The sequence below is a fragment of the Helianthus annuus genome, chromosome 9 (genome assembly GCF_002127325.2).
Source record: "Helianthus annuus cultivar XRQ/B chromosome 9, HanXRQr2.0-SUNRISE, whole genome shotgun sequence".
Taxonomy (NCBI): domain Eukaryota; kingdom Viridiplantae; phylum Streptophyta; class Magnoliopsida; order Asterales; family Asteraceae; genus Helianthus; species Helianthus annuus.
The window spans coordinates 46,551,164-46,623,252 of NC_035441.2; positions in this window are offsets into that span (position 1 = coordinate 46,551,164).

Below are 72,089 nucleotides of genomic sequence, written 5' to 3' on the forward strand. Positions count from 1 at the left end.
AGTTGGATAAGAAATAACAAGTTGTTGATTAATAATAAACAAAACAGAAAGTTTTTGTCCATTTTAGGGCAAATCCAAGCATGATTCTTCCAAGGAAAAACCAAGGATTCAAACCCAAGGACATAACAAAGCAATAGGAAGAAGAATCAAGTGATTTGGTTAAGAAATAAGCAAGTTACACTCACTTTAGTGAAGTTACAAGAATCTGTCCAAAACTCAGATTTACTGCAGATTGAGAGTGAATTTGTGAAGATTAGAGAGTTGTGAAAGTGTCAAATGGGTTGGAGAAGGTGGGTATTTATAATGGAGGAGTTAGAAGATGATTGGAGGTGATTAGAGGTGGATTAAAGGTGGTTGGGTGAGTTGGATTATTGGGATTTCGTGCAAAATTTGAAAGAAAACACAAGTCTGCCGAAAAGGGACCCTCGCGTGACGTCTAGGACCCTCGCGTCACGCGGCGGCCTTGTCTCCGAAACTTTTATTTTTTTACACTTTGGCCCCTGAAGTTTATATTTGGTTCCTTTTTGGTACAATCTTGAGAGTTTAGGGACTTGTTTTGATATAAAAGCATAGTATAAGGTGTAGTTAAGCATGATGATCATAACCAAAGTATGTTTAAGCATATAAATGTCATAACCAAGTATCGTTCTCTTCAAAAGACGTTCAATGCATAAGTTTAGATTAATTACAAGTTTCGCACATAGTTTCCAAGAATAACAATTAGACATTGATTGATTCACGAAGTCGAACATACGAGCATACATAGAGTGTGTATAACATAAATGTAACAAAATACAAGCTTCATTAATGACCCAAGTCTCGGTTTGATAATGATTACAAAGAAAGGAACGATTACAAGAATACAAGGTTTCCAAAAATAGAAATACGAACAAAACTTTCTATAAATGGAAAGTACAAAAGAGCTGGGCGTTACAGTCTCCCCTCCTTTAGGAAATTTCGTCCCGAAATTTAGGAAGACGTAGGGAAAAGATGAGACTTGGTCATAATATTTGTTTAAGAAAAATGAAATTGATCACATAGCATAAAGGTTCACATAGCATAAAAGGTTCTACTTGATTTACATAGCATAAAAGGTTCAATTGGATTCACATAGCATAAAAGTTTAAACGTTTCATATAGCATAGTCATGAATTCCACATAGTATATCATGAATAAACGAAAGCATTGTAAATTTAGTTTGTTCACGAGGGATTATTATTGTTTGTGATTGCGATAACGTGCGAAATGATTAAAACGACATTTCGAAATGAAAGAACGTTCAAGTATAAAATCACATATAAATTGAGTTACATAAAAGAGAGGCTCAATAAAACATTGGATTGTTTCGGGTAGAGAAACGTCGACTATTCCAAAGTGGGTCGAAAGTTCTTTTGGATTAGAGATATTGTGCTTTGGCCTATAAGTAAGATACTCTCGTCGAGAAGCGATTAACGGTATCTTACCCTTCCGGTTACTACACATCTCTAAATGATTGGAACATTCGGGACTTTGGCGAGAATAAAAATCAAGGAATGGGACTTAATCGACAAGATGCGGGTTTCACCCCTAACTTGACGACTTCGTACCCTAAATGTGGTTGGTACTTGTCGGCCAAAATAAAATTTTGACACTTTGACAAGGGTCCACTAGAGTTGAAATGGAAATTACCATTAAGTTGTGGATGTCACTCCTAGCTTAATGGTGAAATTTCGTGCAAAAATAGATTAAAGGTAGAGTGAGAGTCGTCTACCAAATTGTGGGTTTCACGCCTATTTTGGTAAAGTTGTCTCCTTGATGTTACAAGAGTATAAAATGGCATAAGTGTATTCGTGTTAGCCTTAGGAAAGGCGCATAAGTTTAATAACAAGAAGTGTAGCTAGGAAGCATGCATGGTAGAGTACAAAAGTTTTAAACAACAAATAAGAGACAAAGTTCCTAAAACTATAGACTAGGGCAAAAGCATAGCAATTTTCCTAATTCCCTATAGTTATGGCTCTGATACCAATCTGTCACACCCCAACCAATGGCGGAAACATCGGGATGAGACGAAGTGTGAAGATTGCTCGAGACATCATAACACTATTTGTGACAATAATTTAATAATCCAAATTTCATTTCCCAAACTTCAAGTAGTCATCAATACAAGATCCCAAATAACAACAAGTTTAATCAAAATAACAAACTAACATAACCAAAATTCGATACAACATAATAAACCTAACGTCTAAAGTGTGTATCTAGGCATCGTGCTACCTCTTTCAATTAATCATCATCAACCTGTAACATGTTTAAAATACAATTCAATGCAAAAGCAAAGGCGAGTATACAAGTTTGGTACATACATAGCATAAGATAAAAGTGTGAACAATCCCTCATAGCAAGCATGCGATTCAAGATAAACATTAAATATGGCATGTGTCTAACATATCAAACCAAGAAAACGCAACTTGCTCATGACATAACCAAAGTTTTAGTAGAGGCGGGTCGTTAATCCTATAGCGCTACATATGTCATGGTTTGGCTCGTACGAAGTTAATGATAAATTCAACACATAAGAATCACCCAAATTTAAAGTATCAAGCCATCACATATACAAGCATGTTATAGGAATGTTCATGTGTTTAGACAAAAGTTCATGTGTAAGTTTCAATAGGTAAACATGTTACACCCCAAAAGTGGTAAAAATAAAAGGGGGAAATACGAGTATACTCACGGTTTGCAAGTCTTTAAACTTGAGAATCCGAGAGCAAGTTGGTGGTTGAGTTAGCTAGTTGGAGCACCTTGTTCTTCTACACAAAGAAACAAAGCGTATGAGTTTGGGGAGTTCGGAAGATTCGGAATTAAGGTGACACGAAAATGTAATAGAATATAATATCAAAATACTCATCTTCCCTTTAACACTTGCATGACACTTGGTAACCACAAGGATTATAATGATTTCATGAGTTGAACACTCATAAGAATCATGGCAAGGTTTAGGTCCTTAGATGATTATCAAAGAGGTGTATGTACATATATATTATTTAACTTGTAGAATATATATATTTTAGATATTCAAGTAAGAGGTAGAAGGTTTATTCTTCATTTAGGTACCTCAAGTTATGTCATAGATGTCATGTACGTGGTAGGAAGACAAGCTTCCATTTAGATACCCCTTAGATGTTCACCACTACACTTGATGTAAAAACAACCAAGGAGGGTCACGAACTAAGGTTTATACAAGTAGGTAAATGAACTAAGCTAAGAGAAATCATCAAATCATGTGAGGATTGTATGTTTGGACAACCCAAGTTGTTCCATAATCACTTATGCATCAAAGTCTAAGTTTAACATGACTTGTGGGTTAAAACCCTAATCAAAACACCAAGTTTATGAGGTTTAATCCTCTGATTTTAAGTGTCTCAACCATGTTTTTAAGCTTACCCAACCATAGGAGAGGTTGTAAGCATTAGGACATTGGTGTGAGATGTGTTAGACACAAGTTGGATAAGAAATAACAAGTTGTTGATTAATAATAAACAAAACAGAAAGTTTTTGTCCATTTTAGGGCAAATCCAAGCATGATTCTTCCAAGGAAAAACCAAGGATTCAAACCCAAGGACATAACAAAGCAATAGGAAGAAGAATCAAGTGATTTGGTTAAGAAATAAGCAAGTTACACTCACTTTAGTGAAGTTACAAGAATCTGTCCAAAACTCAGATTTACTGCAGATTGAGAGTGAATTTGTGAAGATTAGAGAGTTGTGAAAGTGTCAAATGGGTTGGAGAAGGTGGGTATTTAGAATGGAGGAGTTAGAAGATGATTGGAGGTGATTAGAGGTGGATTAAAGGTGATTGGGTGAGTTGGATTATTGGGATTTCGTGCAAAATTTGAAAGAAAACACAAGTCTGCCGAAAAGGGACCCTCGCGTGACGTCTAGGACCCTCGCGTCACGCGGCGGCCTTGTCTCCGAAACTTTTATTTTTTTACACTTTGGCCCCTGAAGTTTATATTTGGTTCCTTTTAGGTACAATCTTGAGAGTTTAGGGACTTGTTTTGATATAAAAGCATAGTATCAGGTGTAGTTAAGCATGATGATCATAACCAAAGTATGTTTAAGCGTATAAATGTCATAACCAAGTATCGTTCTCTTCAAAAGACGTTCAATGCATAAGTTTAGATTAATTACAAGTTTCGCACATAGTTTCCAAGAATAACAATTAGACATTGATTGATTCACGAAGTCGAACATACGAGCATACATAGAGTGTGTATAACATAAATGTAACAAAATACAAGCTTCATTAATGACCCAAGTCTCGGTTTGATAATGATTACAAAGAAAGGAACGATTACAAGAATACAAGGTTTCCAAAAATAGAAATACGAACAAAACTTTCTATAAATGGAAAGTACAAAAGAGCCGGGCGTTACAGTCTCCCCTCCTTTAGGAAATTTCGTCCCGAAATTTAGGAAGACGTAGGGAAAAGATGAGACTTGGTCATAATATTTGTTTAAGAAAAATGAAATTGATCACATAGCATAAAGGTTCACATAACATAAAAGGTTCTACTTGATTTACATAGCATAAAAGGTTCAATTGGATTCACATAGCATAAAAGTTTAAACGTTTCATATAGCATAGTCATGAATTCCACATAGTATATCATGAATAAACGAAAGCATTGTAAATTTAGTTTGTTCACGAGGGATTATTATTGTTTGTGATTGCGATAACGTGCGAAATGATTAAAACGACATTTCGAAATGAAAGAACGTTCAAGTATAAAATCACATATAAATTGAGTTACATAAAAGAGAGGCTCAATAAAACATTGGATTGTTTCGGGTAGAGAAACGTCGACTATTCCAAAGTGGGTCGAAAGTTCTTTCGGATTAGAGATATTGTGCTTTGGCCTATAAGTAAGATACTCTCGTCGAGAAGCGATTAACGGTATCTTACCCTTCCGGTTACTACACATCTCTAAATGATTGGAACATTCGGGACTTTGGCGAGAATAAAAATCAAGGAATGGGACTTAATCGACAAGATGCGGGTTTCACCCCTAACTTGACGACTTCGTACCCTAAATGTGGTTGGTACTTGTCGGCCAAAATAAAATTTTGACACTTTGACAAGGGTCCACTAGAGTTGAAATGGAAATTACCATTAAGTTGTGGATGTCACTCCTAGCTTAATGGTGAAATTTCGTGCAAAAATAGATTAAAGGTAGAGTGAGAGTCGTTTACCAAATTGTGGGTTTCACGCCTATTTTGGTAAAGTTGTCTCGTTGATATTACAAGAGTATAAAATGGCATAAGTGTATTCGTGTTAGCCTTAGGAAAGGCGCATAAGTTTAATAACAAGAAGTGTAGCTAGGAAGCATGCATGGTAGAGTACAAAAGTTTTAAACAACAAATAAGAGACAAAGTTCCTAAAACTATAGACTAGGGCAAAAGCATAACAATTTTCCTAATTCCCTATAGTTATGGCTCTGATACCAATCTGTCACACCCCAACCAATGGCGGAAACATCGGGATGAGACGAAGTGTGAAGATTGCTCGAGACATCATAACACTATTTGTGACAATAATTTAATAATCCAAATTTCATTTCCCAAACTTCAAGTAGTCATCAATACAAGATCCCAAATAACAACAAGTTTAATCAAAATAACAAACTAACATAACCAAAATTCGATACAACATATTAAACCTAACGTCTAAAGTGTGTATCTAGGCATCGTGCTACCTCTTTCATTTCATCATCATCAACCTGTAACATGTTTAAAATACAATTCAATGCAAAAGCAAAGGCGAGTATACAAGTTTGGTACATACATAGCATAAGATAAAAGTGTGAAAAATCCCTCATAGCAAGCATGCGATTCAAGATAAACATTAAATATGGCATGTGTCTAACATATCAAACCAAGAAAACGCAACTTGCTCATGACATAACCAAAGTTTCAGTAGAAGCGGGTCGTTAATCCTATAGCGCTACATATGTCACGGTTTGGCTCGTACGAAGTTAATGATAAATTCAACACATAAGAATCACCCAAATTTAAAGTATCAAGCCATCACATATACAAGCATGTTATAGGAATGTTCATGTGTTTAGACAAAAGTTCATGTGTAAGTTTCAATAGGTAAACATGTTACACCCCAAAAGTGGTAAAAATAAAAGGGGGAAATACGAGTATACTCATGGTTTGCAAGTCTTTAAACTTGAGAATCCGAGAGCAAGTTGGTGGTTGAGTTAGCTAGTTGGAGCACCTTGTTCTTCTACACAAAGAAACAAAGCGTATGAGTTTGGGGAGTTCGGGAGATTCGGAATTAAGGTGACACGAAAATGTAATAGAATATAATATCAAAATACTCATCTTCCCTTTAACACTTGCATGACATTTGGTAACCACAAGGATTATAATGATTTCATGAGTTGAACACTCATAAGAATCATGGCAAGGTTTAGGTCCTTAGATGATTATCAAAGAGGTGTATGTACATATATATTATTTAACTTGTAGAATATATATATTTTAGATATTCAAGTAAGAGGTAGAAGGTTTATTCTTCATTTAGGTACCTCAAGTTATGTCATAGATGTCATGTACGGGGTAGGAAGACAAGCTTCCATTTAGATACCCCTTAGATGTTCACCACTACACTTGATGTAAAAACAACCAAGGAGGGTCACGAACTAAGGTTTATACAAGTAGGTAAATGAACTAAGCTACGAGAAATCATCAAATCATGTGAGGATTGTATGTTTGGACAACCCAAGTTGTTCCATAATCGCTCATGCATCAAAGTCTAAGTTTGACATGACTTGTGGGTTAAAACCCTAATCAAAACACCAAGTTTATGAGGTTTAATCCTCTGATTTTAAGTGTCTCAACCATGTTTTTAAGCTTACCCAACCATAGGAGAGGTTGTAAGCATTAGGACATTGGTGTGAGATGTGTTAGAGACAAGTTGGATAAGAAATAACAAGTTGTTGATTAATAATAAACAAAACAGAAAGTTTTTGTCCATTTTAGGGCAAATCCAAGCATGATTCTTCCAAGGAAAAACCAAGGATTCAAACCCAAGGACATAACAAAGCAATAGGAAGAAGAATCAAGTGATTTGGTTAAGAAATAAGCAAGTTACACTCACTTTAGTGAAGTTACAAGAATCTGTCCAAAACTCAGATTTACTGCAGATTGAGAGTGAATTTGTGAAGATTAGAGAGTTGTGAAAGTGTCAAATGGGTTGGAGAAGGTGGGTATTTAGAATGGAGGAGTTAGAAGATGATTGGAGGTGATTAGAGGTGGATTAAAGGTGATTGGGTGAGTTGGATTATTGGGATTTCGTGCAAAATTTGAAAGAAAACACAAGTCTGCCGAAAAGGGACCCTCGTGTGACGTCTTGGACCCTCACGTCACGCGGCGGCCTTGTCTCCGAAACTTTTATTTTTTTACACTTTGGCCCCTGAAGTTTATATTTGGTTCCTTTTAGGTACAATCTTGAGAGTTTAGGGACTTGTTTTGATATAAAAGCATAGTATAAGGTGTAGTTAAGCATGATGATCATAACCAAAGTATGTTTAAGCGTATAAATGTCATAACCAAGTATCGTTCTCCTCAAAAGACGTTCAATGCATAAGTTTAGATTAATTACAAGTTTCGTACATAGTTTCCAAGAATAACAATTAGACATTGATTGATTCACGAAGTCGAACATACGAGCATACATAGAGTGTGTATAACATAAATGTAACAAAATACAAGCTTCATTAATGACCCAAGTCTCGGTTTGATAATGATTACAGAAGAAAGGAGCGATTACAAGAATACAAGGTTTCCAAAAATAGAAATACGAACAAAAATTTCTATAAATGGAAAGTACAAAAGAGCCGGGCGTTACAAACACTACTTGGATATATAGGTAACCCCTGAAATCTCGTTTGAAAGGTCTCGTATTCTGATATACTAGGTGTTTATACTCTATGATGTCTAGGGTATTATTCCGGGACTTCTGCTGAACGGTAGTTCTGACCTAGTCCTTGGCTAATACTTTCCGTAAAATGCTTGAAACATAGCATAAAGCCCTCAGCTGATTAGACAATAAAACTGATAATCTTCTGTTGTAGCTGAAAAGATCCTCTAAAGGGGACATACTACTAAGTCGAAGCTGATATCTCTCTGCTGAACGGAAGTTCTGACCTGAGATCCCTCAGTTCTCGCATTTAACCCCTAAATTATGTACATATATCATTGTAGTATTCTTGCCTGTAAGACTGAATATTGAGATTCTGGATACGGGAGTATATTCAAGAGGTGGGACACATGAATCGAACTAAGTTCATAAAACACTTAAATAGTATCCTGAATAGATTGAAAATTGTATGAAAATTTAAGAGGACAACTATATTGTCGATCAACGTGAATCGTTTAGAACTTAAAATGTCTAAAAGCTTAACGGTGCGTGTGATGTGTCTCAAAAACTGATATGATCCTCTTACACAAACTCACAAAAATATGTTTGTACATACTTCATTTCTGCATTTAATTTCTGTCTTTGCATTTATGTTTCTTATTTTGAAAAAATCCAAAAAGATTTTCGACAACTGATGTTGGAGAGCTGATTTTCAAAATCTCAAAGGCTAAACATGATGAATAGACAACTTGGTTAATTGGTTTGAAATGTTTAAGATAATTCATTAATTTGAATCAGAATTTGGAATGTTTCGAATTTTTGATCATTTTTAAATGAAAATGATTCTCAAATGTTTAGTTGATTCATTAAGTTGAATCACAACTTTATTGGTTTGTAATAGAGAGTTTGAGATGTGCAGGTTTCTAAATCTGTTGATACGGAAAGCCAGGCGTCGATCCCAAAAGCACGGAAGCTTGACGAAAGGGGGAGCCTGAAGATTCTGAAGAAAGAGAGCAATGGAAGCTGAAGACAGATCCACCAGGATTCTGTTCGAGCAAAAGTATTTGAAGACTCTTACTAAAGATTCCGTCAACATCCAAGGGGGAGTTTGTTAGTGCAGTTGTCTGTCGACTACATCTTCGTTCGAGTTTTAGTTTTTGAGAAAGTCAAGTCGCTACGAGTTTCGCTACGAGATTGACTACGGCAATATCCAAGGGGAGATTGTTGATGCATTTAATGTCTATCGCCTTTGTCAAACCGAGTCGTAGTGAAAAGCCGGAAGGAATCAAGCGCATAATGTCTTATTTAGTTAGAAATGGCAAGGTGGCAAACTTGTAATTAATGATAACTATCATTAAAGTGCCTTGACCATATAAATAAAGGTTATGTCATTCTTTTAGTTAGGGTTTTGAGTTAGATTTTTGGGAGAATTAGTAGGAGACTTGGAGGAGAAGACTTTCTAGAGAGAGAAAGTAGAGAGAGAAAGTATCGTATTTGTGATTCTTGTACCGTACACGTCAATTCTATCAATGGAATCACATTAGTAGTAGTTATCGTGTGTTCGGTCACGTACGTTCACGGATTCCGCACGTGAAACGTCCGTTACGCAATCGAACGGTGCCAAAACCGGTCCTACAGTTTGACACAGGTACCAAGGGAGGAAAATACAGAAGCTGATGCATTGGCTAATTTAGGATCATCTTTGAAGATCCCGGAGGATATAAGTATCCCCATTATCCATATCCTGGCTCCTACCATCGAGGATCATGTGGCCATGGAAATAGGAGAGGATTCTGCAATTATCCCTAGTGAGGATACTCGATCTCATTCAGGATTAGGATCATGGATGCTGCCAATCATGAGATACTTACAACATGGAGAGATTCCTACAGGAGAAAACCCTAGAGCTTTCAAAGTTAAGGTATCTCAATTCACAATTTTAAATAATATGTTGTATAAGCGATCTCTTGCAGGACCATATTTAAGATGCATTGAGGATCCTGAAATCCAAGAAGTTTTAAAAGACTTCCACGAAGGAGATTGTGGAAACCACACTAGGGGCAGGGCATTATTCTCAAGGATCCTGAGGACATGATACTATTGGCCAACTATGAAAAGAGATGCTATGGAATATGCTAAGAAGTGTGATCCTTGTCAGAGACACAGCAATATCCTTCATCAGCCGGCCGAATTTTTGCATCCCATATCCTCCTCTTGGCCATTTATGAGATGGGGTATGGATATAGTTGGTAAGCTCCCTAAGGCACCTGGTGGAAAAGTGTTCATGCTTGCTATGACTGATTACTTCTCCAAGTGGATAGAGGCTGAAGCTTTTGCCCAAGTCAGAGAAAAGGAAGTTATATCCTTTATTAAAAGAAATATTATAACTAGATTTGGTATTCCTTCTAAAATTATATGTGATAATGGTTCCCAATTTATTGGGGGCAGAACTACTAACTTTTGTGACAGCTGGGGGATTAAGATGATAACATCAACACTAGTCCACCCACAAGCTAATGGTCAGGCAGAATCATCCAACAAGATCATCATCAAAAATCTGAAGAAGAAGCTTGGATCCAAAAAAGGGAAATGGGCAGAAGAACTACCTTATGTGCTTTGGGCTGATAGGACGACCCCCAAGAATGCTACAGGCCAGACTCCATTCTCTTTGGTATTTGGGGCAGAATCAGTGATCCCTACAGAAATGGTGGTTCCAACTGCTAGAACAAGTATCCGTGATCTTGAGGAAAATGATGAGAACTTGGTTCAAGACCTGGATACTATTCAAGAAATCAGGGATCTTGCTAGGATAAGGATGGCCAGTTATCAACAAAGAATGGCTGGTGCTTACAATAAAAATGTCAGGACCAGGAAGTTTCAAATTGGTGATATGGTGTTAAGGAAAGCATTTCAGAATACCACCAATCCTGCTGATGGAAAGTTGGCTCCAAAGTGGGAAGGCCCTTATTTGATCGAAGCTGAGGCAGGAAAGGGGGCATATCGGTTGCTAACAATGAAAGGTGATTTACTACCAAGAGCCTGGAATGCTGTCCACTTGAAAAAAATATTTCATGTGAGTAGGATCCTCACAGAACAGATGATCCTCACGTCATGAGTATCCTGGAAAGATCCTTAAAGCACAGATGATCCTTACTTTGGTAACATCCTAATCTCGAACTATTTCATTCCCTACTTTCTCACCTAAGGATAAGGATCCTGCATCCTTTATCCACTTCTCACGTGATTCTGAGTTTTGAAAGTTCAGGTATCCTTAGCAAAAGGATGGTTATCCACAAAAGCAACCAGTCACTTGGGTTTGACCCCAGTTATTTGGGCTTGACCCCAGTTCCTGTAGGACCGATTTTGACTCCGAAACGATTGCGAAACGTACATATAACGTGCGGAATCCATACACGAACGTGACCGAACACACGTGATGTAATATAAACTGTGATTCTATTGATCAGATCTGAAAACGTACAAGAACCTGAATCACGATGTCACTTTCTCTCTCTAGTTTCTCTCTCTAGCTCATATCTTCTCCAAATCTCTAAAGTGACTAAAGTTGCAAAAGTCTCTAATCTAACATAAAGTCTCCTATTTATAGTCCAAGGCAGTTAATGAGGTTTCTCATTAATTACAATTATGCCACCTTGCCTTTTTGACTAAGTATCACTAATATAACAATATCAATCTCGTTTTCTTCGGTTTCTGCTACGGACTAGATTGACGGAGGCGATAGACAGATAATGCACTAACAGACTCCCCCTTGGATATTGCCGTAGTCAATCCGTAGTCAAGCTCGTAGCGACTTTTCTTTCTCTCCCTCTTGAGTCTTCTTGAAGCTTTAACACGTCTTCATCAACATAGACTCTCTTTTGTTTGAACAGAATCCCCGTGGATCTGTATTCAGCTTCAGCTCCCCCTTTCGGTAAACTCTTCAGGCTCCCTTTTTCGTCAAGCTTCCGTGCTTTGGGATCGAAACTTGGCTTTCCGGTTACAAGCTCTTTCAGGAACAATACCTGGCTCCTTACACGCTTCCGTTTGCGTTGAGCTCGTCTTCAGACTCCCCCTTAGACTTGCCTGTCGGGATCGTAGTCTGGTATAACATCTGCAATTCTCAAACATTTATAAGTAACAACGTTTTGAACATTCAATTTTCCAGAAATCGTAATCTGGCACTATTCAACTCTCTAAATCACTCCCCCTATCAACAATCTTTACAGATTTGGCAGTGTTAAAGAATTCAACTCCCCCACAGTTAATCGTCCAAGTCCAAACTAATGACCTTGGAGATATCACAAACTGTTTTTGAAATTTTTGATTTTAATTCAAGTATCAAATTAATGAACTTGTTTTATTTTCAGAAACACAATCAGCTTACTTAGATTTTGAAACTTAGCATTTCAGACATCGGTTTATAAAAAATACAGCAGAAATCAAAATCTTTTTGTATATTCTGAAAATATAAAGCAGTAAAGAAATATATACAAACATATTTACAGACAATATTTTTGTTTGAGTATGCATCAGAGGATCATATCAGTTTTTGACAAGTCACAAGTACCGTTGAGCTTAGTTACACATTAAGAATTAAACAATTCACTTAGATTGTCGATATACTGATCCACTTAAATTTTCATACAAATTTCAACTGATTCAGGATACGTATTATATGTTTTAAGACTTAAACTTATTCATGTGTCCCACCTCTCGAATATACTCCCGTATCCAGATCCCAATATTCAGTCTTACAGGTGAGTATACCACAGATGATATCTGTCAGGGGTTAGATGCGAGGGCCGTGAGAGCTCAGGTCGATACTTCCGTATATGCAGAGAGATGACGGCTTCGACTTTTCGGTGTGTCCCCTTTAGAGGATCTTTTGATTACAACAGCAGCGACTATCAATTTTATTGTTTCATCAGCTTGCTGTCCCGGAATAATACCCCAGATATCACTGAGTATAAAGACCTAGTATCTCAGAATAAGGGACCTTTCAAACAAGATTTCAGGGGTTACCTATATATCCAAATAGTGTTCCCCACGAAATAAGCAAGTGTTTGAATTTAGGTTTATATCCCGAAAAAGTTTACTAAGTGTATAATAAAAAATTGACATATCATCAGTGAGACTGTTTAACGCTATTTAATCATTACATTTCTTTAGCATACTGTAACTGTCTACTGATGTACTATCATTTCCTCTTTTTACACAAAAATCAATTTTTGAATTTTATCATGTTTTTGGCTTTTTCAATTTTTCTAATGTTTTTGTATTTTCGAACAATTTTCTCCCCCTAAAATGCAAAACCATTAAAAAAATTTGACAAACCGATACTGATAGCTTTGTCTCGCCATCCATGTTCTGCTTCTCGTGTACCGAATTACAGAAAACATAAAGTACCCCCATGATTTACAACACATTGATTTTTACAGTTTGAAAACCGTTTTTCAATCTGATGAATGTAATCATGTTTGTTCAGCAGTGAGGGTTTCGGCGTATTCAATCAACACATATTTTTGAAATTTTCTATTTTTGACAAAAATTAAAAACAAACATATTTTTGGTTTTTAATTTTTCAAATTTTTAGGGTTTTAAAAATATTGTTTATTTATGTACAGAAAACACATAAACTCCCTGTTTCAACCAACACAGGGTCCAACAGCCTCGGCTTCTTCTTCCTGTGCCAGGCTGCTCCAACGTTCACTTTTACAATCTTCAGAATTGTTGAGCACCTGCACATTCAACTAATTGAATTACTTGAACAATTTAACCCAGATCTGTTGAACCTTAGGCATTTCAACACAATAATTTTCATTCAATGCGGGAAATTCTTTGTCATTTTTCTCAAAAACTTTCTCAATTTTAACTTTAACTTTCTCATCTTTTACCAAATCAACATGTTTCTTAACACTCATGTTTGACCTTTTGGTGTTCCTCGTTTGTAAAAATGTGAATCTTTTTGAGCACTTTGATTTTGAACAACAACTTTTGGTTTCCAAAACTCTTGGGGTTTTGTCATATCAACTGAAGTTTTCCAACTTTGTGTTGTTCTGAATCTGGGTGTGTGAGTATTCCAGGTCTGTCTTGAATCAAACATGTTCGGTTTTGATTTCCAATTTTGATTCGAAGCAAACTTGTTTGTGTTGTACCTCCAAGTTTGTTTTTAATCAAATCTGGTTGACCTTTGTCTCACATTCTCAGATTTTTGTTTCTCAGCATCAATCTTCTTTTGATCAACATCCACAGGTTTTAGATTTGGACACTTGCGTGCAAGATGTCCTTTTTGATCACATTTGAAACATGTTCTCATGGACACATCTTTGACCTGTGGTTGTTGCTTTCTCTTTTGTGCCTCAAACTCAGCATTAGACTGTCTCATTTTGAATTCTTTTTCTTCAGCTAAACTATTTCCTTGAACAAAACTCATTTTTTCCTGATAATTTGGCGTCTCATTTTTGTTCCAATGTTGTTTCTTCTTATAACCCAACCCAACCTTCATGTTTTTCTTTTTGAAACCAGGCTTGTTATACGAACCTTTATGACTCTTACCAACAAATTTTGAAATCTCAGACTTCTCAATCTCAACCATTTTGAAAACTTTATCAACCTTTTCTGAAATCACATTCTGAATCGGGAATACAACATCTAAGAATAATTTGTCCGATCCAATCATGGTATAAACCAATCCCTTTGAATCATCATTCAAATTTTTCTCGGATTTTATGTTTTTCAGATATGCATCATGAAGATTTCCTTCATCTTCATCCTGTGATTCAGATTTACCTGTAACAATCGACTCTTCTTTCAACACACTTTCAACGACTTTACTTACCACCTCTGAATCATGAGAATCATCAGATTTGGAATAGGTTATGTCAATGTTGTCTGGCAATTGGTCTACCATGTTGAAAGCTTTTTCGACCTTTTCCTCATCATAAAATGCAAACTTTTCCGGTGGTGGAACTTGATGAAACTCTGAGCCAATGCCTTTCTTGTTTTGCTCAGACTCACCATCTCCCGGTTTTATATTGAAAATTCGTTCAAGCACATATGACGACACGTGGTAACTTTTTAACTTGTTGTTATCCTGTTCTAAATCAGCAATCTGTCGCTTTAGCTTAGCAACATCTTCAATATAGGAATTAACAAAATCTTGTTTTATAGCATACATTCGTTTAAGCTCTTTGGTTGTTTCAGAAAGATAATTCATTCTAGATTGAGCATATTTCATTTCGTCTTTTACTTTATCATATGACTCTTTCATAACATGATATGATAATTTCATTGAGTCATATTCCTTTTTCATTTCTTGACAAGCAATCTCTTTTTGAGAACACTCTTCTGTCATTTTAGAAACATTTTCTTTCAAAACCTCATTTTCTTTTTCTATCTTTTTACATTTTTCGGAAAGTTTTTCATCATTTTCTTTAAAAACTTTTTCTTTTTCTAACATCTCTTTGCATTTTTCTTTGAAAATGTTTTCGATTTTTGTGAATTCAAGATTTCTTATTCTGAATTGCTCATCTTTTTCAGTACAAGCTCTGCACGGTTCCATGCATTTCTTGCACTGTTCAATTGGTTTTAAGACTTCAGAATCAGAATGTACCTTAGTGATTGGCACCTCGGTGTTTTCAACAGCTTCTGTCTGCTTCATCTCATCATCATCTTGCTTTTCTTCAGTACTGACTTCCTCACCAGCATCTAAATTCTCATTCTTTTCTTCTTTCTGCACCTCATTTTCAATCTGCTGTTCTTCAGTAACAGCTTCTTTCACAACTTCAACCTCTTCAGCAACCTTCTTCGGATTGTTCACCATCTCTTAAACACTCTTCTTCATTCTCTCTTCATCCCTTTTTCTTAGACATGATAGCATGGCATATCTGATATCCTTTTCAAGCCTTTTAGCATATGTATCATCTTTCATCACATTTCGATAATATTCTGCTCTCAACAGAACAACGAGAAGAACATCATCAAAGATTATGTCTTTCTTTGGAACAACTGGTTCACCTTCTCTGTTGTAGTAACATTCTCTCTTCTTATCCCATCTTCTATTGCTGACAGCACTCTCATATTCTTCCTACATGTCATCCATTCTGTTGTGGACCACGTTCCATTCTTTGTAAGTCTTCTCACTCAAAATCTCTTCTCGAGTTCTTTCTTTGATCTCAACTTTTTCTTCACGGATTTCAGCAGTGTCTTTGTCTTTGTTTTCATCTTGAATTTCAGCAACAAAAACATAATGCTGGGACTTTGATGCTTTTCTGCCATGAGCTGTTACAGGAGGATCTTTAGGACGATCTTCATCTGGAAGAACTACTGTACTCCAGTCAAAACCTTCATCCTCGTAAATTACAGCACAAGCTCTTGACTTTTCTTTCGGTTTATCTTCAATCAACTTTGGCTCTTCTCTGCTTCGATGGTAAATCGCCTTTCGATAATAGTCATCGTTGAAAGGACGTTCATTTCCTTCAGCAACTTCAGAGTTTCTGCATTCTCTTTTGAAATGACCTTTTTGCTTGCATCTGAAGCAGGTCACTTTGGATTTGTCGAATCCAAGCTTTGTTGATGCACCTCCAACCGATTGTTTTCCGGTAATCTCCATATACCTCTGAGCTCTGCGAATGCAACTAGCTAAACACCAACGGCTGTCAATGAGCTCCCTCTCTTCCGGATCAATCTGGTCGTAGTCTTCTTTGGTCAACTCAGAGTTTCCAATTTTGCCAGCTACAAGACCTTCATATGACTCCAGAACCGATGCAAGAAAACTCATTTGCTGCTTCGCTGCATTGATGCTCATTGCTGGAGAATTCTTCAGTTTAAGAGCAATGTTGCACAAAATTTCTTCAGTTTCATCATAATTTGTCTTTGAAGATGAATGATATCCAGAATGATGACTTGTTGACGTTGTTGGTGGTTCTTTAATCTTTTCACCACTAAATGCTGTTTTTGGTGAACCGACGCCTTTATCAGAAGATACACTGCCTTTGTAGTACAAGCCCACATTCTGTTGATGTGAAGAACCAGTCATCTTGCTTTGCTTTTGTAACTCCAGATCATGACTTTCAATCTTTTCAAACAAAGAATCAAGAGAAATTTCATCATATGAAGCATTATTTTTTAAGATAAAAACAAACGTTTGCCACTGATCTGCTCGTGGTAATGCTTCAATGACTTTATCAATAAGTTCCTCTCTTGTTTTGTCAATTTTAAAACGTTCAAGTTCGATTTTGAGGTGACAGAATCTCTCTATCATTTGTCTCACTGTCTCTCCTTTTATATTGTCAAATAGATCAAATTCTTTTTTAAGTAATGCAATTTTATTTTTCCTAATCTGTTTCCCCCCCCTCAGCTTTGACTCGTAAAGCTTCCCAAACTGACTTTGACGATCCATCATGAGTAAGCAAAGCAAATATATCATTTCTGATTGCTGTCTGGATCAAAGCAACCATTCCTTGTTCTGCAGCAAACTCAGATCTTTCTTCTCTGGAAAGTTTCTTGAACGGTAGATCTTCGTTTTTGTCATCTTTTTGCCTTTCATATCCAAACTCCAGACAAAACCAGCTTTCATGGGCATACGCTTTCGCCCAGTTGATGAACCGTTTCTTCCACCAGGTATGATCCTTAATGCTTTCAAGAGTTGGTGGTTTTGATTGCGTTCCATAAAAGTTATCATGCTTGATGTTCTCGTTGATCGCCTTCGTGATGGTTTTTGGTGTAACATTTGCAACCTCTGACGATTCGGATGTGAACGCGTTGAAAAACGTGTTGTAGAATTCTTCACCCATGATGTGAACTTCTTGAATTACCTTGAATATCTCGAATTACAAGAACCTGAATCAACAAACAAACAAACAAACACTTATCAGTTTAACACTTATCAAACAACTGAAACAAAATAATATTCGAACTGGTGAATTTTACGTGCAGACTGAAAGTTGACAAACTGTGCGGACTGAACTTGATGCGAACTGAGATTTAGGTTGTCAAACCGTACGAAGTGCTATGACCCGGATCAAATTCAAACAACCTGACAAAACCACACGACCTGAGACTGAACCACCTCTTGTGAACTGATTTGATACGATTCTTTCAATTGAACTTTTGATGAGAACTGAGCAATTTATTGTAATCACTTTACTAAAAACGACTTGATTTCCTTTAACAACACATGGGCAGACAATAACAGATTAGAATATGATTTTATTAAGACGATGACACGAATTGGGCTTCTATCTATAATCACATGAAACTGACAAATCTTACAAGAAGCTTTCACATGCAATCCTTTTAAATGTCCGACAACAATCACATGCAAACATTAACTTTCAAATTATCCTATTGGACCTCAAAGGGTCAAAATTTGACATTAAAATTGATTAAGCCGAGAAAATGTATTCTATCAGTTTAAATGTCCGACAATATTAATTCTCAACACAATTTTCAGCAAAACATGATTGGACCAAACCATTATTGAGCTGTACAATATCACTTTGTCACATGAATGATTCTAATCGGACCGTTTAATATATGGGTCTCTTTGATTGGGCCAAAAAAAATGGCAGACAAACATTTATTAATGCATGTTATTGAACAGCACAACTTTAAAAGATCACCATGTGCATTTTGTTGTTTAATAAAGATGACAGTTGACAAAGTGTGGTGATTTATGATTGGGCCGAAGATACACACACTCATGCACGATTATGATGATGATAATGGCCGATACTTTTACATCTACTTTATTCTCAAACGGTCACACCTTCAAACAGTCACACCCTCAAACTGTCAGTCATTTTCAAACGATAGTTTCAGTTTCAAACGATACACTTCAAACAGAATGGCTGTTTTCAAACGGGATGGATCAATTCAAACGATAGGTTCAAACGGAACCAACATTTCAAACGATAGGTCAGTTTTTTCAAACGGAAAGATGCGGATTTCAAACGGTCACATGCATTTTCAAACGGTATGGTGCTTGTTCAAACGGACAAGACAGTTTCAAACGGTCAGGACTGCTTCAAGCGAACCTAAAAACTCGAATATCTCCTAATCAGCTAGGAGTTTGAATCTAAAACTTGGTAGGGTTGTAAATCAAGTGTTTTCGCACAACATATCAAAAAATCAGACGATTTGGACCGTAAAAACCCGTTCAATTTGACGAATTTCAGAAAAAAAAACGTGAAAAATATGAAAAAGATGAAGAAATAGACGAAATTCAGATCTGAAATCGATGTAATCCTGTGCGAAATCGTGTGATAGATCAGTGCAATCGAGCTCCAGCTCTGATACCACTTGTAGGACCGGTTTTGACTCCGAAACGATTGCGAAACAAACGTATAACGTGCGGAATCCGTACACGAACGTGACCGAACATACGTGATGTAATATAAACTGTGATTCTAGTGATCAGATCTGAAAACGTACAAGAACCTGAATCACGATGTCACTTTCTCTCTCTAGTTTCTCTCTCTAGCTCCTATCTTCTCCAAATCTCTAAAGTGACTAAAGTTGCAAAAGTCTCTAATCTAACATAAAGTCTCCTATTTATAGTCCAAGGCATTTAATGAGGTTTCTCATTAATTACAATTATGCCACCTTGCCTTTTTGACTAAGTATCACTAATATAACAATATCAATCTCGTTTTCTTCGGTTTCTGCTACGGACTAGATTGACGGAGGCGATAGACAGATAATGCACTAACAGTTCCGCCTGTTGCGCATGATGATCCTGGTATAGTTCATGGCAGTGGGACCAGTAGTCGCTTTAGGGGCTGATAATTCCATTGTACTGGCTATACCTAGGATCCTACGTATAATGGTAGACGTACCATATATCCATTCCTAAGGTTTCTAACATTTTCACGTTAGCTAAGGTTTTGGCATTTTCATGCCACTAAGTTTGGATAGTCGCCAGTTAGGGCCATACTCCTGTTTACAAATGATCCTTGGGCTTGTCCCCAGTTATCCTTGGGCTTGTCCCCAGTTATCCTGGGCTTGTCCCCAGTTATCCTTGGGCTTGTCCCCGGTTATCCTTGGGCTTGTCCCCAGTTATCCTTAGGCTTGTCCCCAGTTGCTAACTTTTATCTTATATTGGCTTAGTCCCAAGTTATGTTCTATTTCAGGTCTTTGAAGTTAAACAACCAAGGATCCTTGATCCTTACTTCTCTCTAAGGTTTGTCTTATAGTTATCCTGGTTATGGTATTAAAGGTTAGGATCCTAACTTGGATCCTCAGGTATGATCCTTAACTATTTTAATTTTGTTCATTGTTTATTTGAATAACCCTTGTATTTTGACAACTAAACTTGTGATCCTTAGGATACACTATTTTTTGGGATTTTTCAACTATAGGATATTTGATCCTGGATCATATCCTAAATATTTTCTATCTAACTTATCCAAGATTTCTTATTTAGACAAGTATATATCAAAACAATTGAAAATTAAAAAGACAAACAAGGATAACAACACAAGTTAAGCCAAAAAAGATTATAGTTATTTTATTAACAAAGTTTAAACCACCGAAAGTTGTCAAAATTGCCAACCCACGTTTCTACCAGCAAAACGTGGCCCGTCCACATGGGTTGGCAACGGGTGTCCATTGTTTGTGCGGTCATAGCATGCAGGAAATTAAAAGGCGGCAGGATCACAATGGCTTCATCCCCCAAACAGAGGATCCCTCCACCATTTGCAATCCTACCTATTGTCTAAAGGATCCTGGATCCTTAATCCTAAAACTATTGTTTAAGTACAGACCATAATTGTTTTTGAAACATCACAACCACAAAAAGAACTACCATTAAAACTAAAAAATTGGGCTCCGGCTATTTCTAGAAGTGTCCATCATTGCCCAATCACGCAGCCTACACCTTCGCTGCCCCTTCATCCTCTCTAGCTCCAGCATCCTTCACTTGATCCTTGCCACTGCCTCCGGCCTCAAGCGCCAAAATCTCCTCAGCCTCCTCATCATCCTCCAGGTCAGCTAGCCTTGCCTTCCAGCCTTCAACATCCCAGCTGCTTCTGTCGAAGTCAGGATCCTGGGCTTCCTGGGCCATCTGCAGTCTTGTCTTGTACATTGTGATAGCAGCAGAGACCTTTGCACCTTCTATGATTTCATGCTTCTCGTAGTCGATGTCAATCAGGAGTTTGGCTGTTTCGGTCCTGGCAGCTTGGAGGGCCTTTTCAAGATCAGCGATCTTGTGATCCTTAAGCACTGAGATTTGTTGGAGGTCAGCCATCTTCTTATCCAACCCCTCGACACTCCCCACGTAATCCTCAATCTTAGCAAATTTCTGCAAAGAAGACAAAGCAGTTCAAGGTTAGGTGATCCTCAAATGAGCAGGATATATGAGCAGGATATGTAAGCAGGGATAGTGATCCTTACGTCATTGAAGTATTCGAGGAACTGGTGGCGGATCAGTGGTAGGCCTTGTAGGTCCTCAACCTCAGAGTTCTTCCTCTTTTTGCCACCCCTTCCTTTGCTGGGTGCCTTGGGGATTGAGACGCTCGGGCTTGCGATGGCCTTCTTCTTGGATTTAACAGTGTCAAGATCAGCCATACCGAACTTGGAGGCAGCTTTGGAGGATTTTCCAGCACCTACACGTTCAAAATAAGATAAGTATCCTTATCCTATCTTTGTGTAACTATTTATTTTAACTATTAATTATCCAAAAACAGGATACTTACTTGACATCGTGACTGAGCCTGAGGATATCTCTTGTGAATCCTGGGTGTTGGTGTTGAATGTTCTTGTTGCAGGATTAAGCCTTCCAAAAGCAGCGAGTCTTTCTTTGGTAGCAGGTGATGGTACGAGATGTGAAACAGTGACAGCTGTACATCAGAAACAAAAAAGGTGTTAGTGATCCTTATGCAGAAACAAGATTATCTGGTGATCCTTCTCAAGATCCTCTATCCTACCATGGGTGCAGCACTCCCTGGGCAGATCCTTCCCGTTTGGGATAGTGTCTCTTCTGACAAAGAAGAAGCGTCGCTTCCAGTTTGTATCGTTCTTGGTGGCTTTGAGAATGGGGTGCTCTTCACCAGCTTTTCGTTTGAACAAATATCGGTAGGATCCAAAGGCAGTGAGATCATACATCTCAGCCAGCTCTGACATTCCTAGATCAATCTCTTCCTGCTCGATGATCCTTTCAAGGGTGTATAAAACCCTCCAGATCATCGGCATAGCTTGGATGTAGGAGATGCCGGTGAGGGAGAAGAAAGATTGGGTGAATTGAGGGAAAGGATATGAGTATCCTATCGTAAAAGGAGTGACATGGAAAGCTACCCAAGTCTCAGAGGTGTAGTCACTCAGAACGGTAGGGTCGAAAGGTTTAAAGAAGGTATTCGCCGGGAAGCATTGCCGGATTTTATCAATTTGAGGGCCAGTAAAGCAACACCTCTCATTGGGAGAATCCTTGATGATCCCTTGACCCTTCAGAGGGCTGTTCTTCTTGAGATCCTTGGCAGGAGATTTTCGGAGCATCATTCTTGACGATGGAAAAGAGAGAAAAACAGAGTAAGAGAAGGAAAAAAAGAAAGAAAGAGGAATACCTGGTTGATCTTCCAATACGAATATAAAGGGAGTTCTCTTGAATTTAAATGCTAATCGATCCCTATCTCTATCTCTTATTTATAATCATGATCTTGCAGGCATGTCACTTCGGTGACGTCAAAAGGGTAACGGCTAGTTCGATATTAACGGCTATATATCCGTTAGTTAGTTGCGGATAAGATCAACAAAATACAACTCGTTTATGTTACATAATTACTCCTTATATTTTGGGGGCAATTGTTAGGGCAGGATTTTTTAATGACCTATGATCCTCACTTATTATCCTATTAGTGATCCTTACTTCTGTGACAGATAGTGATCCTCAGAAGTGCTTCAGGATCAGGATCATGGATCACCCTAAGGATCCTTGTACTAACGATTGTTTACTTTGAATTTCGTATTGTTTTGCACGAGTAACAAGTTGGACTTGGTCTTGGCAACGTTACTAAGGAATATTCCACGGTTATTTCGCACGTGTTTGACTGAAAATGGACGTTGTGGAGAACGTGGGAGTATGGCACGAATTACGGACAGTTTGTTAGGCTAGTTAACTTCTATTTTAAAAGGGGTAGCGAGCTAGCTTTAGAAACACTTGGCTAATTTTGGCTACACACACTCGTACAACTGCACTCTTGAGCATACGACAAAACACTTAGCAATTTTTACACATTTCTACACGATACACCATAGTGATCCTTGTACCTAGCTCGCTATTATCCGAAGTTGTAAACAATTATTGGTTAATTGGAAGTTGGTGATCGGTAGTTTCCATCACCCGAGGTTTTTTATGCCGGAGATCATTCAGTGATCAAGGGCTTTTTCCTCGTATAAATCTTTGTGTCACTTGTGCAATTTACTTCTAAGTGATCCTTATTGTTGTTCACCAATTCAAGCATCATACCCCGTAACAAAGAGTTTGGTTGCATTATCCTCATCTGATTTTTGACCAAAATAATCAGGATCCCTTAAACGTGAGAGATGGGGCCAATCCTCTAATCTTTCGATCCTAAGTATATATCCTGGAGCTATATCCCAAAGCATATTTGTCACACCCCGACCACGTAAAACAACAAAACGTGGCGGAAACGTCGGGGAGTGTTGTAACAGAATCATTGTTTCACAACCATGGATTAAATAGTTTTGTTTTATTGAATTATTGAATTCAATGTTTTGGTAAAATTTATAATAAAACAAATAATTGTTTCTCAGTTTTAAGTTGCTAAGGCACAAGTCCATCCTATATGTAGCGTGCATCAACAATCATCACATAGCAGTACCTGAAACATATATGAAAATATGGTACGTCAGCATAAAAATGCCTGTGAGTAACATAGGATTTTGTGTATTAGATTCATGACTTTAGATAATATGAGAAAAGGTTTTATGTTTTTCAAAATAGCCATGAATCTAATGTAAAAGTTTTGTTTCTGAAAATGTGTCGTTTTGGAAAACGGGTTTATAGTATAGACAAAAATATACTTTGGTTTTGAAAAGTTTGTACAAATAGTATATCATAGTATACTTTAGTTTTGAAATAGTTAAATGGATAGTATATCAAGATATACTTTAGTAATTAAAATAATAGTTTCGGTAGTATATCTCAAGTATACTTTGGTTTAAGAACAAAAGTATTGGTAGTATATCAAATTATACTTTGGTTTGTAAATAGCATGTCAACTATGCTTTGGTTAAAAGTAGCATATCAACTATGCTTTAGATAGTATATCAAAATATACTTTAGTTTAAAATAACAAAGCTGGTAGTATATCAAACTATACTTTGGTAAACAGTAGCATATCAAACTATGCTTTGGTAAATAACAAAGTAGTATGTTAAAACATATGTTGGATTTTGTACTTAGTATATCAAAATATACTTTGGTAGATCACATTTGAGAGCACATCAAACTTTACTTTTGTAGTATATCAACATATACAAAGAGAGTGTGATTTGGTATTCATTCAAGCCTTAGTGTATCAAACTACACTTTGGAGACTATAGAAATACCACGAAGGCAATTTCTATTTGGTTAAAATTTGGTTTCTGACATTCCATACAACAGGAATGGGGTGTCTAGTCCTATAGCGCTATATCATACTACCAATCGGCTGGGTGAATGCGTAAAAATGGTACAATCCAACAATTTGTTTATTAAGTTTTGGAAAATCAGTGTTTAAACCATAGGTAATTGTTTAATTTGTCAAAAGAATATGTATTAAGCATGTGTAATCATATAGTTTAAAATCAGGAAAATAACATATAGGCATATATGTTTCACCCCAAAACAATTGAAAACAGTAAAAGAGGGGACTATGTACTCACTTGAGATTGCGAGTATCCTTGATTAAGTGTCCTAACAAAGCTCGGGAAATCAAGGAATCAAGTGGCACCTAGAATGGATCACTATGTTAAACAATCGGATCCTAAGTCGGGAGGTAGGATAGAATGAAGTTCTATAAATCAAATGAGTATTGCAACTCATATGGCATGATTTAATAGAGCTAACATTCTGATTTGGAAGTCTACCTAAGTGCTTTTGACCCGTTTCGACCCATTATGGTAGTATAAGCCACTATAATGCGTCGTTTGCGTAAAACTAGGTTCGGATGGTTAACTATGTGCTATGTCAAGTCTTACATGCCCAATTATCCCTAAACATGTTACTAATTCAGATTATATGTCAAAAATATGTTCACATAGTCAAAATACGGATTTTAGCTTCAAAAGGGCATTTTGGTCATTTCCTATGGGCATACAAGCTAACTAGCATACGACTAACCAATCCTAGGTGATCATAAGGTATAACCTCAGTGGTTATTCCCTATACAACTATGATCACTAACTAAGCTTGGTCGGATCCTAAAGATCGACCAAATGGGTCGAGTTCGAAAGGCTAAGCGGTTGTTTAGACCGCTTACCTTACGACCCTAAACAAGCACTAATCTAATAGTGTCGAGTTAAACATGTCAAAACATGTCTAACCTACTGATTATGTATCAAAACAAAGCGTTTTGATACCCTAAATTAGTTCCGTTGCAAAATACGTGCTAAAACGCATTTTGACCGAAACTTTGACTCGACACTACAACTAGTTAACGTGTTAATCAGCGGCTATAATCACGAAGGATTATAACTATCGTGATTACAATCACGTTTCAAAGTTCAATTGAACTTTGACTTGACCAATTGATGGTCAAAACCGAAAGTCAAACTGTTGGCCAAACGTTTGACTTTCTGCATTACATAAGGAGAAAGCCATAAAAAGAATTAAAGAAGCTCACTAAGGGTCCTTGCTATCTTTTCAACAAGAAGACAAAGTCCCAATTCAGCTTAGGAGAGCTCCAAAGCAGATGTGAAGGAGAAAAAGAAGGAATGAGCAATGAAACAATGAGAGGAGTGGGCTATTTATAGTTGTGGTGAGGCTCTAGGATCATTCCAAGTGGTTTGTTTAGCCATTAAGCAAGAAATCTTGACCCTCCAATTGTCACAAGCAGGTACAAAGCCTTGGTGACCACTTAAACTTGCTTAACACACCAAGAATTTACCAAAACAGCCCCTGAATTTGCAAACTGTTGCTGAAAACAGACTTTCTGCCCAGATGTGATCGTCGCGTAGCGCGACGGCATAGGCAGAGGATGGTCGCGCTACGCTACCATGTGTCTGATTCAGCAAGTTTCAAATAATTACAGTTTTGGTCCCTGCACGTGTTTAAAGCCTTTTTCGATGCGTTTAAACCCCGTTAACCTCATTTTAAGGCTCTAAAATGAAGTTAAAGTATAGGGGACTCAAAACATGCTCAAAACTATCTCGGATGTCGGTTCGTTTGATCGTACAATCGCGTTGTTCGGTTAATTACGACGGAAGTCGTAACGAACGCAAAATCGATCCAAATTAAGCGACGAATGGAATTTTTGCATGCCGATCACTAAAATAAAAATATTTTAGTGTGTACAAAAATTTTGGATGTCCAGATGTGTCCAGAACGTAAGATATGCGCGAAAATGCAAACTTACGTCGTTTTTGACACTTTTAGTCCCTGTAAGATCATATAAGCATGTTTTCGCACACCGAACCTATCAAAGCTTATTTCTAAGCTATGTTTAGGTTATATATGGTATGTTTAGCTTATGATCAAGTTCCGGACTATTCGTTACCTTACGAATCGGTATAGTTTCGCAGTTTGACGCAAATAGTCCCTGCGATCGAATAAACTTGTTTTTGCCATACCAAACCTTCCAAAACTCATTTCTAAGTTATGTAAAGGTCATTTAAGGTATGTTAAGCCTATTTCACTATTCCGAAGTGTTTGTCGCGCTAAACTGATTACGTTTACGCACCAGTGCGCGTATTACTTTCTAGAAAGCGATTTAAAGCTCGGAATTGAACAAGAATTGATATGTGCAAAGGATACACATATTTATACAAATCCCAGGTATGAAACACAATGTTTCATAGGTTTGGCATTTGTTTGGTGTTCGTGGTGACACAGGTGTCACAGTCTCCCCTACTTTAGGAAATTTCGTCCCGAAATTTTAATTCTAGAGGAAACTTGTGAAGACAACTGTGATCGTTTCGCTTTCAAATGAATCCTTCGTTTCCCAAGTAGAACTCTAGGTCACGTTTGGATTCTTAGCGAATCTGTTAACTGCCAAAATGTCGTTGTTGTAGTACCAAAAACATGGGATTTTGAACAACGGATAGGAGAATGTTTCCTATGAAGACTATTATAGGAAACTCGTGTGTGCTCGAAATCAGAGTCGGAGAATGCAAAATAAGATTGACATTGGTCAAGGTCCAGGACTTCTAGCAATTTAAATAACGCTACTTTCGCAATGTAATAAGGAACACTTATATATAGGAAGTACCAGCGGCGTATCCACCATGCCCTTTTTACATTGTTCCCGTCTCGTTATTCTTATCACTATAGGTCTTAACACATGACAAAACTTGCTGTGGTTTCTGTGCACTGAATTCCATAATTACGTATGCATCCATAAGTACGTAATTCCCTGCACAGTCCGCACAGTTCATCTCATAATGTGTAGGGTAAAATCAATTGAATAACCATGAAATGACTTGATTAGACCACCAAGGATCTTTTTAACTAGATCAATGAACGATCCTTTTAACCAGATCAACACATGATCTTCCTTAACTAGACCGTTGTATGATCTCTTTAAATAGACCACTTAAGGGATCTTTATAACTCGGAACCAAATAATCGTTTTGAATCAGCACTTTGGAATCCAAGGTTCTTACTATTTGCATAGAAGCCCCTTAAGGATTTAAGACAGTACTTTGAGTATCCTTCTAAGAATCAAATCATATGAAATACGAAAGATTCTACCAGGACTTAGATAACAAGCTTTGGAATTACACATAAACACAAAATCACCAAAAATTGTGTATTCGTTAATTTAGTTATTAGCTCGTTTGTGAATTTGAAGTACACTAGAAATCCAATCACGGACTTCAATTAGTACTTTAAAATATCCTCAAGAATCTAACTATGAAGATAGGAAGATCTTATAAGGATTTGGAATTTGTTTCTGTCGTTATATAACATTCGTATTAGGACACATAAAGAATCCAATCAAGGACTTACGACAGTACCTTTATCAAATCAAAGATTTGAAATGGTACTTCAAGTATCTGATTAAGAATTGCACCTGTACTTTGTTTCTTAAAAGAAACTAGTACTTAGGATTTTTGGGGAGATCACAAATGATTATAGAATGAAGGAACCACACGAGTAGTTTATTCTGGAAAGAACATGGTTCTTTGGTGTCAATATTGTAGAGGTATGCCAACACATACATTGGAATAACCATTTTATTTATAATAACTGAATTGTCTCAAATGTCAAAAGATAACAAACAAAGGAAATACAAAAGACTAATTGTTCACTGCTGCATTGTCATTTGCATTTACCTCGTTTATGTTAAATGCTCGTCCGCGCGCTGGATTTGCATTAACAAGTCTCGGGCAATTGTTCCGGTAGTGAGTAAGATCACCACAGTTATAGCACGATCCAGGTGGAAATTGTGCTTGAACAGCAGCAGGATTTGCAGCATTCTGGTTTTGGATAACATGACGGCAGGTTTCAACCAAATGTCCCAATCGCCCACAGTGGGTACACTTCAGACACGGTGTTTGATTCACATGATGACGGTTGCATTTGTTGCACAAGGGTGCAGAACCAATATAGTTCTTCCTAGCACGAGGCTGTGTTGGCTGATTTGGTGCAACCTAATCATTCTGAGCGACCACTGCGAAGTTTTGTGAAGCCTTACGCTTCTTCGACTTCTTAGAGGACTCGATCTGTTTATCCTTTGGTTTTTCTTGTGCCAACTTGTCAGAGGGTTTCAGATCGCCTTTTCGGAAAAGCTTACCCTTCCTGATTTGAGATTCAGTCAGGGTAGCAGATAGTTCAATGGCTTGTCTGACGGTAGTAGGGTTGCTACCAGTAACAATATCCTGAACTGGGTCAGGAAGACCATCGATGTATCTTTCAATCGCCTTATCCAAGGGCGTAACCATGGTAGGACATAACAGACTCAATTCCTCGTAACGATCAGTGTAGGCTCGATGTTCACCGCTGTCTTGTTTGAGATCATCAAATTCCCGTTCTAAAGCCCTAAGCTCATGACGAGGATAGAATTCCTTCATCATTAGAGCCCGAAGCTCTTCCCAGGTTTGTGCCATTGCTACATCGGCACCTCGATCCCTCATTATGCCATTCTACCATGTGAGTGCTCTTTTCTGGAATACACTCGACGCAAACTCAACTTTTCGCTCGTTTGGGCATTGTACATGACGAAACGTGCTTTCGAGACTCTCGAACCACTGTAGGAGCCCCGTGGCCCCTTCAGACCCAGTAAATGTAAGTGGCTTAGCTGAGTTGAATGTCTTAATGGTGCACTGAACATTGTTATTGTTTGCCTGATTTATCTGGGTGATAAGGTTCGGGAGTACAACAGCGAATTGCTGAGCGATTAAGGCTGCCAAGGCGGCATCCTGAGCTTGATCACGTCGAGGAGGCATATTCTAAAAGGGCAAAGAAACATGAGGGAAAAACGAGTGAGATGTCATTGGATATTCAAAACTGGATGTTTAAGAATATCGACAGAGCATAAGGATTGTGATCATTCGTTCGTTACCTAAAACAAACAAATGACACTGTGACAAATCAAAGTAAATAGGTCAATATAATGTATCACTGAAGACATGCTCACCTATAAGTGAACACTCACCCCAAGAGTTCCTAGGTAAGAGTGACTGGTCCGATACTGCGGATTTGTACGAACACTCTAGCCCTAGACAGAAAACTCAGGGTACAGGCATTCACCCTTCCAGTTTGCACGTGTTCACATTATTTAGACCCAAACTTTGACGAGATTTTGAAAACACCAAAGGCTTAAAAGCCTAAAAACAAATCATCTAAGGATAGATGACTTCTTGTGATGTTTTTGAAAGATTTTAACTCGAGAGAATGAATTGTGTTTTGTTTTTGTTAATCACCTAAGGATAGGTGAAGTGTATTGTTTTAAGACTAAACACAAGATAATTTGTGTTAGGGTCCTAGGAAGGTTATAGTCTAGGTCAAAGCATTACTAATAACCTAATTCTCTATAACCATTGGCTCTGATACCAAACTTTTCTGTCACACCCCGACCACGTAAAACAACAAAACGTGGCGGAAACGTCGGGGAGTGTTGTAACAGAATCATTGTTTCACAACCATGGATTAAATAGTTTTGTTTTATTGAATTATTGAATTCAATGTTTTGGTACAATTTATAATAAAACAAATAATTGTTTCTCAGTTTTAAGTCACTAAGGCACAAGTCCATCCTATATGTAGCGTGCATCAACAATCATCACATAGCAGTACCTGAAACATATATGAAAATATGGTACGTCAGCATAAAAATGCCTGTGAGTAACATAGGATGTTGTGTATTAGATTCATGACTTTAGATAATATGAGAAAAAGTTTTATGTTTTTCAAAATAGCCATGAATCTAATGTAAAAGTTTTGTTTCTGAAAATGTGTCGTTTTGGAAAACGGGTTTATAGTATAGACAAAAATATACTTTGGTTTTGAAAAGTTTGTACAAATAGTATATCATAGTATACTTTAGTTTTGAAATAGTTAAATGGATAGTATATCAAGATATACTTTAGTAATTAAAATAATAGTTTCGGTAGTATATCTCAAGTATACTTTGGTTTAAGAATAAAAGTATTGGTAGTATATCAAATTATACTTTGGTTTGTAAATAGCATATCAACTATGCTTTGGTTAAAAGTAGCATATCAACTATGCTTTAGATAGTATATCAAAATATACTTTAGTTTAAAATAACAAAGCTGGTAGTATATCAAACTATACTTTGGTAAACAGTAGCATATCAAACTATGCTTTGGTAAATAACAAAGTAGTATGTTAAAACATATGTTGGATTTTGTACTTAGTATATCAAAATATACTTTGGTAGATCATATTTGAGAGCACATCAAACTGTACTTTTGTAGTATATCAACATATACAAAGAGAGTGTGATTTGGTATTCATTCAAGCCTTAGTGTATCAAACTACACTTTGGAGACTATAGAAATACCACGAAGGCAATTTCTATTTGGTTAAAATTTGGTTTCTGACATTCCATACAACAGGAATGGGGTGTCTAGTCCTATAGCGCTATATCATACTACCAATCGGCTGGGTGAATGTGTAAAAATGGTACAATCCAACAATTTGTTTATTAAGTTTTGGAAAATCAGTGTTTAAACCATAGGTAATTGTTTAATTTGTCAAAAGAATATGTATTAAGCATGTGTAATCATATAGTTTAAAATCAGGAAAATAACAGATAGGCATATATGTTTCACCCCAAAAAAATTGAAAACAGTAAAAGAGGGGACTATGTACTCACTTGAGATTGCGAGTATCCTTGATTAAGTGTCCTAACAAAGCTCGGGAAATCAAGGAATCAAGTGGCACCTAGAATGGATCACTATGTTAAACAATCAGATCCTAAGTCGGGAGGTAGGATAGAATGAAGTTCTATAAATCAAATGAGTATTGCAACTCATATGGCATGATTTAATAGAGCTAACATTCTGATTTGGAAGTCTACCTAAGTGCTTTTGACCCGTTTCGACCCATTGTGGTAGTATAAGCCACTATAATGCGTCGTTTGCGTAAAACTAGGTTCGGATGGTTAACTATGTGCTATGTCAAGTCTTACATGCCCAATTATCCCTAAACATGTTACTAATTCAGATTATATGTCAAAAATATGTTCACATAGTCAAAATACGAATTTTAGCTTCAAAAGGGCATTTTGGTCATTTCCTATGGGCATACAAGCTAACTAGCATACGACTAACCAATCCTAGGTGATCATAAGGTATAACCTCAGTGGTTATTCCCTATACAACTCTGATCACTAACTAAGCTTGGTCGGATCCTAAAGATCGACCAAATGGGTCGGGTTCGAAAGGCTAAGCAGTTGTTTAGACCGCTTACCTTACGACCCTAAACAAGCACTAATCTAATAGTGTCGAGTTAAACATGTCAAAACATGTCTAACCTACTGATTTGGTATCAAAACAAAGCGTTTTGATACCCTAAATTAGTTCCGTTGCAAAATGCGTGCTAAAACGCATTTTGACCGAAACTTTGACTCGACACTACAACTAGTTAACGTGGTAATCAGCGGCTATAATCACGAAGGATTATAACTATCGTGATTACAATCACGTTTCAAAGTTCAATTAAACTTTGACTTGACCAATTGATGGTCAAAACCGAAAGTCAAACTGTTGGCCAAACGTTTGACTTTCTGCATTACATAAGGAAAAAGCCATAAAAAGAATTAAAGAAGCTCACTAAGGGTCCTTGCTATCTTTTCAACAAGAAGACAAAGTCCCAATTCAGCTTAGGAGAGCTCCAAAGCAGATGTGAAGGAGAAAAAGAAGGAATGAGCAATGAAACAATGAGAGGAGTGGGCTATTTATAGTTGTGGTGAGGCTCTAGGATCATTCCAAGTGGTTTGTTTAGCCATTAAGCAAGAAATCTTGACCCTCCAATTGTCACAAGCAGGTACAAAGCCTTGGTGACCACTTAAACTTGCTTAACACACCAAGAATTTACCAAAACAGCCCCTGAATTTGCAAACTGTTGCTGAAAACAGACTTTCTGCCCAGATGTGATCGTCGCGTAGCGCGATGGCATAGGCAGAGGATGGTCGCGCTACGCTACCATGTGTCTGATTCAGCAAGTTTCAAATAATTACAGTTTTGGTCCCTGCACGTGTTTAAAGCCTTTTTCGATGCGTTTAAACCCCGTTAACCTCATTTTAAGGCTTTAAAATGAAGTTAAAGTATAGGGGACTCAAAACATGCTCAAAAATATCTCGGATGTCGGTTCGTTTGATCGTACAATCGCGTTGTTCGGTTAATTACGACGGAAGTCGTAACGAACGCAAAATCGATCCAAATTAAGCGACGAATGGAATTTTTGCATGCCGATCACTAAAATAAAAATATTTTAGTGTGCACAAAAATTTTGGATGTCCAGATGTGTCCAGAACGTAAGATATGCGCGAAAATGCAAACTTACGTCGTTTTTGACACTTTTAGTCCCTGTAAGATCATATAAGCATGTTTTCGCACACCGAACCTATCAAAGCTTATTTCTAAGCTATGTTTAGGTTATATATGGTATGTTTAGCTTATGATCAAGTTCCGGACTATTCGTTACCTTACGAATCGGTATAGTTTCGCAGTTTGACGCAAATAGTCCATGCGATCGAATAAACTTGTTTTTGCCATACCAAACCTTCCAAAACTCATTTCTAAGTTATGTAAAGGTCATTTAAGGTATGTTAAGCCTATTTCACTATTCCGGAGTGTTTGTCGCGCTAAACTGATTACGTTTACGCACCAGTGCGCGTATTACTTTCTAGAAAGCGATTTAAAGCTCGGAATTGAACAAGAATTGATATGTGCAAAGGATACACATATTTATACAAATCCCAGGTATGAAACACAATGTTTCATAGGTTTGGAATTTGTTTGGTGTTCGTGGTGACACAGGTGTCACAATATTCTGCAAAACACCTTCAAACTAAGGTGGGTGTTAGCTTGGCTAACACCCCTCCGATGCTTAAGTCAGTATTGGGTTCAAAAAGAGTAAATAAAATTAGATGAATTTAAGAGAGATAGAATTCATACCATCCTGAGTTAGAAATTAAATTCTAAACTCACTTGAAGTAAGCTTTAAGGTGTATAGAATTCCAGGATATTGGCAACATATCCCCTCCATATTCTTGAGTCGGAATGCTCCTTTCCCAGATTCTGACTCAATTTCATAGGGTCCTTCCCATTTTGGAGCTAATTTTCCATCGGCAGGGTTGGTTGTATTCTGGAAAGATTTCCTCAACACCCAATCTTCAACTTGAAATCTTCTAGTCCTTAAATTCTTGTTATATGATTTGGCTATCCTCTGCTGGTATGCCGCCATCCTTAGCTTTGCTGCATCTCTTGTTTCATCAACAATATCTAGTTCTTGACATAAGATTTTAGGATTTGTTTCAGGATCTCGTAGGCTTGATCTAGCTGTCGGTATCACCATTTCTGTCGGGATCACTGCTTCTGCCCCAAATACCAAAGAAAATGGGGTTTGCCCAGTAGCATTCTTCACAGTTGTTCTATCAGCCCATAGGACAAATGGTAGTTCCTCTGCCCATTTTCCTTTTTTGGCACCCAACCTCTTCTTTAAGTTGTTGACGATTATCTTGTTCGAGGATTCTGCTTGTCCATTTGCTTGAGGATGCACTGGTGTTGACGTGATCATCTTAATTCCCCAACTTTTGCAAAAATTAGTAGTTCTTTTGTTGATAAATTGGGGTCCACTATCACAAATTATCTCGGCCGGTACTCCGAATCTTGTCAGACTATTCCTCTTTATGAAGGATACCACTTCTTGATCTCTAACTTGGACAAAGGCTTCTGCTTCAACCCACTTGGAGAAATAATCCATCATTGCGAACATGAAAACCTTTCCTCCTGGAGCCTTTGGAAGCTTTCCCACTATATCCATATCCCATTTCATAAACGGCCAATGGGATACGATAGGATATAATGGTTCTGCAGGCTGATGCAGGATGTTGACGTGCCTTTGACATGCATCACATCTTCGAGCATATTCTGTTCCATCTTTCCTCATAGTCAGCCAATAGTATCCTGTTCTTAACACTTTCGAAAACAACGATCTGCCCCCAGTATGGTAGCCACAATCCCCTTCGTGTATATCCTGAAATACCTCCTTGGTTTCAGGATCTTCCAAGCACCTTAGGTACGGACCTGCAAGGGATTTATTATACAAAATATTATTTATAATAGTAAAACGAGATACCTTCATCCTAAAAGCCTTAGGATTTGCATCTTTTGGGATATCTCCTTCTTGAAGATACTTCACAATTGGAGTCATCCAGGATTCAGGATCCTTCTCAGGATATCCATCACTAGGATCCTGGATACATGCTACTTCTTTATCCTGAGATTTGAAAAGTTCTATTGCAGGATACAAGATGTGCACTATTGGTATCTGAGTTCCCTCCGGTATCCTGACAGTAGATCCTAAGTTTGCTAGAGCGTCAGCTTCAGCATTCTTTTCTCTTGGTACCTGTTTAATTGTAAAAATATCGAAATATCCTGCTAATTTTTTTAACAATTTCAAGATATTCAGCTAACTTTTCACCTTTTACTGCATAAGATCCATTGAAATGGTTAGTAATCAACAGGGAATCAACATATACTTGTAAACATCTAATATTCATATTTTTAGCCAATTCTAATCCTGCTATCAGAGCTTCATACTCAGCTTCATTATTGGTAGCAGAAAATTCACATTTAATAGCCTGGGGTAATATGTCCCCCTGTGGCGATTTTAGTAGTATCCCTAATCCTACACCTCTTATGTTGGATGCACCATCAGTATATAATGCCCAGGATTCTAAGTTTTCTCTAAGCTGTTGTACTTCTAGGTCTACTTCATTTTGAATATTACTACTGAAATCAGCCACAAAGTCTGCTAGAGCCTGAGACTTTATAGCATTTCTAGGTTCATACACTAGATCATAGGCACTTAATTTTACTGACCACTTAGCCATTCTACCCAACATCTCAGGTTTCCTAAGCACATTCTTAACAGGATAATTAGTTTTAACATGAATCCTATATGTCTCAAATTAATGTCTAAGCTTAGTTAATGCCATAACTAGGGCTAATATCATTTTTTCTAGATGATAATACCTAGTTTCAGCATCTAATAAACTTTTACTAACATAATAGACAGGATACTACTGACCTTCGTGATCCTTGACCAAGACAGCACTTACTGTATTCCCTGATACTGCAAGATACAGGGATAATGGTTCACCATCCTCGGGCTTCATCAATAAAGGTGCAGTTGAAAGATATTGCTTTAATTCCTGTAAGGCTGCTTCATGCTTTTCTCCCCACTCAAACCTCTTATTTTTTTCAGGATATTGTAGAATTCTTTAAATTTTTCTGAGGATCTTGATATAAATCTGTTCAATGCCACCACTCGTCCGGTTAATCTTTGCACATCTTTCATGTTGGATGGTGACTTGATATCCAGGATAGCTTTGATCTGTTCCGGGCTTGCTTCTATACCCATTTTAGTCACCATGTATCCTAAAAACTTTCCTGCCCCCACTCTAAAATGGCACTTGGCAGGATTTAGTTTCATATTGTACTGGTCCAGGATATCAAATGCTCCTTTAATATCCTGGAGATGATCCTCAGCCTTCTTGGATTTGACTACCATATCATCTATGTACACCTCCATGGTGTCCCCCAGTTTGTCTTTAAACATCATGTTCACCAATCTCTGGTACGTTGCACCTGCATTTTTCAAACCAAAAGGCATAGCAGTATAACAATAAATACCTGTTGGTGTCATGAAGGCAGTATCCTCCTGGTCCGAAGGTTCCATTTGGATCTGCTGGAATCTTGAGGATGCATCCATGAAGGTTAATATTTCATGACCAGCAGTGGCATCCACCATCGAGTCTATATGAGGCAGAGGGGATGGGTCTTTAGGACATGCTTTGTTCAAGTCTGTGTAGTCTACACAAACTCTCCATTTCCCATTCTTCTTTTGAACTACGACCACATTTGCTAGCCACTTGGGGAATTTGACTTCCCTAATCATCTTGAAGTAATATCCATCGGAGATACATTCATCCTCTTCAATGTTTCCAGCTGAATTATGTTGACGGAGCTGCCATTATCCACCAGTATCCTGCGCACAAAATGGTTAGCAACATATAAAGTTATTACCAAAGCATCATGGTGAGGATCCTGGACAGTATCCCTGTCATCACTATCGAACGTGATCACTTAATCAGTCATGAGGGTTGACATCCTGGTCGGCTTATCTCCCCTTTCTGCCTTAGCCTCATTCGCGTGCCTTTTTGCCGCAGAATACGAAGTTCCGCAAATGTCGGATCCTCCTGAAATGAAGTTAATTATCTTGGCATCCGCAGGAGGTGATGCTGCTCGTTCAGGATCCTTCTCAGTATCCTGACCCTTATTCTTCTTTCTTCTCAGGAGATCCTTCAGATATCCCTTGCTCAGGAGATAGCTTATTTCTTTCCTCGGAGCAATGCAATCCTCAGTAACATGTCCGAAATCCTCAAGGAAGGCACACCATTTGGACTTATCCTTCCAATCAGCTTTTTGTTGATTCTTCCGGGGCCACCTAGCATCTTCAACAACATTCACTTTCTTGCTGTCATTCCTGCCATATGGCTTAGAGGGATATGGTTTGTATGAGGATTTTGACTTCCTGTTAGTTGATTCATAGATTGAAGATGAAGTCATCCTCTCTTGCATCTTTTTATCATATTCCAATCGAATATATCTCAACGCCCTGCTTCGAGCTTCATCCAGGTTCCTGCAAGGATTCATTACAAGATCCTGATAAAATTGGGAATCTTTTTGCAATCCCATCTTGAAAGCCTGCACAGCTGTTGCAACATCAAGATGTGGGATATCTAAGGTGTCACGGCCCCCGACCCGGTTTGACCCGTTTCGGAGCCGCGGGACAGAAAATCCCGTGGTATTTATTTTTATAGCGGAAGTCTTAACAGGATCGTTTTAAATTTAGAAAATTTGCCTGAGTATTATTTATTTACATTTAGGATAAACCCCGTAAATATCATAATTTCATTATTTTACAAACATGTTTATTTATTTTATTTGAGCCACCACTTCAAACTTGATAGTGCTCCGTAGCACGTGTACTTAATTCAGTAGGTCACCTGAAACATGTTGTAAAAAGGTTTTGTCAGCGGGGAAATACTAAGTGAATCATTCATTTTGATAAAAATGACACATAGTTATAAATTACAGCATAAGAGCGATTACTATGGCAGTATCTTAATTAATATCTGGTCTTGCCACCCGTGTGACGATGGTCATACCACTATTGGGTCCAGTCACCCAATTAGTGACGTTTTGTCACTGTTAGGTCTTATTAGCCTAACCCATGTTAGGGCTTATTGCCTAACTGTGAGAAATTAGTAATGTGCACAATACCCCACTAACCAGCGGTTAAGATAACCACGACTTAATCCCTGTAATTATAATACTTTGAAAATAATCTGAGGTATTGTAATACTTACTCACAAACGGTGAGAAAAGAATTTAGAAAGAAGAATGACTCACATTGCAGATTTAACAGGCAAGGTATAAGCCTACTGATTTGCCTTGATTTAACCTAATTTAATAATAATAATGCACACACAATAGGTTAGTAACTAATTCAGCAGTTACGTCAATTCACGAGATCAAACCCTCACAATGATTAACAAGTGCAATACTTAATAATTCAATCGGATTCACAACGAATAACAGAGCATAGTCCGAATTCGAACAGCACTCTAATATTCAAGTCGAAATCACGACGAATAATCAAAGTACAAGCTCAATTTGAGCAGCACTCGGACAATCGTTGGATAGTTATAATCGATCGGACGTTGAATCGTAATAGCGATCGAGTTATTACCCTGATTGCGGCAGCACTTCGTGAATTGTGTGTGTTGTGAACGATATTCGCTATAACTCGATGGTTACAGAGAATTTGGACATCGAATGAACACCAAAATTCAAGTGCCAACGTCCCCTATTTATAGCTGGAAAATGTCCTCCCTCGCGCCACGCGAAGAAGACATGTGTACCCGTCGCGTGGCGCGACGGGTCTATTTTCTAGCCTAGGTTGCTTCGTGTCCAAGTAACCTTGCTGAGTAAGTTAAACGAACAAATTTCGTTTCTACAGCAAATTTAGAGGATAAACATCCACTAGGGTTTAACCCCCCTGAGTTTTAGGGGCCCTAATCCTGATTCCGATTGTTATGAAAATTCTAGGGTTAGTGCAGAATTACTTGGGTGTCTCAATTAGGGTTTTCTTGTTGACTAATTATCGTCCTAATTATGGATTTTAGTGGCAGTTGTTACATCCTCCCCACCTTAAGAAAAAATCTCGTCCTCGAGATTTACTAAAATAGATGAGAGTATTTTCGCTTCATCTTTGATTTCAGTTCCCAAGTGTACTCTGGTCCTCTCCTGGCTTCCTATTTGACTTTTACTAGCACTAGTCGTTTGGGTTTTGAGAAACTTGATCTTTCTATCTTCAATTTGTAGTGGTTTCTCTACAGATTCAGCTTTTTATTTACCTCTACATCTTGAAGAGGTACTACCAGAGATTTGTCAGATAAACATTTCTTGAGGTTGGATACATGAACATATCATGTACTCCAGCTAATTCTTCTGGTAGTTGTAAACGATAAGCTACTGGTCCTATCCGTTGGATCACTGGGAATGGCTCTACGTATCTTAGACTTAGCTTCTTTTCTTATTGAATTTATAAATTCCTTTCCAAGAAAATACTTTCAATAGCATTTTGTCTCCAACTCGAACTTCGACGGCTCTTGTTTATTATTTGTATAATTCTTCTAACCGTCTTCAGTCTTTTCTTCGTGATACTGAATATCACAGGTGTAGTTACTGAGGATTTCCTTATCCTCATGTTTAATCTTTGCTCCAATATATATCTTAAATTCTTATGACCCATATGGATAGTAAACTTACTTAGATAATGTTTCCTAATTTTAAGGGTAACTTGTGGTTTCTAAATTTTTAAGCTTACAAGGGGTAAGGCTTTCTTCGTGCTTTTGCAATTGCCTTGATGCATACACAATTACCTTTTTGTGTTGCATTACCATACACCCAATTTCTAGTTTTGAAGCATCACCGTATACTTTTAAAATCTTCTGTTCCTTCTGGTAAGGCTAGGATTGGAATTTTTTGTTAATTTATGCTAGAGGCTTCTTTTTGTTTAAGTTCTTATTTAGGATTAACTGTTTTAGCTTAGTTAAGGATATATCTATCTAAGAGAATCCTTAATAAACTGCCTATAGTATCTGGCTAAATTTACAAGATTCCTAATTTCCATTTAAGAATTACGAAATCTTCCATTTTAGTGATTTGCTGCTATCTTAGCAGGATCTAAGTGAATATCTTCATGATTCATCATGTGACCTTACGTAGTTTATTTCCTGTAATCATAAATACTTCTCCGGCGGGTGCCTGGATTTTCTATAAAGTTTTTATTACAGAGGATTCGAGCAGGGTTGGTTACTACTCAATCTATTTCTAACACACATCAAACTCGGCTAATTTTATAGGAATTAGATTGGCGAAAAATTCTATGACCTGAGAGTTCTATATTTTCCTTTCTTCCTATTTCGACTGTAAAGATTTGCCTAAGTTTGATTAATGATAGGTTAAGAGTTTGACAGAATGAAGTATTTATAAAACCTTGGTTTGTACCAGAGTCAAATAATACTCGTGCCAACTATGATGTCAGGAATGAGTTCAGCTTCCTGAGTAGTTAATTGAAAAGCTCTTGCGTTTTTCTTGGTAGTTCCTTCTGCAGGTTTCGTCTTTTCGTTTGCTGGATTGCCTAATTTCGAGCAGCTTGTTCTGAAGTGTCCGGGTTCTCTGCAATTATATCAAGTGATTGCCTTCTTTTTCCTGCAATCCTCTTCTCGATGTCCTGGAATTTTGCAAAAATTGCAGCATCCTTTGCATTTTCCAAAATGCTTTCCTTTGCAGATATCGCAAAATGGAATAGTGGAAAATCGCCCGTTTTCTCTTTTCTTAAAATTGTTACTATTACCTATATGAAATTCTTGGGAAATTATCTGGGCTAAATCCTTCCTCCTATTTTCTTCCCGTGTGCGTACCAATCCGTCAGTTAGAGTGTTAGCTAATTCTACCGCATCGTCAATCGTGCGGGGTCTCGCAACTTTGACAATGTCACGAATCTCACTAATCAAACCCCAGATATAGCGAGAGATAAGTACCGGTTCTGGCGAAGCCAGAGTAGGTACAATTCTGGCATACTCAAAGAATTTTGAAGTATACCCTCGGCAATCTACGTCCACCATTCGGTGACTTAAAAACTTATTTGCCATTTGCGCTTTTTCATATTCGGGACAGAATTTCCTTTCTATTAATCGCTTAAAATCTTCCCACCCCATGGCATAGGCTACGTCACTTCCTTTGGCTTGTAACACTGTATTCCACCATTCTAATGCTTCTTCCTTGAAAAGGTGCGAAGCGTACATAACCTTATCTTCCTCAACACATTTACTTATTCTGATTACTGCCTCGGTTTTCTCTAACCAACGCAGTGCCGCAGTTGCCCCTTCATTGCCTGCGAATTCTATAGGTTTGCAGGCAAGAAACTCCTTATAAGTGCAACCAGGCGTTGGAGCTTGTCGCGGTTCTTTATCATGAATAATATAATCATTGCCTCCGTTTACGCTATTACTGAAATTATCCTCAGGAATACGTTTGCTAGGAATGATTTGTGGTTCTACGGGATTTTTAACAGCAGCAACAATTGCTGGAATAGCGTTGGCTATTCCTTGAGCAATTATTGTTGGAATCGTGTTGGTTATCCCTTGAGCAACGATATTTTCTATATCCTACCTAGTCATATATTGACCCCCTGACTGTTGCTCAGATTGATTACCTTCGTTAACTGGTTCGTTATTAGCATTTTCCATTGGATAACTAATTTATGAATCAATAATTAGTATATAAGAAATAATCCAATGTTACCTTTAATGTAAACAAACCCAATTCTGTAAATTTTCTAAGATTTCCTTTATATCATGCTTCTATATACAACCATTTTATTTATTTGTTTTACACATACTGATTTTACTTATTACTATTACATAATCGTAATTTCATAACTCCTTTATCCTTTCGTTAGATAATAGTCTAATAGCGGTGTTTCCTTGGATTGTAATTCCAGGAGATTTGTTTCCCAATCTCTTGGATCCTATTCCCAATATTCATTAGTTCTTGACCCAAGTGGTGAAGTCTAGCTGTATTCTTGTTACTCTTTGGTGGATTCGGTAAAGGTTCTAGATTGAACTGAGGAAACAGCTTATAGGGATTGTTCTGTAACTGTATTTCATGAGTCAACCATTCGTTTATGTCGAAAGGTCGCGAGTGTACTGAAAGGTTTGGAATAGCTAGTTCTAAGTTCATTGATAGTTGTGTTTCATTAATAGTCTTGATAATACTATAGTCTGTTATTGTAAGATCTATTTCTTCTTGAGATGGTAACCCCTTAATTTGCCTAGAACTTTCTTCAATTTCCGGTTTCTTAGGCTCGAGAGGTAAAACATTAAATTCTATAGGTTCCTCCATATCTGGTATATACCTATTAAAATCTCTGGAAACTTCTACTCTTACTGGATAGAGATTTAAATTCTGAAGGGTATCAGACAAATTACTCATGCTGTTTGAAAATACACACACAATTACTAGGTCAATATTTGTAATAATTTTGATAGAAATACGGGTGTAATTATCCGAACAACTAGAATTTTAAAGCATCCTAGGTTTTATTAAAAAAATTATTTATTTACTGAAATTAGGCTTCTAGACTTGTAAAGACACTAAAGTTTTAGTTTTCTATATAAAATTTGTTCCATGCTATATGCGATTGATCAGATAATGAAACACATAATCACAGAATAGTAATTAATAAAATTTAAGTATTTTCTAAATACTTAATAGGCTTAAATCAGTGGCTTGATCAGTGGCTCTGATACCACCTTTTTCTGTCACGGCCCCCGACCCGGTTTGACCCGTTTCGGGAGCCGCGGGACAGAAAATCCCGTGGTATTTATTTTTATTGCGGAAGTCTTAACAGGATCGTTTTAAATTTAGAAAATTTGCCCGAGTATTATTTATTTACATTTAGTAAACCCCGTAAATATCATAATTTCATTATTTTACAAACATGTTTATTTATTTTATTTGAGCCACGATTTCAAGCTTGATAGTGCTCCGTAGCACGTGTACTTAATTTAGTAGGTCACCTGAAACATGTTGTAAAAAGGTCTTGTCAGCGGGGAAATACTGAGTGAATCATTCATTTTGATAAAAATGACACATAGTTATAAATTACAGCATAAGAGCGATTACTATGGCAGTATCTTAATTAATATCTAGTCTTGCCACCCGTGTGACGATGGTCATACCACTATTGGGTCCAGTCACCCAATTAGTGACGTTTTGTCACTGTTAGGTCTTATTAGCCTAACCCATGTTAGGGCTTATTGCCTAACTGTGAGAAATTAGTAATGTGCACAATACCCCACTAACCAGCGGTTAAGATAACCATGACTTAATCCCTGTAATTATAATACTTTGAAAATAATTTGAGGTATTGTAATACTTACTCACAAACGGTGAGAAAAGAATTTAGAAAGAAGAATGACTCACATTGCAGATTTAACAGGCAAGGTATAAGCCTACTGATTTGCCTTGATTTAACCTAATTTAATAATAATAATGCACACACAATAGGTTAGTAACTAATTCAGCAGTTACGTCAATTCACGAGATCAAACCCTCACAATGATTAACAAGTGCAATACTTAATAATTCAATCGGATTCACAACGAATAACAGAGCATAGTCCGAATTCGAACAGCACTCTAATATTCAAGTCGAAATCACGACGAATAATCAAAGTACAAGCTCAATTTGAGCAGCACTCGGACAATCGTTGGATAGTTATAATCGATCGGACGTTGAATCGTAATAGCGATCGAGTTATTACCCTGATTGCGGCAGCACTTCGTGAATTGTGTGTGTTGTGAACGATATTCGCTATAACTCGATGGTTACAGAGAATTTGAACATCGAATGAACACCAAAATTCAAGTGCCAACGTCCCCTATTTATAGCTGGAAAATGTCCTCCCTCGCGCCACGCGAAGAAGACATGTGTACCCGTCGCGTGGCGCGACGGGTCTATTTTCTAGCCTAGGTTGCTTCGTGTCCAAGTAACCTTGCTGAGTAAGTTAAACGAACAAATTTCGTTTCTACAGCAAATTTAGAGGATAAACATCCACTAGGGTTTAACCCCCCTGAGTTTTAGGGGCCCTAATCCTGATTCCGATTGTTATGAAAATTCTAGGGTTAGTGCAGAATTACTTGGGTGTCTCAATTAGGGTTTTCTTGTTGACTAATTATCGTCCTAATTATGGATTTTAGTGGCAGTTGTTACATAAGGATTCCCGGCTAAACTTGTTCACATAATCTCCTAAGGATTCCTGAGGTCCTTGAGTTATCCTGTAGAGATCACTGGTTAGTGTTATGGGTCATTTTCTGAACATATATCCTGACTAATATTCTGCTTTTGATTGTTTACTTGTGATCAGGATACCGGATCAGGATATTGGTAACATCCTGGTACGATATCCTGGTATTGACTGAATTAATCACGTGCAGATTAAGAGGTTCTAGTCTCCAACGTTCAAGAAGACTTCTTCCCCCCAAGACTCGGGCAAAACAGTTGAAATAAAGACGTTGATCCTGAAAGACCAGGACTGCTAAGTTTACTTGGGAATATTCGAAGCAACCCGGTTTATCAGGATAGTTAGTTATTTTTGTTTAACTATAAATAGTATGATTGGATCAGATTAAGGCACTCACTTTCATTCGCACACTTTACTCTCTAGTTACTAGCAATCACTCACAAACACTTACACTTGTACTCGAATCTCATTGTAACACTTAGTTGATTGGCATCATATCCTGCACTGTATCCTGATATTTGAAGCAATAGAAGAACAAGGCAGCTGCGATTGTCAGCTCCCGAGGTTTTATGCCGGCGATCTAGATTGATCAAGGGCTTTCCTCGTGTTAGGGGAGGATTTTCCTATGATCAGTGATCCTCAATTGCTGTTGGGTTTAAGGATCCTTAATTGTGTTTGAGTTTAGGATCCTCGGAGAGTATTGTAGGATCAGGATCCAGGATCCTCATAGTGATCCTTACACTAACGATTGTCTGCTTTGAATATGGAATTGTTTTGCAGGAGTACGTGCTTGGACTTGGTCATGGCGATATTCCTGGAGCATATTCTCTTTTATTCCGCACGTGCTTGACCATTGTGAACGTTATGAAGATCATGGGGAGAGTGCACGAATTGCGGATAGTTAGTTATCTTAGATGTTTACTAAATTTAAAAGGGGATAGCGAGCTAGATTAGAACACTTGGCTATTTTTGGCTACAAACACACACTCGTACTGCTCTCATCAGTTTACAACACTCTGCTCGGCGATTACACGTCATTTTTACACTTTTCATTCTAGTGATCCTTGTAACTAGCTCACTATCATCCGAAGTTGTAACACACATTTGGTTTAATCTAAGTTGGTGATCGGTAGTTTCCATCACCCGAGGTTTTTTGTACCGGAGATCAACTCTTGATCAAGGGCTTTTTCCTCGTATAAATCCTTGTATCATTTGTTCATTACATGTGATTGTTATCCTAAGCATTGTTCATTGATTCAAGCATCACACCTCACACATAAAGATTTGGTTGCATTATCTTTGCTTGATTATTGACCAAAACAGTTTGGCGCCCACCGTGGGGCAATTGGTGCTTCATTTCTGAGAAATTTTGTTCATTTCGGTCATTTCGGTTCATCACATTCAACCAGATGGCTTCTCAAGGAAAAACCACTTCAAGTGCAATGTCTGCGGTCAATTCATCCCAAGGCGTTCCACCTTTGCCTCCACCATCTTCTGGATCCCAGAAGAATGTTGAAAAGAAACCGACTCCTATTTTCTCAAAACCTCCAAATTCTTCTGCATCTTATACTCCTACTACTAGTGACCTTTTTACTTTAATTTTGCAGATGAAGGATCACATACGACAACAGGATAAGACTAACGAATGGATTCTCAGAGAAATTGGAGATATCAAGAAACATAAAAGATCGGCAGAGGATCATTCCCCATTGATGCCTAGATCTTTGAATTTCGACACTCCGGTCATAACCTCTCAGCATTCTGCAGCTCCAGATGTCTAATACTAAGGTGGAACAAGAGGAATGCACTACGGATCCTCAGCATCGTCTCAGGCTCTAGGATCCTATTTTCAACCAGCATGATCCTTCTCTCAGCATCAAGGATCCTACGTCAGCTCAGGAGGATACATGGGGACGCAGCAGGTTCATGGATCCTCGCAGGTTCAAGGATCCTCGCAGGTGCAAGGATCCTCTCATGTTCAAGGATCCTCTCAGGTTCAGGGATCCTTTCAGGTTCAAGGATCCTCCCAGGTTCAAGGATCCTCCTTTCAACCTCAAGGATCCTCTCAGGTTTTCGGATCCATGGATTATCCTCCAAGACCCCCATTCATAGTGTGACAACTCGAGTTTCCAAGATTCCACTTTCGCATTTATTGCACGTTCACTGTTTGTTTAGTTGCTTACTTACACAATTTGTTTGCTTTGTAACTGTATACGTTGTGATTTGATAAAGTGTAGTGTGATTGTTGCATGGTTATGTGTTATTTTACGAATGATTTGACAAATACATGAACTTGGTGATGACACTGTAAATTATATGTGGTGTGTGTGTTTTGTGTAAAGGATGATACTTAGGGGTGATTAGTGGTAATAATGAAAATAAAACAAAACCCCTTAACCCCAATCATTCTCACCAATTTCAATCATACGACACTTCAAATCATTCTCTCTACAATCATTTCTCTCATCATTCTTGGCTACAGAAGTTCTCTTGCATCAATCTTGATCTTGTGTGTGTTTTGTGTAAAGGATGATACTTAGGGGTGTTTAGTGGTATTAATGAAAATAAAACAAAACCCCTTAACCCCAATCATTCTCACCAATTTCAATCATACGACACTTCAAATCATTATCTCTACAATCATTTCTCTCATCATTCTTGGCTACAGAAGTTCTCTTGCATCAATCTTGATCTTCCAATCCATCTAGAATCAATCTAAGGTAAACGTTTAATGATTGTTTGTTGTTAATCATTGGTTATTTGATTCATGCAAAACCCTAGTTCACCAAACAATGACTCTGTGGTTATTAAAGATTCTGATTGTTGTGAAATGGTTTATGATCAGTTGTGTAATCACTTGCCTGATGTTAAGATGCCTGATATGTTAGAATTGTTTGATTGTTAATTAGATTACAACACTGGCAATGTCTGGGATTAGGGTTTTGATCGTAGTCTGCAATGTAACTGTTCCATTGAAAACTGTGAATTAGTCTTGAATATTCGCATGATTTTTAGTCCGGAGATTTGTGTCAGGGTTTTGTGAAGTCACAAAGTCCGAGTTCTGATTGAATGCTTGATCTGAGTTTTGTGAATGAATCATAGTCTGAGTTTTGTAAGTATTGTATGGTCCGAATTTTATTAAAGAATGCATATGGTCCGAATTTTTATAAGGGTATGCCTAGTCCGACTTTTATCTAGGGGATGCCTAGTCCGACTTTTATTTAGGGGATGCCTAGTCCGAATTTTATCAAGGGGATGTCTAGTCCGACTTTAATCAAGGGGATGTCTAGTCCGACTTTTATCAAAGGGATGTATGGTCCGAGTTTTAAGAGGGGTGTTTGGTCCGATTTTTGTAATGGGTGCTTGGTCTGAACTTTGTGAAGGGAAAGCATGATCCATGTTTGTTGATGCTATATGGTCCGAATTTCATGTATGAATAAGTGTCTGAGTTTATTGCAAACACCAGTGTTAGAGCCTAAAGTTAACACTAGGGATCCGAGTTTACTTATAATAATGCCAAGTTCAAAACCCTGTATGAGGAACACCATGCTACTGTATGTTACTGTATATTACTGTATGTTACTGGATGATACTGTATGTATGAATAAGCTATGTCATGTCATTCTGTACACAATTATCACACGGAACACAGTTGTTTGGACATCAAGGAATTGTAAACCCTAATTGAACATAAACACTTACATCGAGTTTATGTGCAATGTACCTTAGGTCGTGTGTAACGGACCTAACCATTAATTAACACTAGAAGCACAATAACATACTGAGCAAACCAAGGTGAGTTCACACTCTTACCAAGGCATGGGATTCCCGGTGGGTAGGGAATGGGATTGAAGGAAAAGGATTGATGAATTATTTGGATTACACTGTTACTAGACTATCTACCATCGTCCTCGGTTGCGAAGGACCCTTACGTAAAACCTACGTAATACTTGTGCTCACTACTTGTTTTGGTCAAAAATCACACAAGGATAATGTAACCAAACTTTATGTAAACGGGGTATGATGCTTGGTTAATTATGAAAGTAAAGGATCACTCTTGTGATAAAGATGCAAAGACACGATGATTTATACGAGGAAAAAGCCCTTGATCAATGAATGATCTCCGGCATAAAAATCCTCGGGTGATGGCAACTACCGATCACCAACTTCAATATAACAAAAATATGATTACAACTTCGGATAGTAATGAGCTGAGTACAAGGATCACTGAGTGTCTAAGTGTTTGAGAGTTGTGTCGTATGTCGTGTGTGTTCTTCCGAATGAGGAAGACGGGTATTTATACATGTGTGGGTGACTTATTTTAGGTAAAATGACTAAATATCAGCTCATTACCCCTTTAGAAATAAAGACAATCTAGCCTAAATTGCTGCCCATAAATCAAGCCTAGTTTCCATATCCTGTGCAACGTCTTTCTTCGATTAAGCTCTTGCCATATTTGTGAAGACGCGTTCCTGGATCATGATGTCTAGAGCATATCCTGCTAGATGTTCCTGCAAAACAATATTGTATTGAGTGGAAGTAGCCGTTAGTATGAGGATCACCATAATGTCCCATGATCCTGATCCTGAAGTTCTGCTGAGGATCACTGTCTGCCAAAGGAAGAAGGATCACTGGTTAGGATCATGTGTAAGGATCACCTACAGTAAAATCCAGCCCTAACAATTGCCCCCAAAATATAAGGAGTTAATTGTAAATAAACGAGTTATATTTTATTTCGATCTTATCTCTAACGGGCGACTCCAAGAAACTAGCCGTTATGTTCGGACTAGCCGTTGTGATCATTACGTCAGAGATGTGACAATCCTGCAGATCATGATTATAAATAGGAGATAGGGTGAGGATCAGTTTGTATTTAAATTCAAGATACTTCTCTTTATATTCTGCACTCGAAGATTGATCAGGTATTCTACTCTTCTCTTTCTTCTTCTCTCTATTCTTCTTTGCTCTGTTTTCTGCTTCTACCCTGTTTCTGTTCCAAACATGCTGCTTCGGAATTCTCCGCACAAGGATTCCAAGAAGGATAGTCCCTTAAAAAGCCAGGGGATTATTAAGGTTTCTCCTACGGAGAGGTGCTGCTTTACTGATGCCCACATAGATAAAATTCGTCATTGCTTTCCGGCGAATGTTGTTTTCAAGTCCTTTGATCCTTGTGCTTAGAGCGACTCTGTTTCGAATACCTGGGTGGCTTTTCCTGCTACTCCCTTCACCATAGGGTATTCATATCCTTTTCCATCCTTCACTCAATCCTTCTTTTCTCTAACCGGCATCTCTTACATCCAAGCTATGCCGATGATCTGGAGGGTTCTGTATACCTTCGAGAGGATCATTGAGCAGGAAGGAATTGACCTGGGGATGGTGGAGCTAGCTGAGCTCTATGATCTTACTACGTTTGGATCACATCGGTATCTGCTGAAACGGAAAGCTGGGGAGGATCACCCTATCTTCAAAGTTACCAAGAATGATACAAACTGGAAACGTCGGTTTTTCTTTGTTAAGAGGGATTCCATCCCGGATGGGAAGGATCTGCCCAAGGAATGGGCCACTCATGGTAGGGTAGAGGATCCTCGAAGGATCACTATCAGTCCTGTCTCATATGATGAGGATCACTAATGCCTTTTTTCCTTTGTCTTTTATGCAGCTATTTCCGTTGCTCACCTAAAATTGACCCCTGCTGCAAGAGAAAGAGTGTTAGCTTTTAAAAAGCTTGATCCTGAAGTTAGAAGCTTCCAAATCACCATCCCAGATTCTCAAGAGATATCCTCTGCATCTGCCACAATGTCAAGTAAGTATCCTCATAAAAAGTAAGTTTTATGTAAAAGTATTTAATTTAATAAGGGAACTTATCTTGTTTTTGAATTGTGTAGGTGCTGGAAAATCTGCCAGGTCTGTCAAATCCGCCTCCATATTTGGGATAAGTGATCTTGCCAATGTCACGTCTTCTAAGAAGAAGAAGGCTCCTGCTGCCAGTCCTTCAGCATCCGCTCCCAAAGCGTCTATCCGGGGCAAGGGAAAAAAGAGGAAAACCTCTGAAGATCTCCAAGGATTTCCCCTCCTCCGTCAGCAATTCCTTGATTACGTGAATGAGGTAAGGATCACTGCCCCTGTTGGTCATCCGTTTTGAATGTACTGTTTGTGTATCCTGTTTCTTCGAGGATCATCCGGTTCTGTACTTACCTTATTCCCTTCTTTGCAGAAACTTGCCGAGATCGAGACCTATCTAGGCCATGTTGAGGATCAAGAGAGCCAGATTGCTGACCTTCAACAAATGGGCGTGCTCAAGGATCTCAAGATAGCAGATCTTGAGAAGGAACTCCGGGCCATGAAGACTGAGGCTGCTCAAAGGTTGATTGATATGGATAACGAGAAGCAGGAGATCACCCAAGATGCTAAGGTCTCCGCGGCAATCGCTATGTATAAGATACAACTTCAGATGGCCGAGGAGGCTCAGGATCCTACCTTTGACAAAAGCTCGTGGGATGTTGAAGGTTGGAAGGCAAGGCTGGCAGACCTGGAGGATGAGGATGAGGCTGAGGAGATCCCCATGCTGGAAGGTGGTGATGCTGAGAAGGATCAAGGTGGAGATGCTGGTGGTGATGAAGCAGCGAAGGTGTAGGCTGCATGATTGGGCGATGATGGATATTTCGAGACTAGGCCGGAGCCCAATTTTTTAGGATTGGTAGTGATTTTTCGTGGTAGTGGTGTTTGTGAACAATTATGGTTTGTAATTTCTGAACAATAGTTTCTTAGGGTTAAGGATCCTGGATCCTTTGAACAATAGGTAGGATTACAAAAGGTGGAGGGATCCTCTGTTTGGGGGATGAAGCCTTTGTGATCCTGCCGCTTTTATTTCCTGCAAAATGCTAAGACCGCATAGACAATGGACACCCTTTGCCAACCCATGTGGACGGGCCACGTTTTGCTGGTAGAAATGTGGGTTGGCAATTTTGACAACTTTTGGAAAGGGTTAATGATCCTTTTGTTTAATAATATAACTTAACTTTTCTGGCTTATCTTGTGTTGTTATCCTCCAATGATCCTCTTATTTCTCAATTGCTATATTTGTTAAAATAACAAGAGTTGACAAAGTGTTTAATAAACTTAGGATATGATCCTGGATCAAATATCCTTATATTGAAAGTTCTCAAAGTGTTTTAGTTCAAGGATCATAGGTTAGGTTGTCAAAGTATAAGGGTTGGTTAGGATAAAGAGTATAATAAAAAATAGTCAAGGATCATACCTGAGGATCCACGTTAGGATCCTAACCTTCAATCAAGACAATCATAGATAAGACTTTGATAGTTAATAAGGATTAAGGACCCTTATATGTTTAGACTTCCAAAACCTGAAAAGTGAGATATAACTTGGGACTAAGCCAATGTAAAAGATAAATTAGTAACTGGGGACATGCCCAAAGTATGACTGAGAATGATCCCAGAGGATCACTGGGGACAAGCCCATAGGATAACTGGGGACAAGCCCAAAGGATAACTGGGGACAAGCCCAAAGGATCGTATGTAAACTGGAGTATGGCCCTTTCTGGCAACTATCCAAACTTAGTGACATGAAAATGTCAAAACCTTAGCTAACGTGAAAACGTTAGAAACCTTAGGAACGGATGTATGGTGCGTCCACCATTATACGTAGGATCCTAAATATAGCCAGTACGATGAGGTTGTCAGCCCCGAAAGTGGGTACTGGTCCCAAAGACGTGAACTATACCAGGATCATCGTGCGCTGCTGGCGGAAACTGGGGATAATCCCAAGGATAACTGGGGTTGTACCCAAGGATCTGTGGTGCTTTTGGAGATCTTTGACGATTTTGCTGAAGATACCTGACTTATCATAACTCAAATGGTTTGTGAGTAGAGGATGAAGGATACATGATCCTTATCCTTAGGCAAAAAGTAAGAAAATGCAATAGTTTTAGGATAAGCATATTACCAGAATAAGGATCACCGATATCTCCAGGATCCTTCAAGGATACTTCACATGCAGGAAGGATCATGTTCACATGAAATATTTCTTTAAGTGAACAGCATTCCAGGCTCTTGGTAACAAGTTTCCTTCCATGGTTAGCAACCTGTATGCCCCCTTTCCTGCTTCAGCTTCAATCAAGTAGGGACCTTCCCATTTTGGTGCTAGCTTCCCGTCAGCAGGATTGATAGTATTTTGAAATGCTTTTCTCAACACCATATCTCCAACTTGGAACTTCCTTATCCTGACATTCTTGTTGTAGGCACCAGCCATCCTTTGTTGGTAGCTTGCCATCCTTATCCTAGCTAGATCCCTGTTTTCCTCAATAGCATCCAAATCCTGAGCTAGGATCGTAGCATTTTCTTCAGGATCACGAGCACTTGTTCTAGCAGTTGGGATCACCATCTCTGTTGGGATCACTGCTTCTGCCCCAAATACTAAAGAGAAGGGTGTTTGACCGGTGGCATTCTTGGGAGTTGTCCTATCAGCCCATAGGACATAAGGTAACTCTTCTGCCCATTTCCCTTTCTTGGATCCTAGCTTCTTCTTCAGATTGTTGATGATGATCTTGTTGGATGATTCTGCTTGACCATTGGCTTGTGGGTGAACTGGTGTTGATGTGATCATCTTGATTCCCCAACTGTCACAAAAGTTAGTGGTTCTGCTTCCAATGAATTGGGAGCCATTATCACATACAATTTCAGAGGGAATGCCAAATCTAGTTATAATGTCTCTTTTAATGAAGGATATGACTTCTTTTTCTCTGACTTGAGCGAAGGCTTCAGCTTCTATCCACTTGGAAAAATAGTCAGTCATGGCAAGCATAAATACTTTTCCACCAGGTGCTTTAGGGAGCTTGCCAACTTTATCCATTCCCCATCTCATGAATGGCCAAGAGGATGGTATGGGGTGTAGTAATTCAGCTGGTTGGTGGAGGATATTGCTATGTCTTTGGCAAGGATCACATTTCTTAGCATACTCTATAGCATCCCTTTTCATGGTTGGCCAGTAGTATCCTGTTCTAAGGATCCTTGAGAATAATGCCCTGCCCCCAGTGTGGTTTCCACAGTCTCCTTCGTGGATGTCTCTCAACACTTCTTCAATTTCAGGATCTTCAATACATCTTAAATATGGTCCTGCAAGGGATCGTTTATATAGCACATTATTTAAGATTGCAAATTGAGATACCTTAATCCTGAAAGCTCTAGGATTTTCTCCCGTTGGAATCTCCCCATGTTGCAAGTATCTCATGATTGGTGAGATCCATGATCCTGAATAAGATTGGGCTTCTTCACTAGGGATCATTGCAGTATCCTCTTCTATTTCCATGGCCACCTGATTTTCAATAGCAGGAGCCAGGATATGGATGATAGGGATACTTATATCTTCTGGAATCTTCAAGGATGATCCTAGGTTGGCAATGCATCAGCTTCCGTGTTATCCTCCCTTGGTACATGTGTTAAGCTAAAAGAAACAAAAGAGAGTGCCAATTTTTTGACTATCTCTAAATATTTGGTTAGTTTTTCACCTTTAACAGCATAGGATCCGTTAAAGTGATTAGTGATCAATAATGAGTCTACATATACTTTGAGATACTTTACCCCCATATCCTTAGCAATTTGTAAGCCAGCAATTAAGGCTTCATACTCAGCCTCATTGTTAGTTGCTTGGAACTCACAGGCTATGGAGTGGGGTATTATGTCCCCCTGTGGCGATTTTAGTAGGATCCCTAGCCCTGTGCCTTTGATATTTGAGGATCCGTCAGTGTGTAGTATCCAAGGATCCTTGGTCTCATCCAACTGCTGAACCTCCAATTCTGCTTTTTTTTGTAGATCACTACTGAAATCAGCCACAAAGTCAGCTAGTGCCTGAGATTTAATAGCTGTTCTTGGTTCGTATCTTATATCATGGGCACTAAGCTTTACTGCCCACTTAGCCATTCCCCCTGACATATCTGGTTTCCTGAGGACATTCTTAATTGGAAAATTAGTTTTAACAATAATAGTATGGGTTTCAAAATAATGTCTTAACTTAGTTGATGCCATGATTAATGCAAGGATAAGTTTTTCGAGGTGTGAGTACCTGGATTCGGCATCAAGTAAACTTTTACTTACATAGTAGATAGGATATTGTGTGCCTTCATGATCCTTGACAAGGACTGCACTTACAGCGGTTGAGGATACCGCCATAGTTTTTCCAATTTGATCTTTGAACATTATATTTACCAACCTTTGATATGTTGCACCTGCATTTCTTAGTCCAAAAGGCATGGCAATATAACAATATAAACCGGTTGGGGTCATAAAGGCTGTATCCTCTTGGTCAGATGGTTCCATCTGGATTTGTTGGAATCCAGATGATGCATCCATAAAAGTTAACAGTTCATGCCCCGCTGTTGCATCCACCATAGAGTCAATGTGGGGTAATGGGAAAGGATCCTTGGGACATGCCTTATTCAAATCAGTGAAATCGACACATACCCTCCACTTTCCGTTTTTCTTTTGGACAACAACCACATTGGCTAACCATTTTGGATACTTTACCTCTCTGATCATACCTGCTCGAAGTAGTCTCTCTACTTCTTCTTGGATAATGGCATTCCTTTCTGGTGCAAACTTCCTCCTTTTTTGATGGATTGGTTTGATAGACCTGTCAATGCCAAGTTTGTGAGTAATAATATCCTTAGATATACCTGTCATATCTTCATGTTTCCAAGCAAAGGTAGATTTTCTTCTCTTGAGGAAGGATATCATGTCTTCTTTCATCTCGCCAAGGATCCCTGATCCGGTATAGATTTTTGATTCAGGATCACTAGGATCCAAGAGGATTTCATCTACATCTTGTTCCCTTGCCTCCAAGACATTCCTTGGAGGATACTGTAATTGCTATTGCTCCATTGGCTTCGAGGTTGGCTTCATAGATGAGGTATAACAATCCTTAGCCTCCTGCTGGTCACTATCGATCTTGATTATTCCCCATGGGCTAGGGAGCTTCACACATTGATGGTAGGTAGATGGGACTGCTTTCATATCATGTATCCAAGGCCTGCCAAGGATAACGTTACAACAAGATAAACAGTCGATAACACAAAATTTCTGATAATTATGTAATCCTTCCACGTAGATTGGGAGTTTGATGTCCCCCAGAGTTTTCTTTGTTTCCCCACTGAATCCTACAAGCACGGAGGATCTTGGTGTGATGTCTGATTCTGGGATTCCCATCTTCTTCAAGACATCAAGCTGGATAATGTTCACTGAGCTCCCTCCGTCAATAAGGATCCTGCGGACAAAATGGTTAGAGATAAAGAGAGTGATAACTAAACTATCATGGTGAGGATCCTGAATGTTAATGCGATCGTCCTCATCAAATGTTATCATCTTCCCTTCTGAGACACTTGAGGTTCTAATAGGCCTTTCTCCATTATCCATTTTTGATTCTTTTGCATGTCTTTTGGCCGCTGAAAAGGATGTACCACAAATGTCTGATCCTCCGGATATAAAGTTAATCACTTGTGCGTTTGCTGGAGGTGCCGGAGCTTTTTCAGGGATCCTTTCAGGATCCTGGGTCTTTTGCTTTTTTCTCCCCAACAATTCTTTTAGATGCCCCTTGCTTAGCAGGTATCCAATTTCTTTTCTTAAGGCTATGCAATCTTCAGTTAGATGCCCGAAATCCTCATGGTATGCACACCATTTGGATTTATCCTTAGTCCCGGGTGGTTTGTCATTCTTCCTGGGCCATCTAGCTTTTTCACCTAGATTCTACATTGCAAGGATCAGTTCATGATTATCAACGGAAAAACAATATTCTGAGATTGGAGGATATTCTTCATCATCCTCTTCTTGGTCAACAGCATGCACATTCTTGTTCTCATTTCTATGGTAGGATTTGAACTTGTCGCTTTTGAAGGAGGATCCTTGCTTATCTTGCTTTGAGGATCCTACTTGTCTTTCCTGGATCCTCTTGTCGTCCTCTAACCGGATAAACCTGAGTGCTCGAGTTCTTACTTCATCTAAATTCCTGCATGGTGTCATAACAAGATCATCATAGAATAATGAATCCTTAAGCAGTCCCATTTTGAAGGCTTCAACAGCCGTAGCCATATCCAAGTTGGGAATGTCCAAGGATTCTTTACTAAATTTAGTTATATAATCCCTTAATGATTCGTTATGATTTTGAGTTATCCTGTACAGATCACTAGTTAATTTTTCAAATTTTCTACTACAAGAGAATTGGTTATTGAATAAATTAACTAAATTGGCAAATGAAGTAATAGAGTAAGGGGGAAGACTTAGCAGCCACTTAAGAGCTGATCCAGTAAGAGTGGATCCAAATCCTTTACATAGGCATGCTTCCTTCAATTTTTCTGGGATAGGATTGATCTCCATCCTCTCCCTGTATTGTGCTATATGCTCCTCTGGATCCGTTGTGCCATCATACAGCTTCATAGTAGGGATATGGAACCTTTTGGGCACCTCTGCATCACAAATTGGTGGTGCAAAACGGGATACCTTGTGGCTTCCATCCGCAATCTCTGGGATAGGCTTGACTACCCCTGGAACACTTGAGATCATGTCCTTTAGTTTCTGTAATTCCCTGGCCATAGCATGATTGGTACCTGTATCCTGCATGAATCCAAGGTTAGTAGTAGGATAATTATTTAAAGTGTTACCTCCCATTGGGTTCAAGTTAGGGAATCCATATTGCTGGGATTCTGGAACAACCGAGGGACCAGTGGAAGCAATGGTCTGCATTGGAATGAAGTCCCCTTGATGGACATCTGGACTTCCTGTTTGCAAACTTTTTAGGGATCCTGGCATCTGTAAGGATCCTGGTATCTGGGATGATCCTGGAACAAAGGAGGATCCTTGAACCTGGGATGATCCTGGAACAAAGGAGGATCCTTGAACCTGGGATGATCCTGGAACAAAGTAGGATCCTTGAACCTGGGATGATCCTGGAACAAAGTAGGATCCTGGAAACTGCTGTGTCTCCGGATAGGCTCCCGAATTCCTGAAGGATCCCATGTACTGAGGATAGGATCCTACGGGCTGAAAATGTGAGCCTGATGTCTGAGTCATTGCTGCCGAGTTGAGATGTGATCCTCTTGACTCCCCTATAATTTGCACGTCCGGGATCCCTGATGGCTGGGAAGTGATCATTGGAGTATCAAAGCTCAAGGATTTGGGCATCAGTGGAGAATGATCCTCTGCCGCTTTCTTTTGTCTTTTGAGATCTCCAATTTCCCTGAGGATCCTTTCGTTAGTTTCATCTTGCCGCTGCATACGATCCTTCATCTGCAAAATTAAAGCAAATACATCACTAGTACTGGGAATAGAAGAATTCATAGCAGAAGAAGATAGAGGTTTAGAGGAAGTGGGAGTTGATCTCTTCTCAGTATTTCTCTGAGATCCTGCCGGTGGAGGAGGCAAGGTGATCTGTGATGAAGTGACCGCAGACATCGCTGTGGACGTGTTCTTCAATGATGAAGCCATGTTACTCTCTGAGATGATTTCGAACAAAAGATTTTCTTATGAATGAAGCACCAATTGCCCCACGGTGGGCGCCAAACTGTTTTGGTCAAAAATCACACAAGGATAATGTAACCAAACTTTATGTAAACGGGGTATGATGCTTGGTTAATTATGAAAGTAAAGGATCACTCTTGTGATAAAGATGCAAAGACACGATGATTTATATGAGGAAAAAGCCCTTGATCAATGAATGATCTCCGGCATAAAAAACCTCGGGTGATGGCAACTACCGATCACCAACTTCAATATAACAAAAATATGATTACAACTTCGGATAGTAATGAGCTGAGTACAAGGATCACTGAGTGTCTAAGTGTTTGAGAGTTGTGTCGTATGTCGTGTGTGTTCTTCCGAATGAGGAAGACGGGTATTTATACATGTGTGGGTGACTTATTTTAGGTAAAATGACTAAATATCAGCTCATTACCCCTTTAGAAATAAAGACAATCTAGCCTAAATTGCTGCCCATAAATCAAGCCTAGTTTCCATATCCTGTGCAACGTCTTTCTTCGATTAAGCTCTTGCCATATTTGTGAAGACGCGTTCCTGGATCATGATGTCTAGAGCATATCCTGCTAGATGTTCCTGCAAAACAATATTGTATTGAGTGGAAGTAGCCGTTAGTATGAGGATCACCATAATGTCCCATGATCCTGATCCTGAAGTTCTGCTGAGGATCACTGTCTGCCAAAGGAAGAAGGATCACTGCTTAGGATCATGTGTAAGGATCACCTACAGTAAAATCCAGCCCTAACACTACTGTCCTTAGGGTTCGAGGGACGCTTACGTAAAACCTACGTAAACTCATACATACTACTGTCCTAGGGTTATGAAGGACACTTATGTAAAACCTACGTAAACCCCCGCGTACCACTGTCCTCGGGATAAGAAGGACACTTACGTAAAACCTACGTAAACCTTGTACGTACTACTGTTCTCGGGTTAAGAAGAACACTTATGGTTACCTCTAGTCTAGTACATACACACATGAGAAGCCCCCACTAAATGAACATACAATTGACTTAGTTAATACCGCATGGTGATGCAACGAACTTACTATTGCAAACATACTTACTGTGAACTCGCTCAACTAGTTGTTGACTTTCTATTACATGCCTTGCAGGACCATAGGTATTCATGGAGCTTGCACGGGAGGTACGGTCGTTGTGGACAAGGATCGTGAATGCTTTGATTAAACATTTGACATTTCATACTTTACTTATGTTGGGCTTTTACTCATATGCTTCCGCTAAATGTTGAATTTATACTTATGTTTTGAACACCTTTCATATGGATTGGTTTGGTTAAATTACATTTACTTTTACTATTTACGTTGTTCTATATGATTGGTGGCTTGATCCTGGTCAGTCACGCCTCCAAGCGGTAATACTCCGCAGGTGGATTTTGGGGGTGTGACACATAGTGCATCAAGGATCCAATGTTTCCCAGGATCAAGGATCCTTAAAAAGTTTGCAACCTGGAAGTTTTGATGTCTATCAAGGAGACTTCATCCCAATGTAAACCATTGCTTCTTCTGGTCCTCGATCATACCAGAATCTCGTCAATATGGATTCACATCCGGGATTCTGAACTTGAATCCACCAGGAGGTAACACTTTCAATAATTCTGATACCACAAACCATGGCCTTATGCAGGATACAGGTATCAATCAGGCTATGGCTAGGGAGTTACAAAAGCTTAAGGATATGATATCCAGTGTTCCAGGGGTGGTTAAGCCTATTCCTGAAATTGCAGATGGGAGCCATAAGATATCTCGTTTTGCATCACCTATTTGTGATGCTGAGATACCCAAAAGGTTCCAGATACCAACCATGAAGTTATATGATGGCTCAACAGATCCTGAAGAACACGTGGCTCAATACAGAGAAAGGATGGAGATTAATCCCATCCCAGAGAGTTTAAAAGAAGCATGTCTATGCAAGGGTTTTGGATCCACTCTCACAGGATCAGCTCTTAAATGGCTGCTAAGTCTTCCCCCTATTCTATTGTTAGGGCTGGATTTTTACTATGAATGATCCTTATATGTGATCCTAACCAGTGATCCTTATTTCTTTGACAGGCAGTGATCCTCAGCCGGACCTCAGGATCAGGATCATGGGACGATATGGTGATCCTTACACTAACGGTCACTTCCACTCGTTACAAAATTGTTTTGCAGGAACACCTAGCAGGATATGCCCTACACATCATGATCCAGGGACGCGTTTTCACAAATATGGCAAGAGCTAAATTGGAGATAGACGTTGTACCGGATATGGAAACTTAGCTTGATTAATGGGCAACAATTTAGGCTAGATTATCTTTATTTCTAAAGGGGTAATGAGCTGATTAGTGGTCTATCTACCTAAAATAAGTTACCTACACATGTATAAATACCCATCTTCCTCATTCGGAAGAACACACACAACATACGACACAACTCTCGAACACTTAGACACTCAGTGATCCTTGTACTCAGCTCATTATCATCCGAAGTTGTAACTACATTTTTATTATATTGAAGTTGGTGATCGGTAGTTGCCATCACCCGAGGTTTTTTATGCCGGAGATCATACATTGATCAAGGGCTTTTTCCTCGTATAAATCATTGTGTCTTTGTATCTTTATCACAGAAGTGATCCTTTACTTTCATAGCTAACCAAGCATCATACCCCGTTTACATAAAGTTTGGTTACATTATCCTTGTGTGATTTTTGACCAAAACAGTTTGGCGCCCACCGTGGGGCAATTGGTGCTTCATTCATAAAGAAAATCTTTTGTTCGAAATCATTTCAAAGAGTTACATGGCTTCATCATTGAAGAACACCTCCACGGCGATGTCTGCAGTCACCTCAGCACAAACCACTCTACCTCCTCCACCGGCAGGATCCCAGAAGAAATGCTGAGAAGAGACCAACCCCTTCTTTCTCTAAACCTCCATCTTCTTCTGCTATGAATTCTTCTATTCCCAGTACTAGTGATGTGTTTGCTTTAATTTTGCAGATGAAGGATCGTATGCAGCGGCAGGATGAAACTAATGACAGGATCCTCAGGGAGATTGGAGATCTCAAAAGACAAAAGAAAGCGGCAGAGGATCATTCCCCACTGATGCCAAAATCCTTGAGTTTTGAGACTCCAATGGTCACCTCTCAGCCATCAGGGATCCCAGACGTACAGATCACAGGGGAGACGAGAGGATTACATCTCAAGTCAACAGCAATGACTCAGACATCGGGCTCGTATTTTCAGCCAGCAGGATCCTATCCTCAGTATATGGGATCCTTCATGAATCCGGGAGCCTATCCGGGGGCACAGCAGTTTCAAGGATCCTACTTTATCCCAGGATCATTCCAGGGCCAAGGATCCTCCTTTGTTCCAGGATCATCCCAGATACCAGGATCCTTACAGATGCCAGGATCCCTAAAAAGTTTGCAAACAGGGAGTCTAGATGTCCATCAAGGGGACTTCATTCCAATGCAGACCATTGCTTCCACTGGTCCCTCCGTTGTTCCGGAATCCCAGCAATATGGATTCCCTAACTTGAACCCAATGGGAGGTAACACTTTAAATAATTATCCTACTACTAACCTTGGATTCATGCAGGATACAGGTACCAATCATGTTATGGCCAGGGAACTACAGAAACTAAAGGACATGATCTCAAGTGTTCCAGGGGTAGTCAAGCCTATTCCAGAGATTGCAGATGGGAGCCACAAGGTATCTCGCTTTGCACCACCAATCTGTGATGCAGAGGTACCCAAAAGGTTCCATATCCCTACCATGAAGTTGTATGACGGCACAACGGATCCAGAGGAGCATATAGCACAATACAGGGAAAGGATGGAGATCAATCCTATCCCAGAAAAATTGAAGGAAGCATGCCTATGTAAAGGATTTGGATCTACTCTTACTGGATCAGCCCTTAAATGGCTGCTAAGTCTTCCCCCTTACTCTATTACTTCATTTGCTAATTTAGTTAATTTATTCAATAACCAATTCTCTTGTAGTAGAAAATTTGAAAAATTAACTAGTGATTTGTACAGGATAACTCAAAATAATAATGAATCATTAAGGGATTATATAACTAAATTTAGTAAAGAATCCTTGGATATTCCCAACTTGGATATGGCTACGGCTGTTGAAGCCTTCAAAATGGGACTTCTTAAGGATTCATTATTCTATGATGATCTTGTTATGACACCTTGCAGGAATTTAGATGAAGTAAGAACACGAGCACTCAGGTTTATCCGGCTAGAGGATGACAAGAGGATCCAGGAGAGACAAGTGGGATCCTCAAAACCGGAGAAGCAAGGATCCTCCTTCAAAAGCAACAAGTTCAAATCCTACCATAGGAATGAGAACAAGAATGTGCATGCTGTTGACCAAGAAGAGGATGATGAAGAATATCCTCCAATCTCAGAATATTGTTTTTCCGTTGATAATCATGAACTAATCCTTGCAATGCAGAATCTAGGTGAAAAGGCTAGGTGGCCCAGGAAGAATGATAAACCATCCGGGACTAAAGACAAGTCCAAATGGTGTGCATACCATGAGGATTTCGGGCATCTAACTGAAGATTGCATAGCCTTAAGAAAAGAAATTGGATACCTGCTAAGCAAGGGGCATCTAAAGGAATTGTTGGGAAGAAAAAAGCAAAGGACCCAGGATCCTGAAAGGATCCCTGAAAAGGCTCCAGCACCTCCGGCAAACGCACAAGTGATTAACTTCATATCCGGAGGATCAGACATTTGTGGAACATCCTTCTCAGCGGCCAAAAGACATGCAAAAGAATCAAAAATGGATAATGGAGAAAGGCCTATTAGAACCTCAAGCGTCTCAGAAGGAAAGATGATAACATTTGATGAGGATGATCGCATTAACATCCAGGATCCTCATCATGATAGTTTAGTTATCACTCTCTTTATTTCTAACCATTTTGTCCGCAGGATCCTTATCGATGGAGGGAGCTCAGTGAACATAATCCAGCTTGATGTCTTGAAAAAGATGAGAATCCCAGAATCAGACATCACACCAAGATCCTCCGTGCTTGTAGGATTCAGTGGAGAAACGAAGAAAACTCTGGGGGACATCAAACTCCCAATCTACATGGAAGGATTACATAATTACCAAAAATTTTGTGTTATTGACTGTTTATCTTGTTGCAACGTTATCCTTGGCAGGCCTTGGATACATGACATGAAAGCAGTTCCATCTACCTACCATCAATGTGTGAAGCTCCCTAGCCCATGGGGGATAATCAAGATCGACAGTGATCAGCAAGAGGCTAAGGATTGCTATACCTCATCCATGAAGCCAACCTCGAAGCCAAGAGAGCAATAGCAATTACAGTATCCTCCGAGGAACGTCTTGGAGGCAAGGGAACAGGATGTAGACGAAATCCTCTTGGATCCTAGTGATCCAGAATCAAAAATCTATATCGGATCAGGGATCCTTGGCAACATGAAAGAAGACATGATATCCTTCCTCAAAAGAAGAAAATCTACCTTTGCTTGGAAACATGAAGATATGACAGGTATATCTAAAGGATGTTATTACTCACAAACTTGGCATTGACAGGTCTATCAAACCAATCCATCAAAAAAGGAGGAAGTTTGCACCGGAAAGGAATGCCATTATCCAAGAAGAAGTAGAGAGGCTACTTCGAGCAGGTATGATCAAAGAGGTAAAGTATCCTAAATGGTTAGCCAATGTGGTTGTTGTCCAAAAGAAAAACGGAAAGTGGAGGGTATGTGTCGATTTCACTGATTTGAATAAGGCATGTCCCAAGGATCCTTTCCCATTACCCCACATTGACTCCATGGTGGATGCAACAGCGGGGCATGAACTGTTGACCTTTATGGATGCATCATCTGGGTTCCAACAAATCCAGATGGAACCATCTGACCAAGAGGATACAGCCTTTATGACCCCAACCGGTTTATATTGTTATATTGCCATGCCCTTTGGACTAAGAAATGCAGGTGCAACATATCAAAGGCTGGTAAATATGATGTTCAAAGATCAAATTGGAAAAACTATGGAGGTGTACATAGATGATATGGTGGTCAAGTCAAAGAAAGCTGAGGATCACCTAAGGGACTTGGAAGAAGCATTCGATATCCTTGATAATTATAACATGAAACTAAATCCTTCAAAATGCCATTTTGGTGTTAAGGCAGGAAAGTTCTTAGGATACATGGTAACCCAGAGGGGCATTGAAGCAAGCCCGGAACAAATCAAAGCATTAATAAATATCAAATCTCCTGCCAATGCCAAGGATGTTCAAAGACTAACAGGCAGGATAGCAGCTTTGAACAGGTTCATATCGAAATCCTCAGAAAAGTGCAAAGAATTCTACGATATCCTAAGGAAGAATAAGAAGTTCGAATGGACTGAGAAGCATGAGAATGCTTTACAAGCCCTTAAAGAATATATGTCCTCAGCACCAGCATTAGCAAAACCGGAGAAAGGAGATGTGTTATCCTTATACCTAGCGGTATCCTCAACCGCTGTAAGTGCAGTCCTCGTCAAGGATCATGAAGGTACACAATATCCTATCTACTATGTAAGTAAAAGTTTGCTTGATGCCGAATCCAGGTACTCACACCTCGAAAAACTTATCCTTGCATTAATCATGGCATCCACTAAGTTAAGGCATTATTTTGAAACCCATACTATTGTTGTTAAAACTAATTTTCCAATTAAGAATGTCCTCAGGAAACCGGATATGTCAGGGAGAATGGCTAAGTGGGCAGTGAAGCTTAGTGCCCATGATATAAGATACGAACCAAGAACAGCCATTAAATCTCAAGCACTAGCTGACTTTGTGGCTGATTTCAGTAGTGATCTACAAAAGGAAGCAGAATTGGAGGTCCAGCAGCTGGATGAGACCAAGGATCCTTGGATCCTACACACTGACGGATCCTCAAACATCAAAGGCACAGGGCTAGGGATCCTACTAAAATCGCCACAGGGGGACATAATACCCCACTCCATAGCCTGTGAGTTCCAAGCAACTAACAATGAGGCTGAGTATGAAGCCCTAATTGCTGGCTTACAAATCGCTAAGGATATGGGGGTAAAGTATCTTAACGTATATGTAGATTCATTATTGATCACTAATCACTTTAACGGATCCTATGCTGTTAAAGGTGAAAAACTAACCAAATATTTAGAGATAGTCAAAGAATTGGCACTCTCTTTTGTTTCTTTTAGCTTAACACAGGTACCAAGGGAGAATAACACGGAAGCTGATGCATTGGCCAACCTAGGATCATCCTTAAAAATTCCAGAAGATATAAGTATCCCTATCATCCATATCCTAGCTCCTGCTATTGAAAATCAAGTAGCCATGGAAATAGAAGAGGATACTGCAGTAATCCCTAGTGAAGAAGCCCAATCTTATTCAGGATCATGGATCTCACCAATCATGAAATACTTGCAAAACGGAGAGATCCCAATGGGAGAAAATCCTAGAGCTTTCAGGATCAAGGTATCTCAATTTACAATCTTAAATAACATGCTGTATAAACGATCCCTTGCAGGACCATATTTAAGATGTATCGAGGATCCTGAAATTGAAGAAGTGTTGAGAGACTTCCATGAAGGAGATTGTGGAAATCACACTGGGGGCAGGGCATTATTCTCGAGGATCCTCAGAACAGGATACTACTGGCCAACCATGAAAAGGGATGCTGTAGAGTATGCTAAGAAATGTGATCCTTGCCAAAGACATAGCAATATCCTTCACCAACCAGCTGAATTATTACACCCCATACCATCCTCTTGGCCATTCATGAGATGGGGAATGGATATAGTTGGCAAGCTCCCTAAAGCACCTGGTGGAAAAGTATTTATGCTTGCCATGACTGACTATTTTTCCAAGTGGATAGAAGCTGAGGCCTTCGCCCAAGTCAGAGAAAAGGAAGTCATATCCTTCATTAAAAGAAACATTATAACTAGATTTGGCATTCCCTCTGAAATTGTATGTGATAATGGCTCCCAATTCATTGGAAGCAGAACCACTAACTTTTGTGACAGTTGGGGAATCAAGATGATCACATCAACACCAGTTCACCCACAAGCCAATGGTCAAGCCGAATCATCCAACAAGATCATCATCAACAATCTGAAGAAGAAGCTAGGATCCAAGAAAGGGAAATGGGCAGAAGAGTTACCTTATGTGCTATGGGCTGATAGGACAACTCCCAAAAATGCCACCAGTCAGACACCCTTCTCTTTAGTATTTGGGGCAGAAGCAGTGATCCCAACAGAGATGGTGATCCCAACTGCTAGAACAAGTGTTCGTGATCCTGAAGAAAATGCTACAATCCTAGCTCAGGATTTGGATACTATTGAGGAAAACAGGGATTTAGCTAGGATAAGGATGGCAAGTTACCAACAGAGGATGGCTGGTGCCTACAACAAGAATGTCAGGATAAGGAAGTTCCAAGTCGGAGATATGGTGTTGAGAAAAGCATTTCAAAATACTATCAATCCTGCTGACGGGAAACTAGCACCAAAATGGGAAGGTCCCTACTTGATTGAAGCTGAAGCAGGAAAGGGGGCATACAGGTTGCTAACCATGGAAGGGAACTTGTTGCCAAGAGCATGGAATGCTGTTCACCTAAAGGAATATTTCATGTAAACATGATCCTTCATACATGTGATCCTCACGTTGGAGTATCCTTGAAAGATCCCGGTGCCATCGATGATCCTCATTCTGGTAATATGCTTATCCTAGAAACTATTATATTTTCCTATTTTTTACCTAAGGATAAGGATCATGTATCCTTCATCCTCTACTCACAAACCATTTAAGTTATGATAGTTCAGGTATCTTCAGCAAATCGTCAAAGATCTCCAAAAGCACCACAGATCCTTGGGTACAACCCCAGTTATCCTTGGGATTATCCCCAGTTTCCGCCAGCAGCGCACGATGATCCTGATATAGTTCATGTCTTTGGGATCAGTACCCATTTTCGGGGCTGGCGACCTCATCGTACTGGCTATACTTGGGATCCTACGTATAATGGTGGACGCACCATACATCCGTTCCTAAGGTTTCTAACGTTTTCACGTTAGCTAAGGTTTTGACATTTTCATGTCACTAAGTTTGGATAGTTGCCAGAAAGGGCCATACTCCAGTTTACATACGATCCTTTGGGCTTGTCCCCAGTTATCCTTTGGGCTTGTCCCCAGTTATCCTATGGGCTTGTCCCCAGTGATCCTCCGGGATCATCCCCAGTTATCTTTTTGGGCTTGTCCCCAGTGATCCTCTGGAAACATCCTCAGTTATACTTTGGGCATGTCCCCAGTTACTCATTTATCTTTTACATTGGCTTAGTCCCAAGTTACATCTCACTTTTCAGGTTTTGGAAGTCTAAACATATAAGGATCTTTAATCCTTATTAATTATCAAAGTCTTATCTATGTTGTCTTGATTGAAGGTTAGGATCCTTACGTGGATCCTCAGGTATGATCCTTGACTATTTTTGACTATACTCTTTATCCTAACCAACCCTTATACTTTGACAACCGAACCTATGATCCTTGAACTAAAACGCTTTAAGAATTTTCAATATAAGGATATTTGATCCAGGATCATATCCTAAGATTATTTAACACTTTGTCAACTCTTGTCATTTTAACAAATATAGCTATTGAGAAATAAGAGGATTATTGAAGGATAACAACACAAGATAAGCCAGAAAAGTTAAGTTATTTTATTAAACAAAAGGATCTTTAAAAGATTGTCAAAATTGCCAACCCACATTTCTACCAGCAAAACGTGGCCCGTCCACATGGGTTGGCAAAGGGTGTCCATTGTCTATGCGGTCTTAGCATCTTTGCAGGAAAGTAAAAGCGGCAGGATCACAAAGGCTTCATCCCCCAAACAGAGGATCCCTCCACCTTTTGTAATCCTACCTATTGTCTAAAAGGATCCAGGATCCTTAACCCTAAGAAACTATTGTTTAAGTTACAAACCATAATTGTTCACAAACACCACTACCACAAAAAACCACTACCAATCCTAAAAAATTGGGCTCCGGCCTAGTCTCGAAATATCCATCATCGCCCAATCATGCAGCCTACACCTTCGCTGCTTCATCACCACCAGCATCTCCACCTTGATCCTTCTCAGCTTCACCACCTTCCAGCATGGGGATCTCCTCAGCCTCATCCTCGTCCTCCAGGTCTGCCAGCCTTGCCTTCCAACCTTCAACGTCCCATGAGCTTTTGTCAAAAGAGGGATCCTGAGCCTCCTCAGCCATTTGAAGTTGGATCTTGTACATAGCAATCGCCGCTGAGACCTTGGCATCTTGGGTGATCTCCTGCTTCTCACTATCCATATCAATCAACCTCTGAGCAGCCTCAGCCTTCATGACCCGGAGTTCCTTCTCAAGATCTCCTATCTTGAGATCCTTAAGCACACCCATTTGTTGAAGGTCAGCAATCTGGCTCTCCTGGTCCTCAACATTGCCAAGATAAGTTTCAATCTCAGCAAGTTTCTGCAACAAAAAAAAAGACAAACTCAGAATCAGGTGATCCTCAAGAAGGATACTAGAAACAGATAACCAACAGGGGCAGTGATCCTCACCTCGTTCACATAATCAAGAAATTGTTGACGAAGGAGAGGGAATCCTTGGAGTTCATCAGAAGCTTTCCTCTTCTTTCCCTTGCCCCGAATGGACGCTTTAGGAGCTGAGACTGAAGGGCTGGCAGCGGGAGCTTTCTTCTTTGAGGAAGTGACGTTGGCAAGATCACTGATCCCAAACTTGGAGGCAGATTTAACAGACCTGGCAGACTTTCCGGCACCTACACAATTCAAAAAACAAGATAAGTTCCCTTGTTAAATTAAATACTTTCACATAAAACTTATTTTCTATGAGGATACTTACTTGACATTGTGGCAGATGCAGAGGATATCTCTTGAGAATCTTGGATAATAACCTGGAAACTTCGAACTTCAGGATCAAGCTTCTTGAAAGCTAACACTCTCTCTTTGGCAGCAGGGGTCAAGTTTAAATGAGCAACGGAGATAGCTGCATAAAAAGACAAAAAAGAAAAGACATCAGTGATCCTCATCATACGAGACAGGACTGATAGTGATCCTTCAAGGATCCTCTACCCTACCATGAGTGGCCCATTCCTCGGGCAGATCCTTCCCATCCGGGATGGAATCCCTCTTAACAAAGAAAAACCGACGTTTCCAGTTTTTATCATTCTTGGTAACTTTGAAGATAGGGTGATCCTCCCCAGATTTCCGTTTCAACAAGTACCGGTGAGAACCAAAGGTGGTGAGATCATAGAGCTCAGCTAACTCTGACATCCCCAAATCAATCCCTTCTTGCTCGATGATCCTCTCAAAGGTATATAGAACCCTCCAGATCATCGGCATAGCTTGGATAAATGAGATGCCGGTAAGAGAAAAGAAAGATTGGGTAAATGTCGGAAAAGGATATGAATACCCGATGAGGAAAGGAGTAGCAGGAAAGGCCACCCAAGTGTCCGAAACAAAATCACTCAAAGCAGTAGGATCAAAAGACTTAAAAACCACGTTCGCCGGAAAGCAATGGCGAAGCTTGTCTATTTGGATATCGGTAAAACAGCATCTCTCCATAGGAGAATCTTTGATAATCCCCTGGCTTTTCAAGGGACTATCCTTCTTAGAGCCTTTGTGCGGTGAATTCCGAAGAAGCATATTCGAGATGAAAACAGGGTAAAAGCAAGAAAGAACAGAGCAAAGAAGAAAAAGAAGAAGATGATACCTGATCAAGCCTTCGGTGACGATTATAAAGGAAGATACTTCGAATTTAAATGCAAAATGATCCTAACCCTATCTCCTATTTATAATGATGATTCGCAGGGATTGTCACATCAGTGACGTAAATATCATAACGGCTAGTCCATGTGCAACGGCTAGTAAATCGGAATCGTCCGTTAGAGATAAGCTCAAAACAAAATATAACTCATCTATTTACATTTAACTCCTTATATTTTGGGGGCAATTGTTAGGGCTGGATTTTTACTATGAATGATCCTTATATGTGATCCTAACCAGTGATCCTTATTTCTTTGACAGGCAGTGATCCTCAGCCGGACCTCAGGATCAGGATCATGGGACGATATGGTGATCCTTACACTAACGGTCACTTCCACTCGTTACAAAATTGTTTTGCAGGAACACCTAGCAGGATATGCCCTACACATCATGATCCAGGGACGCGTTTTCACAAATATGGCAAGAGCTAAATTGGAGATAGACGTTGTACCGGATATGGAAACTTAGCTTGATTAATGGGCAACAATTTAGGCTAGATTATCTTTATTTCTAAAGGGGTAATGAGCTGATTAGTGGTCTATCTACCTAAAATAAGTTACCTACACATGTATAAATACCCATCTTCCTCATTCGGAAGAACACACACAACATACGACACAACTCTCGAACACTTAGACACTCAGTGATCCTTGTACTCAGCTCATTATCATCCGAAGTTGTAACTACATTTTTATTATATTGAAGTTGGTGATCGGTAGTTGCCATCACCCGAGGTTTTTTATGCCGGAGATCATACATTGATCAAGGGCTTTTTCCTCGTATAAATCATTGTGTCTTTGTATCTTTATCACAGAAGTGATCCTTTACTTTCATAGCTAACCAAGCATCATACCCCGTTTACATAAAGTTTGGTTACATTATCCTTGTGTGATTTTTGACCAAAACATCTATTACTTCATTTGCTAATCTAGTTAACCTGTTTAATAATCAATTTTCTTGTAGTAGAAAGTTTGAACGCTTAACTAGTGATTTATATAGGGTAACTCAAGGTCAAAATGAATCACTTAGAGATTATATCACTAAGTTTAGTAAAGAATCCTTAGATATCCCTAACCTGGATATAGCTACGGCTGTAGAAGCCTTTAAAATGGGTTTGCTTAGGGATTCGTTATTTTATGATGATCTTATTATGAACCCGTGCAGGAATCTCGATGAAGTAAGAACCAGGGTCCTTAGGTTCATCCAGTTAGAGGATGACCAAAGGATCCAGGAGAGACTAGCAGGATCCTCGAAACAGGAAAAGCAAGGATCCTATTTCAAGAATAACAAGTTCAAATCCTACAACAAGTCTGATAGCCAGAATGTGCATGCAGTAGAACAAGAAGAGGATGATGAGGATTATCCTCCAATTTCTGAATATTGTTTTTCTGTTGATAACAATGAACTAATCCTTGCAATGCAGAATTTAGGTGTGAAAGCTAGATGGCCAAGAAAAAGTGACAAACCAGCTGCCACAAAAGACAAATCAAAATGGTGTGCATACCACGAGGATTTTGGGCATCTCACCGAAGAGTGCATTGCTCTAAGGAAAGAAATTGGTTACCTGTTAAGCAAGGGGCACTTAAAGGAACTTTTGGGGCGAAAGAAGTCAAGAACCCAGGATCCTGAAAGGATCCCAGAAAAAGCTCCAGCTCCTCCAGCAGATGCACAAGTTATAAACTTCATATCCGGAGGATCAGACATTTCTGGTACTTCCTTTTTAGCAGCCAAAAGACGTGCCAAGGAAACCAAGATGGATAATGGAGACAGACCCATCCGAACGTCCAGTGTTACCGAAGATAAAATCATAACTTTTGACGAGGATGATCGTGTTGACATTCAGGATCCTCATCATGATGGTCTTGTTATCACTCTTTTTATTTCTAACCATTTTGTTCGCATGATCCTTATAGATGGAGGAAGCTCTGTGAATATCATTCAGCTTGATGTCCTTAAAAAGATGAATATTCCTGAATCCGATATTATACCAAGATCCTCAGTGTTTTGGTCAAAAATCACACAAGGATAATGTAACCAAACTTTATGTAAACGGGGTATGATGCTTGGTTAATTATAAAAGTAAAGGATCACTTTTATGAGAAATATGCAAAGACACAATGATTTATACGAGGAAAAAGCCCTTGATCAATATATGATCTCCGGCATAAAAAACCTCGGGTGATGGCAACTACCGATCACCAAACTTCAATATAAGAACAAAATACTTACAACTTCGGATGATAATGAGCTGAGTACAAGGATCACTATTGTTTCGAGTGTCTAAGTGTGTGAGAGTTGCGTTGTATGTCGTGTGTTCTTCCGAATGAGGAAGAGTGTTATATATACAAGTGTAGGTGACCTATTTTAGGTAAAAAGACTAATAATCAGCTCATTACCCCTTTAGAAATAAAAGTAAATCTAGCCTAAATTATCGCCCTTAAATCATGCCAAGTTTCCATATCCTTCACAACGTCCATCTCCGATTAAGCACATGCCATAGTTGTGAAGACGTGTCCTTTAATTGTGATGCTAAGAGCGGA